Here is a 67255-nt window from a genome sequence, read left to right on the forward strand (position 1 = left end):
AAAGAGCCCTTCTGTTCAATCTTTTATTCCCAATGGCTGTTTGGCACTAACAGATGGTGAGTAAATGGAAGACTAAATTAACACTGATTTCTGATGTGGGGATTGGAGTTTTTCTGGGTGTTATCAAAACTTTCTCTTCTTTTATGGTCTCTTGCTATTATATCAATCCATAACATAACAAAGAAGGTGAGGTGCAGGAAGCACTGAGAAGCAAGGTAGAGAGCCTGTGATGATTTTCCAAAACGATCTTAGATCATGGTAGATTCCATACACATTAGACCATACACATTAAGAGCAAGAAAGTCACTAGCTCTTGGGATGGATTAGGGTACAGTGGACTTTTCCATGAGACAAAGACTCCAGGGAGTCTGACCTACTTCCCTGCCTTTCTCCTACATCTCCAGACTACTCTGAAGAACTTATAGGCTTAAACTGAGATCTCTCCTGCTGGTAGCTGCCAAAATTGGGAAGATGTTTTGCTTGTAAGTATAAGATTAGGATTAAAAGTGTGAGTTTCCTGATAGGTAGAAATTTCTTGTATAGAAAATAGAATAGGGAAGCAGTAATGCTGAGATATTTAAAATCTAGGATTAAGACAGAGAAATAGTGATTTTCAAGTTTGGAATCTTTATGACACTGACTTTAAGTTAGTGTTTCATTCCTGTTGTTTGCCTTGCAATGGAGCATATTGGTTAGGATAATGCTAGTTACAGTAACAGATAAGCCCCACTACCTCCAGATATCACTGACTTAACACAAAAGTCTACGTTTACTCACATGGCATATGTCCACATGATCCAACATGTTGTGTGAAGATGGATATGGCTATTTTTGCATTCTGAGCATATTTTCAGGTGTTGTGCTGCATATAGAAACACAAGGTTGGGGTAGAACAACAGAATGGGAGTTAGATGTTGATAGATCTGAGATCTAGTCCTTATTCTGGTAATTGATAAGTTTGGATAAGACACTTAACCTTTCTGTAATCCCATTTCTTTGTTCATAAAATTGAAATAATAGAAGCTACGTCATCTATCTCATATTGTTGTTGAAAGTTCAAGTGAAACAACATATTTATAAATATGTCACAAAGATGCAATATGAATCAAATAGTCATTCTTATCACTGCACAGTTTGACCTGATCTGTATCTCCGCTTTCTTGAAGCTGTTTTCTCATTCCAGCTCATTCATACCCGCATTGGTGTCATTTTCCAAATCAGAAACCACTGGGTGAATGAAAATTTTAGGGGTGTCTCTGGTCACTTCATATCTTGGCCTCTATGTTGACCCTGATTTTTAAATGAACTGAAATTTGAAATTTGAAGTGGATTCTCTCTTCTAGAACTCTGGCTTCACATTCTAGCTTCTGACATTATCTTTTCTAACCTTTCTCTTTTCCAAAGTAGAAAAGGGGAAGAGGGAAAGGTCATACACTTAAATCACACTTGCAATAGATCTCTTTCTCTTTCCTGTAGAAAAAGAGAAAAAATTCTTACAGTAGCAATGAGTTTGAGTCTTAAAGCCAAATTTATATTCTTTTTCCTCCATTGACTACTTCTGTGCTTTCAGTTACTGAAGCATGGCTGGTGACCAGATTTTTGGTGAGCCTCATAGTAAACATCTGTGTATTTTAAGACAACAGTGACCTAATTCATTTTTCATTTAAAAATATTTTGAATTTCTTACAGCTTGCTGCAATTCAGATGAAATTAGAGAGTAAAAATTGGGGACAAGGATGCTGATGCCTATCCAAAGATACCAAATATCCTGGAGGCTGCAAACACTCCAAGGCAGATACTGGTCTCCAAGGTCTCTATGTTCCAAGATTCCATTGAAATGACAATGTGAAACCCATAGAGAACCAACTCTATTGAAAAATAACTCTATCTCTAAGTAGATCTAGCCAGCTCACACCTATGTGGTTCAAGGATTAACTCTATTCTCATTGAATTCATTTAGCCTCCTGGTACACTGTGTGAGGATCTCTGAGGTGGATCAGTGAGCACCATTGTTTTCTTTTAGGAGAAGGCATGACTCAGAATGGCAGACCCTTGGTGGATATTCAACTCTAACCAAAATCCAGTGCTCCATGGGCTAAATTGCAGCACAATCACTCTTCGAAGCATTAACTTGTGAATATGCATGTACCTCTTTCCCTCCTCCAGGTGCAGATGGATACACAAACCATAGCTGGGTAACAGTGACCACAGGCATCAGGTGATAGCACAGAGGGTCTGGAGGACATATTAGCAGGTGCAGGGACGAAGGTTCGATCCCTAGGATGACATGGCTTCCTTTGCACCATGGGGTAAAGTCCTGGTAGCCTAAGTCTGCTGGGGAAACACAAAGCAATAACAAAAAATTTTAAAAAATTTTAAAAAGTAAGTAAGTGACTCTATGAGCATTCATGAAAGACATGGGGAAGAAAGCTGAATTGGCAGAGTAGATGTTTGTGGTTAGTTTATATGGAAGAACATGAGACTCTAATCCCAAGTTTTGAGGCTTAAGGCCTAGAATAAATTTTATTGCCAATTTAGAACCATGAAGAGAGAAAAGAAGGTTAAATTCATTTATGGAATGCAGTACATATATGTACAACGGAAATATGTTGTCCAGTCTGGTCTACATTCAAGAACCCCCAGATCTGGAATGTTGCTTTATTCAGAAATTCAGCATTAATACTGCTATTCTTTTCCTATGCCAGGGAATGAGCCCTGGTCTCTCACATGCAAGGCACAAGCTTTACTGCTAAGCCACTCTCCCCATCACCATCACCCTGCCTCCACCCCACACCTCTGTCAATGCCTGGCTAGTTAGCTTACTTCGTAGGGACTCTGAATCCCATGGTTGTGGCTTTGAGTGCAGTGTTAGGTTGATATTTTATTATAGTTCAAGACCATTCCCCTACTGTGAATCTTCAAAAGTTGGACAAAGGGGAATGGAAGAAAGAAGAGAAATTGACAAATTACTGCTTCTTCCAGAGTACCTATGAGGGAATACTTATGTGTGCGCATACAAACACACACACACACACACACACACACACACACGGCAGAGACATAATTTAAGTAATGTGGCCATAAGCTAAGGAACTCTGCCTCTGGCAAGCAGTCCTTCCCCCACTCATGGAACAAGGATTGAGGGTATCCACGCTTATTCCCTTCCCCCACCCGACGTGGGCCTATAACAAAAGGCAATCCTAAACCTAAAACCACAGCACCACCTTCTGGGAAACAAAAGTAAGTAATTCAGCTGTGTAGACAACCCGCAAGATAGAAATAATGAGTAAGAATGACCAATACTCCAAAGATCAATTATAACTACATAGAAGGGTCTAACAGATGAAGAAGTTATAAGACCTATCTTGAAAGACCTCGGTAGAGTTCAAATATCTCCTTTGAACACAGAAAGACAAGTGGTATATAAAAAGAGAGATACACAGCAAAGAAATGTTTGAAGCTGTAAAAAAAAAATTTGAAGATGATGGATATAAGGAATAAAGTGAATGAAATTAAAAAAAAAGAAACATGGAAAGCACAGCAGACTCGATCTCAGAGTCAAACTCAGAAGAAAGAATTATTTCTTTTCATCAAGATTAAAGATAATATTCCAGTCTTAAGTGTCTTAAATGGAAGAAGTGAGAGAAATAAGATTTAGGAAAAATGGAAAAGTTCTAAGGAAATGATAGGACTCCATTAAAGCAAAATCTAAAGAATAATGGGTAATGCCAGAAAGTGAAGACGGGAAAAGGGGAACAAAGTATTGATTCAAAGAAATAACTGACAACTATCCAGACTCAAAGAAAGTACTAACTACAAGAAATTTGGGAAGCTCGAGGCTGGAGCAATGGCACAGCAGGGTAAGGCGTTTGCCTTGCACATGGCCAACCTGGTTTGAATCCCAGCATCCCATATGGTCCCCTAAGCACTTCCAGGAGTAATTCCTGAGTGCAGAGGCAGGAGTAACCCCTGTGCATTGCCGGGTGTGACCCAAAATGAAAGAAAAATTCAGGAAGCTGACAGAGCCCAAAGTTTATAAATGCAAAAAGGACCTACAAGAAAAAGCATCATAATTAAATTTTTAAAAATTCACAGTAAAATTATTAAAGGCTCATCATCATCATCATCATCATCATCATCATTCCGTTGATCGTCGAATTTCTCCAGTGGTCTCAGTAACATCTCTATTTGTCCAAGCCCTGAGATTTTAGAAGCCTCTTTCTACTTGTCCTTCCAACGATGCCATACTGGATGCTCTTTCAAGGTCAGAGGAATGAGACCCAGCTTGTTACTGGTTTGGGCATATTAATACACCATGGGTACCTTGCCAGGCTCTCCCATGTGGGCAGGAAAATCCCAGTAGTTTGCCAGGTTCTCCCAGAGAGAGAAGTAGGCTATAAGATATCTTTTGGGAGCTTGCTTTTAAGTCTCTGGATGTTGACCGTTGACAGGATTACACGGCGCCGGGGACAGTCCCTGGGTGTGACTGCTTAGCTACTGGGAGATGGGATTTCTGGGTGGAAGAGGCCCAGTCCTGATCCAAGCAGCCTTGGAGGTCTCAGCCCCGGGTCCCACACACCTGGGTTTCTCTGCCGGTTCCTTCATGCGTGAGGCTTGTCCGAACGTGTGGAGAGGCCTTGAGCATGACTGTGGCTAGGCTCCAGAGGTCTTTGGCTAATAACAAAAATATGTAACACACAAATCATTCTGTTGGGATATTATAACACTTCTCAGCAGATACCCTGCAGGCTAAGAAATAGACACTGCATATATATATATATATATATATGAAAAAAAACTGTCAAGAATACTCTAGCCTGCACATTTATTAAAAAAATATGATAGAGAAATAAAGTCAATCCCCAACCAAAAACAACAACCAAAATGTTAATGGAATTTACAACCACCAGATTTCCCTATAAGAACTGATAAGAGATGTTCCTCTATATTAAAAAGAAAAGATCTCCAAGCCATGAGCAATATGATAGCAATATAAAATCAGAGCCATATTAATATATTAATTGACAAGATATCATGATACAACAACAAAAATTAAGTGAGGAGAATTAAAGGTGATATTTGTATAATCAAATGATTTCAAGTCAATAACAACAACCCAAAATAATAGTTTCAATACAGAAAGTTAATATAATCTTATGATATCCACAAAACAAATATTCTGAATTAGAAATATTTAGAAAAATGTAAAGAAACTGAATCACTAGAAAAATCCATCCAAATGAAAAGGCAAATTAGAAAATAAATAGAAATATAAAACAACCAGAAAAGAAAATATTGAAGCACAATTATTAAGCCCCACTCACCAAAAATCACCCTAAATGCAAACAGTTTGTATTCACCAATCAAAAGACACTCAGTAATTGGCTGGTTTCTTTAAAAAGCAGAACCCATCTTTATCATTCATACAAAGTACCCACATCATATTCTAAGACATTGAATTAAGAATATAGAGCTGTCAGAGAGTAGTTCCTTGCATGTGGCCAACCCAGGTTCCATTCCCAGCATCCCATATGTTCTCTTCAGCACCGCCAGGAGCAATTCCTGGGTACAGAGGCAGGAGTAACCCCGATAATTGCCGGGTGTGACTTCCCAAAAAAAGCAATTAAAAAAAGTTTAGAGCTGTGATTAATAATTATGTACCTAACACAAGTATACCTAAAATTATTAGTGGATGTAAAGGGAGATATGTGACTATACCACTCAACTTTATCACCAGTATGACTAAAGCCCTTTTTAAAATTATTAATGGATGTAAAGGGAGATGTTGGTAATTACTAATAATTAAAAAAGTATTAATGGATGTAAAGAGAGATGTTGGTAATTACTACTAATAAAATGAGTTCTCAATGTACTACTACATCAGTTGATAGACCAGATCATTGAAAAGGAAATAAAAATCAATTAAATAAAATAATTCATCTGATGGACATAATATGAAAATGAATATATGTAGATTTTGCATCTCTAAAGAAATTAACACATTTTTTTCAGGTACATATGAAATTTTCTCAAAAATAGAACATGTGTTGAAAGACAAAACAAAGCTCTCAATAAACATGTTATGACTGAAATGCCAAGAATAACTTGTGATTACACTAGCATAAAGCTAGAAATAAATCACATTTTAAAAAAATCTGTGGCTGGAGCAATGGCACAGCGGGTAGGGCATTTGCCTTGCACGTGGCTGACCCAGGTTTGATTCCCAGCATCCCATATGGTCCCATGAGCACCGCCAGGGGTGATTCCTGAGTGCAGAGCCAGGAGTGAAGCCTGTGCATCACCAGGTGTGATCCAAAAAGCAAACAAAACAAAACAAAAAAACCTGAAAATATATCAAAACATGTGGAGACTTAATGATGTTTTTGAATAATTCTTGGATCAATAAGGAAAGGAAAGGAGAAATTAAAGCTTAGCTGAAAATTCATTTAACCTCGACCCTAGTAGGCAGAGAGAACAAAGAAGGAAAGACATCAAGAGGAGGAGAAGTGAAGGGGAAGCAATGGGTGAACAGATGTCAGGTCTTCAGTTATACTGGTGACATGTGAGAGTGGTATAGCCACAAATCCAAAACACAGACACAACAAAACTGAAAACATGAGATATAAGCTGCTACCACTGAAATTTGTAATGTGCATACCAAGTTGACAGGCAAGGATGGGGTAGGGTTTGGGGTGGGGAGTAAATACGAGAACATGATGGAGGGAAGCTGACTCTGATGGTGGGATTGGTGTTGAAATATTATATGCCTAAAACTCAACTCTTAGTCAGTTTGTAAATCACAACTCTTAAAAGAATAATACTTTTTTGTATTACCTGAAAAAAAATGAAGAAAAAACCTATCTTATCTTCTAGGATATAGCAAAAATAATATTAAGAAAGAAGTTGGTAGCAATATAGACCCAGTTCAACAAACAAGTTTAAAGTAAAAAAATCTAACAAGAAAAAAAAAATCTCAAACAAAAGCACCTGACATTATATCTTAAAGAACTAGAAAAGAAAAATAAGAGCAAATCAACCAAAAGTCAATAGGAGGAAGGAAATAATAAAATTAGAGTGGAGATAAATGAAATAAAATCCAAAAAAATTGATAGAAATATCAATAAAACTAAGGGCTCATTTTTCAAAGGGAAAAAATATTGATAAACTCTTAATTGAGTTCACAAAGGAAAAAGAGGAAAAACCTTAATTTTAAAAAGAAGAAATAAAAGAGGTAAAGTTTTAAGTGATACTGCAGAAACACAAAGTATCAGAAGCACTGTAAATATTTATATGCAAACAAAACAATGAAAGAGGTAAAGATATAAATGATACAATAGAAATACAAAGGATCATAAAACTGCAAATATTTATATGCATGCAGATAACCTACAAGAAATGGATAAATTTTTAGAATTACAGATCTAGTAAGATTGAACCAGGAAGAAATGGATAGCTTGAAAAGATAACAGTCACAAGAACAGATATTTAAACAGCAGTTAAAAAAAAAAAAAGAGTACTAAGAACAAGAGTCCTACAGTAGCTCATATCACTAATGAATTCTACAAAACTTTTCAAATACATCAGATACCTATCTTTTTCAAAAATCCTCAAAAAATCAAAGAGGTACACTGATCAAAAAAATATTTTATGAGGCCCTGATCCCCAAACTAGATAAGAGATGCACAAATAGAAAACTACAGTCTGATAGCTCTAACAGAAATAAATGCAAAACTCTAGAAAAACTCTTGGCAAATTGAATCCAGCAATATATCAAGAGATGTATTTATCGTGACCAAGTGGGAATCATTTCAGGATACATTTATTTAAAAGATGCTCAGCCTATGCAAATCAATTAATGCAATATATCAGAGCAACAAAAAAAAGTCATTTTTTAAATTGCTCAATAATATCAATAGATGCTAGAAATCATTTAACAAAACTTTACACAAACTTGTGATTTTTTTTTAAAATCTCAATAAATTGGAGGCAGAAGAAATTTATCTCAACGTAAAAAAAGGCCATGTAGGACAAATCCATACATAACATAATAGTCTGTGGTGAAAGCTAAAAGCTTTTTCCCAAAAATCAGGAATAATATAAGAATATCCATGCTACCATTGCTATACAATGAAGTCATTTCTCTAGGTGCTAGCCAGAGAAGTTATGCAACAAAGTGCAATTATTTTTTACAAACTTAAAGTAGAAAATAGAAAATAAGCTATTTTGTAGATGACATAACATACGTAGAAAAAATAAAATACAACCCAAAGCTAATTAGAATAATAAATAAAATAAAGTGGCAGAATACAAAATCAATGTATAAAATGTCTATTGCACTTCTATATCCAAATTGAATTCCAGTAAATAGAAATAAAGAAAACAATCCAATTTACAATCACATCTAAAAGGATAAGAAATTTGAAAGCAAACCTAACAAAGAAGGTAAAGGACCATCCATGCAGTGAAAATTATGATGTTAAAAAAATATAAAATACAAAGTAATAAAAGTCACACCCTTGACCCACCCTCGGCGCCATTTTGCCACATTCAACAGAGAAGAAGCCGGGTGTTCTGGTGAGCAACGAGCCCCGGACAATGCTCCAGACCCAAATCGGGGCCAGCAACACCGGGGATCCAGACGGAGGAGGTACAGCCAGCACACCTTCTCCAGATGGGGCCCCGGCAACACTGAGCAGCAACTAACATGGCTCCCGGATTCAGGACTGGGACACATCTGAACCTCGAGGCCGCTAATGCGGCTGCACGACCTTTTCTAAAAACTGAAAACATACAATCTTTTAATGGAAAACTAATTACCAAATGCTTCCTTAGTAGGGCTGTCTTTCTCGGGGGGAAACTCCAACAACAACAGTGAGTTTGGTGTTGAAATATGGAACGTAATCAAGGTAAAGAGAAAATGAAGTGAAATTCATCAGTTATACAGTTGGGGGTGAGGGGCGTGGGCAGGGGTGTATACTGGGGATTTTGGTGGTGGAATATGGGCACTGGTGAAGGGATGGTGTTTGAATATTGTATAACTGAGACATAAACCTGAGAACTTTGTAACTTTCCACATGGTGATAAAATAAATATATATTAAAAAATACAAAGTAATAAAAAAGATCCTCTATGTTCATGAATTAGAATAAATATTAAGATTGACATATTGCCTAAAGCTATCTACCAAATTCAATGCAAATTTTATTGAAATCTGAACAATATTTTTCAAGGAAATAAATCCAGAAATTCTAACATTTGTATGAAACCACAAAAGACACTTGATAACTAAAGCAAACATGAGGTGGAGAGAAGAGAAATGGATTTCAAACTATACCAGAAAATTGTAAGTTTTATAAACTTTTATAAAAGCAGTATTCTATAGTCTGGAGAGAAAATACAACATATAGAGTCTTTGGTTTACACAGTGTCAACCCAAATTTCATCTCCAACACCACATATGGTCTCGAAAGCTCTGCCAGGAGTGATACCTGAACATAGAGCCATGAACCTGTGATGACCTGATAGGTTAGCTGGTAGCCAGGTAACCCGAGCCCTTAGCCCTTCTGTCTGTAGCTCAAAGCAAAAAAGGAAAGGAAGAAAAGAAAAGAAAAGAAGAAACACACACACAAAACTGTGCAATAGAATAGAAAACCCAAAATAAACCATATGAATGCCTAATTTATGAAAAAGAATGCAAGACTACACAATGAAGAAAGAAAAGTCTCTTCAACAAATGAACTTGGAAAATCTGTACATCTATATGCACAAAATAAAACAGGACCATTTTACAAACACCATACATAAAGCTTAATTCAGAATGTATTAAATACTTGGACATAATACCTGAAATCATAAAACATACAGAAAAATTATAGGTGCTACACTCCTCAATGTCAACTACTGAGATGCTTCCAAAGGCTCAATTCCAACCACAAAAGAAGCAAAAGCAACAAAAAGAGCAGTTCAACAATTGCCTTGAGGAGTGTCAACTGATCCAGCCCTTATGGAAAAGAATATGAACATTTGATATGCCAAAAACAGTAACAAGTCTCACAATGGAGTTATTGTGCCATTACTCCTGGTGCCCGCTGGAGCAAATAGATGAACAACGGGAAGAGAGTGCTACCGTGCTCAAAAAAGCTAGGAATTGAGCTTCCATATAACCCAGCAATTCCATTTCTGGGCATCCACCCCAATGACCCAAAAACACTATTCTGAAAAAAACGTTTGCTCTACTCTCTTCATTGCAGCATTCTTCACAATAGCCAGAGGGGAGAAAAGGAAACAACCCAGGAACAGATGACCTAATAAAGAAGCTATGGTAGATATTAACTTAGAATACTCCTTGGCTAAAAGAAAACGTGAAATCATGAAATTTGTTTCTACATGCAGAGGGAAGTTAGTTCAGAAGGAGAGGGACAGACACAGAATGAGCTGTCTCATATGTGGAACATGGAGAAATATAACTGGGGGATAATAAGTATACAAAGACAATAGAAATTGAGAGCTGGTTTTCACTAGGAGCTTTACCAATGGAGAGAAGAGGATAAAAAGGATACGATCGATGTTACAGGATTCTGGAACAATGGTGAAAGGGCAGAGGACACTGTGGGGGAGAGTGAGGTGATGGAATGTTTCATGCAAGAAACATAATCCCATTCACAATCATGCTTCAGAAAATCAAGTACCTCGCAATCAGCTTAATTAAGGAGGTAAAGGACCTGTACAAAGAAAACTACAAAATGCTACTTCAAGAAATAAAAGAGGACATGAGGAAATGGAAACACATCCCTTGCTCATGAATTGGGAGAATTAACATTTTCAAAAGGCAATACTTCCCAAAGCATTTTACAGATTCAATGCGACCCCTATAAGGATACCCACGACATTTTTCAAAGAAATTGATCAAACGTTTTTGAAATTCATATGAAGCAATAAACATAGGGGGGGGAAAGATGGAAGGCATCAACTTCTCCAACTTCAAATTGTACTACAAAGCGGTACTAATTAAAACAGCATGGTATTGGAATAATGACAGATGGCATAGGATTGAATATCCTTACACAATCCTCAAATATATGATTATTTAATATTTGATAAGGGATCAAGAAATATGAAGTGGAGCAAGGAAAGCCTGTTTAACAAGTGGTGCCAGCAAAACCAGACAACTACATGCAAAAAATTAATGGGCTCAGACTTCTAACACCATGCACAAACGTCAGGTCAAAATGGATTAAAGACCTCAACATCAGACCAGAATCCATAAGGTACATTGAAGACAAGATTGGCAAAACCCTCCACAATACTGAAGCTAAAAATATCTTCTGTAGGATGACATTGCTTTGTCTTTTCCGCCCCTTGCCATAAGGAGTTTAGGTTAATCCCAGTCACACTCATCAAGGTGCTCCTGAGTCACTCCCATTCCTTTATCTATTTGTAACCACTTCTCTATGCTCTCTTCCCCAAACAGTTAATCAGCTTTTCCCCCTAATCAGACTGTTAATTTGTACAGTGAGATCTTTCTAGGACACTGAACTTATATTGTAAGTTAACATTGCCTTTCTCCTCTCTTTGTGTCTTTTGTATAGTTTACTTTAAATCAATGTCCTTTTCGTATAGACACAAGAAGACTATATTATGCTTTTGTAACTTGGGATTTAATTGGCTTTGAATATTATTCATTCCTAGGCATCTGCTTTCTCCACTTAAGCCTCAGTTGCCCTCAGTTCCTAGCACCCCAAAAACAGGGTCCCAACGAGGGACGGGATGGATTCAGGGCAAGCGGTGAGTGAGGAGTTACCCTGGCATCGAGATGGGCCTGGCCAAAGTGTCTAATTCTTAGCTATAAGTTAAGAGCTTGATCATGGACAAATGCTGTCATAATCCAAAAGTAACGACGAGACTAGGACCCTGCTAGGTACAGGAAAGAGTAATCTGGCCTCAGCACTGTAGTCTGAGATCGAGATGGCCCCAGGAGAGCAATCCTATAAGCTTAATACATCTCTTATTGTGTCCATACAAAATGATTAATATTGTGAATGCTTATATGTTTGCTGGACGAGGAGAGGAGAACCATACTCATGGGACTCCACCCTTGGGTGGATCCTCCTGCTAAAAGAGAATCTGTCCTAGAAGCAGCAACCCCAAGGGGAAGAACTTTACCCCTATTGATTGTGACCACACCTATGTGTAAGCCCCAACCCCCTCATGCTGGGGGGATTTAACTAGGCTGAAGAGTGGGTGTGGGGGAGATCCAGAGAGAGATATAGAGCTGGGAGAAAAGCGGAGGGAGAGACAGGAGAGAATGGAATAAATGACAATTGATCCGAGCAACCGGCTTGGCCCTCGTTTCCTGCTCCATCTGCCCCATGGCCCGGGCCGCTCTGGCTGAGCGAGTGGCCCCGGACCAAACCCCATTGCCCAGGACCAAACCCCCGTACCCGAGGGCGGTCAATGGGGAGAGCTGCCGGGGCTCTCCCCACGTCACCCCCTGGCAGGTATTTTTTACAATCTTCAAAGATGAAATGCCACTGACTAAGAAGTGGAAGCAAAGATAAACAAGTGGCATTATCTTAATCTAAGAAGCTTCTGTACCTCAAAAGAAACAGTGACCAGGATACAAAGACAGTCTACAGAATGGGAAAGGATATTCATCCAATACCCTTCTGATAAAGGGCTAATAGCACTGTAGCACTGTCCTCCCATTGTTCATTGACTTGCTCAAGCAGGTACCAGTAATGTCTCTATTGTGAGACTTGTTGTTACTGTTATTAGCATATTGAATACTCCATGAGCAGCTTGCTAGGCTCTGCCATGAAGATATACAAGGCACTGGTTTAACTCTACAAGAAAAAATATCCAACCCCATGAGAAAATGAGGCAATGAAATGAACAGAAACTTTCTTAAAGAAGAAATTCAAATGGCCAAAAGGCACATGAAAAAATTCTCATCACTAATCATCAGGGAGATGCATATCAAAACAGCAATGAGATATCATCTCACACCACAGAGACTGGCACACATCTAAAAGAACAAAAGTGACTTTGGCATGGATATGGGGTAAAATGGACTTATCCTCATTGTTGGTGGGAATATTGGCTAATTCAGCCTTTTTGGAAAACAATATGGACGTTTCTCAAAAAATAAGAAATTGAGCTCCCATTTGACCCAGAAGTAACACTTCTGGGAATATATCCTGGGTGCCCAAAAACATACAGCAGAAACACCATCTGTATTCCTATGTTCACTGGAGCACTATTTCACCATAGGCAGAATCTAAAAACAACCTGAGTGCCCAAGAACAGACGATTGGATAAAGAAACTATGGCACATCTACACAATGGCATGCTATGCAGCTGTTAGGAAAATCAAAGTCATGAAATTCGCCTATAAATGGATGAACATGGAGAATGTCATCCTGAGTGAAATGAGTCAGAGGAGTAGGACAGATATAGAATGATTGCATTCATTTGTGGTATATAAAAATATATATCATAAGAGACTAATATCCATGGCAGGGAAAACAGGGTCTGGGAGAACTGGTCAATGTTTGGAACGGAGCTCAAGTGTGTGTGGGGCTGAGGGTAGGTAAAAGAACAAAAGACCAGTGTGAGGAAAGACTAAGGTAGAGGAAAGACCAGTGTGACAACAATAGCTGGGAATGATCATGCTGGAAAAGATCTGAGGGGTAAAGTAGGTAAAGGGATATTCCTGATAACTTTCAGTATGAGAGAGGGCAGGGGAAGGAGGGAGTGAGAGAGAGAGAGAGAGAGAGAGAAAGAGAGAGAGAGAGGAGAGAGAGAAGAAAAGCACCTGCCACAGAGACAGGCAGGAGTTGGAGGATGGAGGGTGATGAGAGGGAACCTGGGGACACTGGTGCTGGGAAATGTACACTGGTGGAGGGATGGGTGTTGGAATACTGTATGACTGAAATCCAATCATGAACAGCTTTGTAAAGGTCTACCGCACAGTGATTCAATTAAAAAGTCTTTTAAAAAGTATTGAAAATCATAACCATGCTGCTGAACCCCACGCCAGGCTGTTTCATTTGGGGTGTCCCAGAGCTGGGTAGGTGAGACCCCTCCCCACCCCAAGGGTCCAGCCCTGGCAGCCATATAACCTCCAGTGCTCAACTGCTGTCTTGCTCCCTGCCGCTCTTCCCATGTTGGGCTGAGCCTCACCCAATAGTGAATTCCCAGAAAGCCCAGGTATGTGGGACTTTGTGACTGAGAACTCTGGGTTCAACAGGGCTGGGAACAGAGATCCTTTGCCTATATCCCTCTGTCTCCAGCAACTCAGCAGTTACACCCATGAGCCACCTCTGGCTGGCACCTGATAATCTCGTCATCGGCCACCATCCAGAGTTGCATGTCCTTCTCTCCTGGAAGGGAGCAAAACATGACATTTGCCATAAAACTTCATACCTCACACCTCTAAGAGTATTGCATCACTTTTGATGGGATTCAAAGTAGGAGATAACCAATCTTAGAGAGAATTTTTTTTGCATATATATGTATACATACATATATATGCAAGGGACTGGAACAAATAGCACAGCAGATAGGGTGTTTGCCTTGCACAAGACTGACCCAGGTTCTATTCCTCTGCCCCTCTTGGAGAGCCCGGCAAGCTACTGAGAGCATCTTGCCAGCACAGCAGAGCCTGGCAAGCTACCCGTGGCGTATTCGATATGCCAAAAATAGTAACAACAAGTCTCACAATGGAGACATTACTGGTGCCCACTCGAGCAAATCAATGAGCAATGGGATGACAGTGATAAGTGTATGCACACAAGGCTCAACCTTTAACAATATGTTAATGATCTCTTATAGAAGGGCTTAATGGCTCCTGGTAAAATACAATAATAATCACACTCTTTCCTCTAAGGAAACTTTTTTGTAGCATTTTCAGCACTTTTTCATAACAAACAATACAAAATATATTATTTCGTTTCTGCTTTGGTGCAAGGGTTGGGGTTCAGGATGAAAAGATCTGAAATATGGTGGTGAGATGGTGTAATGGTAGTGGGATTGTTGTTCGAATATTAAATGTAATCAAATATTGTGAACTACCTTATAAAATAAAAATAAATAAATAAATGAAAGAAAATCACCTAAAATAAAATTAAAAATAAATAAAAGCACTTTATTATCAATTATTACATATCATAAACAAGAACTCAGCTAACTCTGAGTTCCTTCCAACAATCCAGTAAGGAAAATAATGCACACCATTTAAACAACCACGCCACAAGAACAGCATTTTTATTCAAGCAACTTGCAAGAGGACACTTCAATTAACTTGTCTTTGTCAAGGTTACTACATTGTTAAGAGCAGAAAACAAGGTGAACAAATTGTCAAGTTATCTTTAAGAAATTAACTCTCAGCCTCTTGGGTTTTGTTTAAGGCATTTGGGGCATCTTGTTTAAGGCCTCCTCCTTCTGTGAAACTCCCCACTTCTCCATCTTGTCTTCTGAAAGCCAGAATACTGATAACAAGAGTTAGAAGGAAGTGAGGGATGCTAAACTTGGATTCGCAGGGTGTTTTTAAGCCCCTAATTCTGTCTCCAGGGTAAATCAAAGGCTGCAAAGAGTAGAATGCAGCACACAAGGGTGAAGACACATTTTCCCATTTTAAATAAATCCTGGCTCCTCTCTCTTAAAACTGATGTTGTTTCCCTGAGTCTCTCAGGTATTCTAATTCAAAAGCACACAGACCTTATATCACAGGTCTCACATCATTTAGCATCCAAATATGCAATGTCATTTCTCTACTGAGTAATTGTTTTTAATACTGGTTATTTTTTTTTCTTTTTGGGTCATACCCAGCGATGCTCAGGGGTTACTCTTGGCTTTGCACTCAGGACTTACTCCTGGCAGTGCTTGGGGGACCATATGGGATGCCAAGGATCGAACTCGGGTCGGCCACGTGCAAGGCAAATGCCCTACCCGCTGTGCTATCGCTCCGGCCCCAATACTGGTTATTTTTAAATTTAATGGCAATGCAACAACAGTTAGGGAAACTTTGGAAAGAAAAAAGCATCATTATTGTGCTCCTAACAGTCTCTTACATGTCTATCTAATCAGGGTTCTGTGATCAGGAATTCACATTTTTTTGCGAGGGGTTAGGACACACTCTGCAGGACTCCTAACTATGTGTTCAAGAGTGAGCCCTGGAAGTACAGGAAATCAAACCAAGATCAGCTGCATGCAAGCCAAGCACCTTAGCCTCTGTATTATCTCACTGGTACGATGCGCTCATGCTTGAAAAAAGTCACAGGACTAGGGTTTTTAAATGCCCATAATTCACTTACTTTCTTTTCCCAGTCTTAGTTTTTTTCCTGTCCATCCTGGGAGTCACTAATTCTGAAGATATGAGGGTGTCTAACCCCGTTAATTGTCAAAAGTTGGAACAGTCACGTGGAGGGTGTAGTAGACTAAATGGTGCCCCCCATCCCCTGAAATGTATGCCTGCAGCCTGATGCCTAGACCTTAATATGTGGTGTTTTTCGTGGGGGGGGGGGTGGGGAGCAGGAATGATCTATTGCAGAAGTAAAGGAGACTCTTGGAATGCCATCCTCCTTGCTTTTTCCAGCAGGCCTTCAATCAAATAACGAAAGTCCTCAAACATAGTAGATAAGACACAAGGTGAAGAGGAAAAAGTCACAGAAGACTGATGCAGAGACTGACACAAAGCATCCCAAGGATCTTTGGGAGATGGAGGAGGTGGAGAAGAAGCTTCCCCGGAGTCCCCAGAGTGAGCAGCCCTGCTGGTGTGGTTCCTTCTCAGACTGTGAGAGAGCACATTTTTGGTCAGCCACATTTGTGGTCATTTGTCAGGGAAGCTCCAGCATTCAGACAAAGGGTAAAAGCCTTTTCCTGGGGCAGGAGTGATAGCACAGTGGAAAGGCCATTTGCCATGCAGGCAGCCGACCTGGGTTTGATCCCGGGCATCCCATATGGTGCAGAGCCAGGAATAACCCCTGAGCATCACTGGGTGTGATGCAAAAAAAAAAAAAGCCTTTTCCTGGGTTCAGGAATAGGATAACAGGGCAGCTTCAGCTGTTCTTCAAGGAAGTTGATTTGCTTGAGGATCACAGATTCTGACATACTAATGGGGATTCTGCCAGTCTCCCAGAACTGACCTCCAGCTGCATCCCTGGCCACACACTAAACACATCCCTGAACAGTATGAGTTTCTGCCCACATGTCACTCCTATCTCATCCGCATGGGCCAGATTGCTCATCCCTCTTGCACTGTTGACCTGGACCTGAACTTGAGTCGGAATTTGATTTTTGGATTATGGGCCATGTATGCCATGTATGTAAGGGAATTTATGGGAGAGTAGGGAGTAGAAAGTACCGCTGCCTGTCCTAGCGTATATGCCCTGCTGTGCGTGTGTTTCTCCTGAGATCTAGAGCTCTCTCTAAACCTTGGGAACTAGGTAAATTCCTCCCAATGCCTCTCCCCTGTCTCATGAATTATGTCCTCATTTAGTTACATTTGATGTCTTGTCTATGTTCCCCTATTTATGTTCCCCTAGAGATGTATACGCACTTTCCCCCTCTTATGCCTTCTTAAGATGTTCTCCTAAATTTGAATAAGTCATTACCGAGTATGATTAGCACAGGTCTTCCTACCCAGAGAAAATTCCAGGACATAGCGGCAAAGTACCAGCACCTCCACTTGTAGCCACAGCTATGACTTATCTCTGTTTCTTCTTTAGCAGGATACTCCACTCTGGATCTCACAGTGTTTGGATAAACATTGTCTTTCTACTGGTTCCTTATCAGACATGAAATAACAACTGACACATGAGGATGCTGGTAACTGCCAAAGATTTCAGAATCACATGGCTCTATCCTTTCAACTGTTCTGCCTTTTCTTCATCACTCATGTGAATGCACTGGAGTCTTGAGCAGGCAGGTAGAGCACCTAGGTGTGATTCCAGCACATCCAGGGTGGCAGAAGTGGTGCGTAGGGCTCCATCAAGCTCACCCACCTCCCTCTGCACCTTGAAACTTCTGAGGGACAACATTTTCTCCATCTTTCTCCTATACTTATTAGAGGGATGAACTCCTTCAGATTGGTTCCTTTAGACTTCTAATCATAAACAAAACCACCCGTAGCATTGAAAAGAAGGAGCGAGTGCAAATCATGGTAGAGTTCTCAGAGTCGGGTTGCCTTGCTTGGTGGGGATGGATTTCAGGGACGGTCAGGGGTAGCAGGAGGTTAGGGCTCGTATGGAGGGAGGGTATAAATGGTAAGACTCATGTCCTAACCTCAACATAATCTCATGAAAATATGCCGACCAACACATTACAGTTTCTCAAATCCAAATAAAACTTTATTCATATTAAAATAAATACAAAGTTGTATTGGGATAGGTGAGTGCAACAGCCCAATGCTTCTATTTAACTTTCTCCCCTACCCCCATCTGCAGGTGAAGCTAGAAAGTTTTTATCGAAATTTATTTAGAAAGATGTGAGGAGAGAGAAAGAGAAAAGTATGTGTTTGCAAGAGAACACAGGCTTCTCCAGAGTTGATATAAGCAAACAAAGAAACAGAGATAAGCAAGTGAGTCCTGTGTTCAAGGGAGACCATGAGCTTGAAGAGCAGGCCTGCTTCTAACTTACCTTGCAGAATTAATTTCATTCTAATTCATCTGTGGTTTGTATTTTAAATGTTGATTTTAATGGGTATATTAAATCCTTAATAACTATACTGTCAATGTCACTATCACTGTCATCCCGTTGCTCATCGATTTGCTCGAGCGGGCACCAGTAACGTCTCTCATTGTGAGACTTATTGTTACTGTTTTTGGCATATCCAATACGCCACAGGTAGCTTGCCAGGCTCTGCCATGCGGGCACGATACTCTTGATAGCTTGCCGGGCTCTCCAAGAGGGGTGGAAGAATTGAACACGGGTCGGCTGCATGAAAGGTGAAAGCCCTACCGCTATGCTATCACTCCAGCCCTAATAACTATACCTAGACAAATAATATTGCCCCAAAATATATGTCCACCTAGAACCTGTGACTGTGATCTTATTTGGAAAAGGGCTTCTGAAACAGTAATCGAGGTAAGGTGAAGTCGCACTGAATTAAGATAGGCAATAATTGACAACCTACCTTAATTGCAGAGAGGAAGATTTGGAGATACGGACACAAAGGCACACAAGGAAGGCCAGGTGGCAGTAAAAGCAGAGGTTGGTGTGATGCAGCAACTGTACACCAAAGGCCACCCAGGATTGCTGGCTAATATGAGAAGCTCCAAGGAGCTGAAGAACCTTCCTTGGAGCTCCAGGAGATAAGGTAGTCATGCCAATGCCTTGTTTGGGGGATTCTGGTCTTCAAAACTGTAATCATTATGGAAGATGATTCAGAGGCAGCTCTAAGAAATTAATACTCTATATCTATCCTGGTATCTTCCACACTCGGATACAGCACAGCAGACCCTTCAATAAAGCTCTTTTATTCCACACCGCTTCATGACTAAGCTGAAGAGAAAAATCAACCCTGGCCAACATTATATGTAAGTTTTCAAAGACATGATGTTGTTCGATAGATCATTTTGCCTAGTCACAGTTTCCAATAACTTATCCAAGATATTAAAGTGAGGACTTACTGTCCTTTGCTCCATAGATATTTTGTAAAACAGAGGAAAGGAAGAGAAGCTGTGTGCTCAACCCTGGAGATGTAGGATATAGCAAGGAGATGGAAAGACAGTAAATTGGCTCTCCAGTACTAAATTCCTTCCATGTACCATTCCTCACAGTTTTCACCCAGACAGGACACCTGTTTCACATGGAAGGAAAAAGGCATCCAAATAATATCCACTATCCCAAAGAACCACCAGCAGAGCTCCCATTCCAACCCTGGGTCTGGCTATTAACCAAATCTTTTTTCCAAAAGATGTGTAAGTCTCATGAGGTGCTTTTCTTCCACCAACTAAGACTTTTTAAGATCAGGCACTTGAGGAAATAAGGCTTCTGCAGACTCTAAAAAGCCTAAAATGGTTTTGTGCCCAAGAGAGTGACATTCTGTGATTTTAGGACCCTTATCAAACTGACTATTATTTTCTTTAAGAGAACTAAATGTCTGTGAAATCAGCCATTATCTCCAGGTTCTTAGCTCTGGGTCTACTAAAGGAACAAGTAACTTCTAGCTAATTTCTGCCATTTGCAAAGGTCACTTTTGGGGTATTTCAAGGTGGAAGTTTAAATAATCCTAAAAACATTACTAAAAAAGGTAAGTGAACTAAAAAGCTAAATGTTATAGCTAGTCTACATCTAATAATATCAGAGTTGTATTATCAATATAGTACCAATAGTCAGAGCATTGGTCAAGAAGGAATCACAAGCCTGCATAAAGTAATCAGTCAATAAAGGAGAGAGGAGGGGAGAGGTGATTAGGAAATAGCATTTCTGAATGACACTAACAGAAGAGTGGAAGTGTCATAATACTGTTATTAATCAAAAGCATAGATTTCTGTTTTATTGGTAAAATCCAACACTCACCGTGTATAAATTTTTTATTGTAAAAAGTGACACAAGACTAAATCACAATAACGAGAATCAATAGCTAATTAGCATTTATAAATGCAGCTACTGGGAAACATATTTCAATTTCATAGCAAGGAAGCCAGGAAATCGATTAACAAAGCAAAAAGTGAAGAAAGCACAGGCTCGCCTGCCCGAAGTGATTCCACGGGCATTGTATGGCACTGCAAGCTGAGTCAAAGTTGTGTCCTTAAAGCGTCCAAATATAATCTGATGCCACTAGCCCCAGCCAAATCAGTAATCAGGCATACAGAGAAGAGATAAGACATGAAACAAATGCTTGGGTTCCAAAAACACCATCTTCTCTGGGCATTTTTCCAGGATGGTCTGATAAAAGTGAGTGGCACCAAAGAAAGCAAAAAAAAAAAAAAAAGGAAGAAAGCCATAGCCATTCCATCAAGAAGAATCACCAAGCATGTATTGTTTGGGAGAAGATGCAAGGGTATGTGAATCTGGTAGAGCTGTGAACGTTGACTTAAGGAAACAGATGGCTTTAAATTTGGCATGTTTCCCTTCCTTCATCTTTGGCATGTGTTGGGAAGAAGATTGAAATGGAGCCGTTAAAATGAGCAAACAAACCATTTTCTATAGCAGCCAACATGTGCTGATTTCCTGACAAGATGTTGTCACTCCTCGACATAGTCACTAAGTTGTTGCTCAGTGTTGACACGATCTGGTTCCATCTCAATCAGATGTAACAGTCTTCCCAACAATGCAAGGAAAACTGGAGAAACTAAATGATCCTCAGAGGGAAATAGCAGGGATTGGCTAGTAAAATGGGAACAGGAAAAGGGAAAAGTATTAAATGAATATGAAAGGACTGGAGAGATAGTACAGGGGTTGAGGGCCCCTACCTTGCATGGGGCTAACCCCAGTTCAATCTCCTATGGGACTGCATGTGGCACCTCCACCACCACCTCTAGGAATGACCCCTGAGCAGAGCCAGGAGTAAGCCTAGAGCATTGCCAGATGTAGTCAATCCCACTCCCAATGATAAATGAATATATAAAGTTGACATGAAAGGCTGGAAGCAGAAAAAGAGATGGGTGAGAAAGAAAAGAAGGAGTAAAAAAGCAGCACACAAGAATAAAAAGTAGGGTAATAGCTCCCACATTTTAGACCTTGCTACTCAACTCCTAGAAAGCTTTGAGCATCATTAGAAAAAGAGAAACACCCTTTTTCTTTTCCTCTGGGCTTTCACACTTGGCTCAGGTGCCTTTCTTCAAAGCACTATCTAGCATATACAAACTTCTCATTATAGACTCACTCCAACAAAACCAAATATTCCTGACCTGCCAAGGTGTCATGTACTAACTTGCATATTATAGTCAGGCTGAACTTTCAAGATCTTCTAGAGAGGTGCTTCCTTAGCACAACTGACCCTGAGCCAGGGGAGGTGCTCAGCAGATGGGCACCACCACCAGCTTCTTGCCATCACTAGACCTTGGGTTTTAACTCATCTTTAATAGACCCCCAAGTCAGTTGTTACCTAATTTAAAAATAACACTGGATCATCAACAGTGATCATCAACGCTTGTGAAACCTTTCAGTCCTATCCAAGTCTAATTTGATTTGTAGGACTTGGTTGATATCAAGATCCCTCCCATAAGGTTCTATGGCCTCCTCGATGCTCTCACAGCAGATAATACAGGCCGTGTCTATTAGTTCAGTACGTTCTTACTACACTACTCACTAGAAAGCAAACTCCTCAAGGATGGAGACAGTGCCTAGCATGCATGATTCCTGGTACAATGCCTATCGCATCGTATTTGGTAATGTGGAAGAAATGACTGCTACCTTTGGAAATGACTGAATCCTGTTATAGGAGCAAGAGCTATAATATAAATCTTTGTAGGAAACAAAAAGGTTATAAGAAGGCTTTTTAACAGGTTTTCATATCAATGGGGCATGGAGAATTTTTCAATGGCATGCCAAATTATATTTTCCTTAACAAATTTTCAGCAATTGGAATATGCAACACTGAAATCATAGTTTGTACCAATTTACCCAAGATGTTCAATACCATGAAAATTTAATATCAAATAGTAGTTTTAATATAATAGGTACAATACAATAACTGAACTCTACCATTAGTGTTCTGCTATTTAAAATTTATGCTTTCTAGTGCTGGAGAATTAATATATCAGGCTAGATACTTGCCTTGCATGCAGCCAACTCAGATTCCGTCCTTGGCATTGCATATGGTTCCATGAACTCCACAGAAGAATCCCTAAGCACAGATTCAGAAGTCCTAAGCACAGCTGGGTATGACCCAAACACTCCCTCACAAATAAAATTTAACATTTCTTCTTTGTAACATCTGCTACTTCTTTATTCCTCTTACCCTGTCACAACCACTAAGCAACATTTATCCACAAATGGTAAATGCCTTCAATTATGGCTTCCTACGCCTTTCCAAGGTGCTTATTTTCTTCTCTCTCTTCTGTGTGTGACCAACCTAGGTTAGACAACTCTCCCACATAAGTTTCCATGAGGTCGAATGTCCATCCCAGTGTTAATCCTTTTTCACTGTGGTATGATATGAAGTGTTCAGGGGCTCTTACAGGCTAAATGGTTGTTCTGTAGAACTTTATGAAGAGGTGCAAAGCACCATTTTTCTCTCACAATATAAGAGAAACATAAACTTTTCTGAGTGAATAAGCCCCTGTTTTCTATTTGTCTATAGTCTTGCATATAAATCCCTTGCAAATGATTTTCAAACTCCAAGGTTTATGACTTTAATTGAATCTGTTGTGAATTTTTAATGAAATCTGCATTTGTCCTAGTAACCTTTGGAGAGACAGACATCATATTACCATATTGGGGAGAATGGGATCACAGAGTAAGACTGAAGTAATAAGAGAAGCACAAAAATCACAAGGCAGGTTTTCTTATAAATTTATTTTCATATCCAAAAAATTAACATTCAGAGGCAATGATATTATTATACAGTATAAAATAACTAACTAAATTAAAAGTGGGATTTCTTTTTTGCTGATAAGGCACTGTTAAGTTATCCATTTAAAAAATTTACAATTTGCAGCACTTGTAGAAAAACACCTGTCCAATAATTATATAAATACTTGACAGATTCCAGTAGCCCATTATGTATCTTTTTTTTGGCAATGTCAGCTTTCTAAAGTCAATTAGCTTCTAAATTTGAAAGGTACCTGGTGGCCAACATACTGTTTATTATTCAAGGCATTCATTGTAATTTTTTTTTCACAGACTTGACAAGTCTGAAAAATCTATTAAGTTAAAAAGAGTGAAGAAATATAATACAGTTGATATTAGCAAACAACAATTTTTCCCTTAGCTGCAAGTTTTCCCGAGGGCATTTACAAAGTGCAACAGTTAAATATGTCTGTACATTTAAAACATTAAATATGTCTACAGCAAGATATTTTTAAATATTTTGAATCAAATACTATAGCACAAATATAATTTACAATACTTTGCACAGAAAACATTACATCTGAAATATAACTTTAGATATTATATAAAAATACATATTTTTCTCTCCTTGTTAGAAAAGGTATTTATTTGCAGGTTCCAGCATGATGTAACAATTCAAAAGAATTTAACCTTTCAGATGATCATCTATTTTCAATTAGATGACACCTTCCTCAAGTCAGCTGCAAAGTGACACATAACCATGAACTAGAGCCAGAGTGAACACGCCATCCACAAGAGCCTACTGCAGTTTTTCATATGGCAATTACAATTGCTTCCATCTGGTTTCATTCTCAGAATTCATTACAAAATTTTTTAAAACCATTGTGTAAGAAATCCTTTAGAGTGTAACACCATTTGAGTTCAACATCTACCCTTGATACATACACATGTGCTTTCTACAGGAGCCAAAAGCATTGATAATCTTCTTGTATGGTTGTGGATCATACCTCATAGTAGTCTCACAGACCTCCATACATCCTAGAAAACATATGCCACTCACTACTCCACAGAATGGAATTCAATCTATATCCCTAACTTTAAAAGCCCCAAAGTATGTCGCATCTTGATCTGGATCAAGAAGGGAAGGATTGGATACCTCAATGCTTATTTCTTCACCAGACCGTAGCTTAAAGAATCCCCCAACGTTTATGGAATAAAAATGGAACTCCGAATTTCCTGACCAGTTTTTGGTGCTTCCTCCTTTCATCAGGGTATGAGAACTCGGGATTTTGATGCTGGTTTTAACAACATACACCATCAGCTGAAGATACTCAGAAGCTAGGTCTCCTGAAGTTTCATGATGTCGAAAACAAATGTTGGCATAGAGGTAATAAAAGCCATCTTGGTTAACTATCAACTTTCCATTGCTGAAAGTCATGTTGGAGATCTTGGCCCATCCTCGGTTGTGGTACCAAGAGGACAGACTCACTTTGTGGGAACCTGAGGAGAGGAAAGGCATGTGGTTTAAAATCCACCCTTCAGTGAGAAAGGACATACCCACTAGCCTGTGCTTTTGAAGTAAAACATAGACAATTATAGCCATTATCCCAACAGGAGAACAGCATCTTAGAGTGTTTTGTTCTAAAAGAGGAAAAAATACATGTACTCATTGCTCTCTGCTAGGTGGATGAGAGGCTACAAGGACAAATCTCATTTGTCCTAACCCTATGAAGCCGACAGCATACTAAGTATAAGTTCATAAGTGTTCAGGTTAGAAGCAAAGAACAAGACCCTGGAGAAAAGATATTGATAACTGCCGTCGGAATCCAAAAGAAAGAGAGATTGTTTCCTCCCAGAGAGACCAAGAATGCTTTTGTTGAGTTGCTTCTGAGCTTGAGAATAGAGAGGAAATAAGGTTCAGCAAAAAGAAGTGGAAATGCTGTTCCATGTTGAAGATGAACTAAAAAGACAGTAAAACAAGACACCAGGATAGGAAGAGAACCCCCAAGGCTTCACTTGATTACACCTTCCTTCCAACTCATGGAGGCAAAGCAAGGATTTGGGTCACAGCAAATCTGATCAGGTGAAACTCCTAAACCCTATTCTCAGCACTGTCTCTTTCCCCCTCCTCTAATAGAACAAAAGGCTCAGGGCTGCACCAAAGAAATTCATGAAGAAAATATTTTTGACATTGTCCTCCTCAATTTCACAATCACATGTAATCCCGTGTCACCAAAGTGTCATAAAATTGCCATAGATTGTTAAGAATCCCCCTTCAGCTCCTCCTCACAGCTGAACTGTGACAAACAATGAATAAGATACTATTTCTAGGGCGGTGAGAGTTTTACAATGCTTTCTTCATTGGCAGTACCCAATGCTTTTCATAATTTAAGTATATTTTCCTAGGCCTTAAAACATAAAAAAATCTTTTTTTTAAAAACTGATGTAGTAATCATTCATATTTATATGGACACTTATTATCCAGAAGTTTTAAAAAAATGTTGACTAATGAGGGAAAAACTTGTTAAACAGTGTAAAGTCTGTAAACACATTTCCCTCCAGGGAACTTTGTAAACAGTTAGGCAAAGTTAAGGTTGTCATCTGTTAAGATTTTAACAAGGCAAAACGGGAGCTGAGCACTTTTTGAGTAGTTTGGAATTGGTTTCTGTATCCAAGGAGATATTTTTTTTTCTACCCAATCCCCAAAGAAACCAATTCAAGGACTTTGATTTAAAGTAGAGACCACAGACCCACTTTAAGAAAAGTGACAAGTGGAGGGGGCTGGAGTGATAGCACAGCGGGTAGGGCGTTTGCCTTGCACGCGGCTGACCCGGGTTCGATTCCCAGCATCCGATATGGTCCCCTGAGCACCGCCAGGAGTAATTCCTGAGTGCAGAGCCAGGAGTAACCCCTGTGCATAGCCAGATGTGACGCAAAAAGAAAAAAAAAAGGGACAAGTGGAGCCAGACCATTAATACAGCGGCTTGGGCACTTGCCTTGCATGCAGCTGACCCGGGTTCGATCCCAGCATCCCATATGGTCCCCTGAGCACAACCAGGAGTAATGCACATCCAGGAGTAACTCCTGAACATCACTGGGTGTGACCCCAGAAGTCTCCCTTCCCCAAATAGCTGATAAGCTTTAATTAGAGTATGTCATTGCTTTTGGTCATACTTCTTTGTCAAAACCCTGAACGAATGGTTTGAGGCTCTTCGTGTTCCTGGAGCGAGCAGATACCATTGGGCTACACTAGCATGAGACAGGAACGAATGGAGACGTTACTGGTGCCCACTTGAGCAAATCGAAGATCAATAGGATGACAAGTGATAAAAGTGATGTCATTGGAATATCTTTGCAGAACCAGAAACTCATACAGGCTGAAATAGCTTCCCGGAGTGGCTGAATCCTATAGTAACCTGAGCATCTCCAACTTCTCTAGAGAACCACAAAAAGTCTCTACTACCTTTGGAGTGCCACTTAGTAACTGTGATATGGCATAAAGATCTCCATAACCAGCTGGCCCAAGAACCAATCAAGGAGGGCATGCAGAAAAAGAAAAATGCAACAGGAACAAGCTACAGTGGGGCAGTTCATCCTTATGCAGGCCAGGGGAGAGGGGAACAGGGATGGTGATAGGCTCTAAATGAACCAAGGGTCACTGTGAATGGGCCAATGATCACCCATGCAGGAACACCAGTGACACCAGTCCATTAACAAAGAAAACGCAAAGCAAAATGTTTCTTATCTGAAACTTTTCTATTTCCTACTTTCTTATCCTATACCTGTGTTTTAATTATTTATTCCATCAATTATTTAACTTATAGTTTATTTTATTTGGTGGCAATTAATAGAAGCAGAATGACTAAGTGAAGTCTATCCTCTCAATGGGATGATTCAGCTAATTTGAGAATAAGGACTTGATATGACCTGGAAAGAAAAGAAACTGAAATGAGAGAAAAGAGGAACCTTGAACCACGGGGATTATGTAACCCTGTTGTCAGCAAAAATAAAATGGGTATCTTTATTTCCTTCCAATCCTAGATCTTGTTGGTTCATTTTGTTTTTGCAGTGTCAGAGATGGAACCCAGAGCCTCACATCTACAAGGCACGAACCCTACCACTGAGCCACATACAAGTCCATCATATCTCTACTTGCATCCATTCACTCAATTCTCTTATCTATTCCATGAAGCAGTCTTTCAGTTAATGTGTGTGGTGCTTTTCATGGACATTCACTCTGCCCATAATGAAGAAATCAATCAGGCTGTGTACTGTCAAGTCAGTGACCACACATATCGGAGAAAGACACGACAGAGGCATAAGAAACAGAACATTTTTATTTCTGCATGTCATGAACCACTTGACTGAACTCAGTCCGAGTACATGCTGCAGAAATGAAATCCCCTGGTGATCTGTGAGCTCATCCCAGTGAAGAGCTGGGACAGGGAGGACATGGATTATATATGCATGAGCTGAAAAGGGGGCGTATTGGCAGTGAGGGAAACTGTGAGAGCAAAGGAGAACTTTGTAGTGCATAGGGAGGCAAAAGGAAGAAAATAAAATACTGCCAAGGAGCAGAGCCATGAGCAGACAATTGAGATGAAAAAATAAGGAAAAGACACTGCAATTAAGTTCACAGATCTCATGTGACAAATCTGGTTTTTCACCACTAATGAGGCAGGCTGATGATCTGCCCAGCACTGCTAGAGGCAGGAGCGAGACCTCCCCAGAAAGGCTGAGCACTGCCCCACCCAAAGCCACGCATTCTAACCTCACAAAACACTTTCCTCTGTGTTGTAGTCAAGAAGCTTTCAAGATGCCTAAGCTAACAGTAGCTAAGTAGCAGTAGCTTCCTGCTTCTTCTGTGCAAGTATATGCTGAACCCTAAATGAACATGCACGATTAAAGCTATCTTCCTCCGAGTTATCTAATACAGCCACAAACTGGGAGAGAAATGGACTCAAGAGGCTGTTGGCCCAGCTAGAGGAACAAATTCTACTTTTCTTAAACAGAAGCATATAGAAACTCATTTCAACTCAGTTTCAAACTCAATAACCACTGGAAAATAACTAGGCATTTTGCCTTCTTCTTTGGCAATGATTTGATGCTAGGTGCCTGAAGAAAGAGCTTTATAACTAAAACATGCTTGCTATTGCCAAAGAGACTTTGGCACACAGTCTAATGCAATATTTATCATATGCTATTTAAAATGAACTGAAAAGATAAATGCAGAGTACATTCATAGCACACACAGCTGATAGAGCAGTTATTAATTTGATTGCCTCTGCTAACATGCAAAGTTTAACACTTCAAAAATTAGGGTAGCTCTACCATAAGGCACACAAACACATATGGGGAGAAATCTGCTAATAAAGCATATAGCTAGTACAGGAAAGAGCTTAGAAAAATCCTAAGAACCAGAAAGTTGCTTTTTTTATTCTCTATGTCTTTAGTCTGGAAAAATCCCTTCATGACTCATGCTATGTTAGTGGCTTTAAAACTGCATATTAATACTTGGACTTTTGAGATGGGAGAGATAGTATAGCAGGTAGGACACTTGGTTTACATGTGGGTTACCCCAACTCAATCCCTGGCACCACATCTGGTCCTTTGAGCACTGCCAGGAGTAAGCCCAGAGCACAGAACCAGGAATAAATCCTGAGCATACCATGTGTGGCCTAAGAATGAAATAAATAAAATAAAACTTGGATTTCTTTAATACTCAGAAAATCTGTCTTACACCATCTTTGACTCAAGTGCAACATAATAATTGGTCAACTAAACTCATATAGCAATCACAAATTGCATTAGCATAACAGCTTCCCAATAGGCACTTAGTTCACAACCTCAGTGAACTTTAGAGACACAGACACAGACACAGCTACTAGTGACATCTCCATGAAGAAGCAGATGCATGAATGATTTCAATAATTTGCATAAGGTCAGAAGGCCAGTCCATAGTCCAGGTGGTCAGACTTTAGGACCCCACTACGAAAACAACACTAATCTACTTATAGGAAAAGAAACATATAAGTACTCCATATCTATTTCCTTCCAATAAAGTCCATGGGCCACAAGGCATTTCTAGGGTAATTTAAGAGTGTAAAAATCATGGACTTGGAAGTCATCCAGAATGGAACCTAGCTTCTGACACTGGAACCACCTGTGACCTTGAGCAGGAAACAAAGGCTGCATGAATTTTGGCTTCTCTGTCTGCACAATCTGAAAGGTATCACCTGCAGAGGCGTAGTGAAGATTAGAGAAAATAAACACAGAGCAAGATGCTTCATGCATTGATTTTGTTCAAGAAGTGATATCATAACAACAATAATGTTCAATTGTCACTCTATCTTAATATTATAACAACAATAATGTTCAACTGTCACTCTTTCTATCTTAATATGATCCGTACTCTTCTCGATGCTCAGCTTTTCCATGGTAGAGTTACTAGTAGGGATTATGTGAAGGAATGGCTGGTTTGTTCATGTAGATGGAGGGTTAAAGCACTGGGATACCTTTTTTTCCAGAAGATAATTAGGTCTCCAAGGCACTGACTTAATTCTTACTAGACAGTGTGATAAGTCCCTGTACAAGAGGAAATGCACCTCATTTTCTAGCGTGCTACCGATTCCAGAGCATGAATGCTCTGTCCCTCTGTGGACCACTGCGGGAGACGGCTGAGTTCATAATGATTTGCAAGAACGCAGGCACCTCAGAGAGTCACTGTGGCAGTGTGTCAACTTTGATTTAGGCAAGGAAAAGTGAGCTTTACTATAAGGGGTTGACTTCCCAGTACTACACAGAAAACACCCATCTGATGGTCTGAAAACAGAATAGTGACGATGTCCACTTTAACATGATGGAGAATCTTTGTTTACATGATGTGGATCATCAACTGTAAATGAAACAATCTCTCTTGTGACCTAGAAGTTAAGGACTTGCAAACATTTAGTTAAAGGCAAGTAATAAGTTGAGTTTATTACATGGGCTAACAAATGGCTGTTGAGCATTTTTCCAGGCCAGATGCAAATGCCGCTTACCTGATGGGATGTTAGTGGCATTAATCGTGAGATGAGCAAAGGGTTGGATATCAGTCTTGCCCCTTCTGGCCAGATCTGCCCAGGAGCCTTCCACCATCACTAGAGATGAGAGAGAAACCAGGTTAGCCCAAAATCCTAAAGTCACCCTATAGGATTGTGAACAATCAAAGGGCCCATTCTCACCTTTTTCTGCTCTAATATGTTGCGATCTAACAATATGTTGTAATTCCTGAAATAAAAAGAAAAGAAAAGAAAAATATCAGCATACATTCACTCTTTTGATAAATGAGTAAGAATTCAGGTCTATAGCACACACAATAAATGAGTGCTCTTCTTCAAAATACGCCAGAAATCCACAGACAGCAAAATCCCCTGATGGTCTGGGTAGCTACCAAGGGACATCTGCTCTCAAAAACCTCTGCTGATGTGCTGAGATAGAGAAGGGAACACCTAGTAGAGAATGTTAAGAGGATCCACTCAGGTCGAAAGCTGAGTGCCGAAAGTAGACTATAGACTGAACATGATGGCCACTCAATACCTCTATTGCAAACTACAACATCCAACAGGAGAGAGAACAAAAGGGAATGCCCTGCCGCAGAGGCAGGGTAGGGTGGTCGGTGTTGGGGTGAAGGTGGTGGGAGGGATATTGGGAACATTGGTGGAGGAGAATGGGCACTGGTGGAGGGATGTAAACGAAATGCAAGCATGAAAGTTCATAAGTTTGTAACAGTACCTCACGGTGATTCACTAATAAAATTTTTTTTTAAATACCCCAAAAATAAAAATAAATAAAAAATTTAAAAAAAACTGTGCTGATGTTCCTAAAAAGTATAACATATACGGGTCATCTCACAAAATGGACAATAGCACTATAGTGCTGTCATCCTGTGGTTCATCAATTTGCTCAAACGGGCACCAGTAACATCTCCAAAGTGAGACTTGTTACTGCTTTTGGTATATCAAATATGCCATGAGTAGCTTGCCAGGCTCTGCTGTGCAGGAGGGATACTCTCGGTAGCTTGCCAAGTTGTCCGAGAGGGACAGAGGAATTGAACCTGGGTTGGTCACGTGCAAGGCAAATGCCCTACCTGCTGTGCTATGGCTCCAGCCCCAAATGGACAATAAGGGAAAATAAAAAGACAATACACATGATAAAACATGGACTAATTGAGTGTAATTAAAACTCTGTAGCAGGTACACAAATAGAGATGAACTTAACTAGGAAAGTAACAATTACCAGAGAATATATGACTCTCCCAGATCTTCGGGGAGGCTCTTTCAAAGCCCATTTTGTTAGTGAATTCCTATTATAACACCGAAGCGCAGGCACAGGAAAGAGAATGATGCCAGTTCCCAGTGGTCAATTTTTTTATTTTAAAAAGTCACAGTGTATTTAAAGCGTTACATGGAATTCTAAAAGCTTTTAGAGTACCAATAATTAACCTAAAATATTGTCTCAAATAGAGATTTAGAAGAATAAGCCAGAAAAGAAAGCACATAAAGAGCACGGGTAATTGCATCTCTCAATTTGAGCCTTCAGAATGAAGGACCAGCTAGGTAACCTCATGCCCACCTGAATCAAACCTTTGCTTTCATTAAATAGGCAGTGGAATGAATAAAAGCTCAGGCGCAAATCCCTCTCAGCCACCTACACAAAAACTGAGGATATTCACAACATCTCTATTAGAAAGAAGGTAGTTGTGAAAATGAAATTAGATAATTGCCTGCAAGCACTTAACAGGGAGCACCACCGGGGGTAATTCCCAAGAGCAGAGCCAGGAATAAGTCCGTAACATCACCAGGTGTGGCCGCAAAGCAGCAACAACAAAAACCCCAAATATACCAGAAGCATGAACTTGAACACAGCCGCAAACAGAGCAAGCACCACGCTTCACTGGACGATTGCTCCAGCCGTGGTTCTGAGAATTTTCAAGAGGGGAGCTAGTGTCACAGACCTTTAGCCTCAATTTGAGAAGCAAGCCCTCACCCATCCTCAGAGATTCCACAGACAGGCCAGGGGGAGATTTTCTGAAAGCTTAACTCACAGGCCAACGAAGCCACACATTCAAGTCAGTGATGATGTGGGCAGGAAATATCTGCTCTCCCACTGGGGAATGGACTCCTCTGCCCATTTACAACCCTGCTTTGGGCCAGAGCAAAGAGTTTTCACAATAGCACGACTCAGAAGCACTTCCAAAGTCTGCTAAGGAAATAAAGGCATCACGTCCCAGGACAAATGGAAGCTGCAGCCTGACACGCCACGACATTCCTGCTTCCATGGGATTGGCCGTAGAATAGTCAAGAACTACAACTCATTGCAAAAACATTGAAGGGCAGTTTCCATTTGGAAAAAAAAAAAGCAAGAATAAGCTGTGTCTACAACCTTCAGCTGCCAAAAAAAAAAAAAAGCATTCTCAATTTTTTTTCCCTACTCCACTTTCAGTTTTTTGAGCTGTAACTCATTGTTAGCTAAGTGCATAATAAACATAACAATTTTCCAAGAGAACACTTTTCAGGGGCCTTGGCTCCAACCCAGCCAATCAATCTGAATTAGTCTGAAAAGATGTATTTTTTTAAAAAGGGGAAGCAAAATAATTTTATTAAAATAAATTTAGAGACAAGTGAGGGGGGAGAGAGAGAGAGAGAGTGAGATACATGTTTAAGACAGAACACAGGCTGGGAAAAAAGCCAAGATGTACTTTAAAAGAAAAAAAAATTAAAAACTTAGCTCCACCATAGCTTAGATACAGAAACAAGCAAAGAACTCATGTACAGATAAAGAAATTGTGATATCTGGTCACTATGGACTAATTCAGTAATAACTCAGCTCAAAAAAAAAAGTTCTTAGGAGAGCAAAAGAACTCAAGGGGATTATGTAAGGTGAAGTATTATGTCCAGAAAGGAAAAACCAAGTGTTTCCCAAATTTACCAAAGGCGGGCGTTAGAAGGCGTGCAACTGAGGGACAGATGAAACAGTAAAAACAAGCCCAGGGACATTCACAGCAGAACTGAGGGGAGCTGAGAGGCAGAGGGTAGGGCATGGAGGTTACAAAAGGTGGGGGCGGTACCAGGTTCTGGCGGGCTTTTGCTCTGACTTTCAAAGAATTAATAAGTTAGACTCTTTCAAAAATTAAAAAAGGCGAGGGCCAGGACAGTAGTCCAGAGGAGATGGGTGCATGTCCAGGAGCACATGCTTGCATGCAGAGACCAGTCCCCTGGGCGCTGAACTCGGGGTGGGGGTGGGGGCGGCCCCAGGGCCCCTGTGTGTGGCTGAGGAAGCTCTTCTACATAATTTTAATATGTAGCAGATGCTGAGAAATACTACTGAGTGTTCTTATAAATGGCTGTTCGACTTTACTTAGCTACAGATTTGTTATATTTTCAGAATTCCACATAATAAAATTGAGTTTCTAACATTTGCTGCAAACAGGGTTTCCTCTACCAAAGTACCAATGACAGGGAACAAGTTTGGAACATGCTTCTTCCCAACACGGTGCTGGGCCCAGGGCAGTAGTCCAGTAGGCAGAGCACGTGCTTGGCACGTGGCTGACCCAGTGTAACCCCAGCACCACTTCTGGTCCCCCACGAGCACAGCCAGGAGTGATCCCTGAGCCAGAGTCGGGAGCAAGCCCTGAGCACCTCTGGGCGTAAACCCAAAACCAAAGCAAACCAAACAGGTGATTGAAAATAAGATGCCTGCGCATTTAAAGAGACTCTCCTGACCTCTCCTCCCATGGACCAGGTCCTGAGAAGCTAGGGTCGGTGAGGAGGCCCTGCTCAGGTGTGCGGAAAGGACCAACCTGCTTTCCTTGACCCACGGAGACCAGGAGGAATCCCAAGGAGCAGGGAGCTCCCTGACCTTGGCTTGGATCCTTTTGCTTAGGTGGCATCTATCTACACCTTATCCCTCTTCGGCAAACCTTACTGATGTAGGCAGGTAGATAGGGAAAGGCCCTCAGCAATGAAACTTAGGTCAATGAAAATTCTGGGAGGAAAATTCTAAGGCTGATCCACCCTGTGGATACGGATAAGACCTTGAGCAGCAATGGACCCTGAGGAGATTGGACCCCTCCTCATGAAGAAAATTCCTCGAATACCCTCAGACCTCTCCCTTAATCTGATTCATTTTAGTGATTCCGCCCAAAGAAGACCATCACCACTCCCAGCCTCCCTGGTAACCTCCTTAGCAACGGACCTTTACCTAGGAAGAAGCCCCACAGCGGGAGCAAGTTGGAGAAACCCTATAAAGCCACCTTGAACAAAGAAAGGCCATGCATATGCTGTCGGAGCCCGTGTGCTCATTGTGCCCACGTGGCCAAGCACATGTTGCACCTGAGCCCTGTCGCCTGTACCTCCCCTCTTCCGATGTGTACTTTCATCCTTTTGTGTCTACTGCTAGGATGTGTGTAGGGGCTCTCTCCTCCCCTTGAGTGCCCCTCTCTCTCTCCTCTCTCTCTCTCTCTCTCTCCTCTCTCTCTCTCTCTTTCTCTCTCTCTCTTTCTCTCTTTCTCTCTCTCTCTCTCTCTCTCCAAGCACACACACACACACACACACACACACACACACACACACTTCAAAACACCTCCAAATAAATAAAATCCATTTTACTACACTGCTTGTCTACTCCTGAAATTCCTTTCTGTGAGCTAGACAAGAACCAGCAACCCTGGGTCCCGGGTGGCATAGGCAGATGGGAAGAAAGTGACTGTCTTTCTCCTTCTCGCTTCACATAAGTCACCTGTGGGCCCACCGACATCATTATTGCTGGATCTTCCTTCCCCGATAAAGATTCCATGGCACTTTCTTAAATACACATGTATTCCATTCTCGTGCTTTTCTGTCTTTGCAGTGATGCCAGAAAACCTGTAGGTTGCAAGGTAGAAAAGGGGGAAAAGAGAGAACCGCCCTCCGTCCCCGCATATTTGTCTAGAGACCGATAAAGAATGGTTCCCACCCTGAATTAGGAGCACTGAAAGGAGAGGCACACTGAGGAGAATTTGATAGAAAAGGAGCCGTGACATCAGGATATTCGGTCTCAGAATCTTTAAGAGCATCAGAAAACAATTGGTACTGTGGATTCTGTTCATTGCATCACCCAACAGTGACCCAATCAAGTCATCTCTACAGAACCAGACAACTCATTGTCACTTTTGTTCAGGATCAGAGACTGGGCTATGGAAATCCTGAGCATGGATCTTCCTTCAGTGCCCCTTTGTGGTTTTCATTTCCAAGATGCAAGGAAACCCTTCTAAATGTGCATCACCCACTGACAATTCCATTTATTTTCTAAGCTTTGCATCTGCATTGATCTTCATCCACATGAGGTGTCTACTTCTAGCACATTAATTAGTTTTTGAAAGTGAAGAGTCCTTTATTCCCACATCTGATCAGTCAGGCGTTCTCTTCTGGTTTCTTTGAATTCAGAAATTTCTGATTATATCATTTGGGGAAAACACTACACAGCCCATCCTAACTCCTTTCCTCTGGACAAAGGATTCAAATGAAAGAGAGCTTTTAAAAGATGTTATATGTGTTTAATTTTATGGTACATTAATAGTAAATTGTAAATTAAGTTACAATTGTAAATTAATAATAATAAATACAATAAGACACTCAACTCTCTGGGACAAATATTCAGGACAACCGTACACTGCCACACTATCAGTACACCCAGATTTGAATTAAAAATGTAGGCAGTTCTGACACACACCTGCAAACATATAGCCCCAGAAAATAGCCTAGCAGCAGCTGGGAACAGTTTTGGGATAAGGAAGCTGGGGAGAAAGCCTTCTCTGCAATCTTCCCTGGGCCAGCAGTTACTAAAGGGAATCCAATGTCTTGCTCTCCAAGAGAATCAGCAATCTGCCTTCTCAGAAAACAGCATGTTTAGCATCTGTTACACACAAGGGACAAAAAGAATTGTCCTGATTTCTGTAAACGACCCACAACAAACAGGATGATCACCAATAAGTTGTCATGAAAATTCACGTGAATGAATTTATCATGTCACACTATAATAAGCAGGCTTTCCAGCAAATGTATGCATTCTTAGATAAGCATAATTTGTGGCTAAATTATGACAGCTTCGTTTAACCCTTTGAAATGGGATTACAGAAAGAAAACCTGAATGCTGGTTGACAGTCAAATTATGGCCAGTGAAAAGAAAGCCTCTGACATACTGCCACCTAGTGGCTGCTGTTCAGCATTGACACGCCCAGAACAACACAGCCAGGCTCTGTAGACTGGAGACAGAGACCCCACTCCAAAGCCTAAGAACAAGAAAGATGGAGAAGAAATACTATTACTACTAATACTACTACTACTAATTATTAATAATAATAATTCCCAAAAAGAAAGAGAGAGAAGAGAACAAGATAGAGAGAGAAGAAAAGTGCCTGTCATAAAGGCAGGCTCGGGCACTTTTATTTCACTTGTAGAAAAATGTTGGGATTTCATAATTGCTCTTCATGTGATTGTGTGATCCCCAGAGCCTCTGAAAAGTCCCTGCTTCCTTTCAACTTCGCTTCGACATCCCTAAAAAGCACAATTTTCAGAGGTATACCAGGAGTCTGCAGTTCCCACGGGAAGAGAGAAGATACCTCAGCAGTACCTCAATCTTGCTAAGTTTGGGTCACTTCAGAGAGCTTGTACTGTCCAAGATTAACAATAAATACCCATGAGGACTTTCAACTGGTTTAGAGAGCAGTAGTGGTAAATCTGCCCTTAGGTAATTTACATACTCACTCCAAAATAAACCCAACTTTGCACACTCAGCTGGATAACTACCCAAACAAAACTTTGATAACAGTGCAACTCATGAGGGAAAGTTATTAAGTTGGTTTAAAGTGTTTAACTGCAGTGTTCTTCTGCCTTGCAAAATAATATAAATAGATATAAGCTCCCAACTGTAATGATTTCCTAAAAAGGTCACATTGCTGGAGCCTGGGCTTATCAGATGGAAACATTCCATGTGTTGCGTGCATTGCGATGTGAATTGTGTGATCCATGTGGTACCTGTCAATCAGAGCAGGGAAGAAGCAATTTGTACAGCCAGATGCTCCAAAACTGCTGGCCCGGGTCTCAGGTGGCTGCCTCCCTCTGCAGCAGCTGCAGGGACATCTGGCTGGTTGAACAAGGATTTAACACCCCTTTCCCAGATAGAATGCTGGGTTCACACACTTGTTAACATATGTAATGCATTCTTTTTAACATCTTAATGATACCCTTCAAGTAATTCTTCTCCAACCTAGTTACAAGAATAGTGTATTCATCAGCCGGGTTAGCACATGAATGCCACACATGGGTTGTTTCTAAGAATGAATGGCCAATTTCCTATTCCTGCTGAGAAGTCCTGCAGCCTTTTACCTAGTAAATAACTCAGAAATCCATTCCTCCTCTCCAGCCAGAGAACCCAAGGCTGCCTCCACACTCTCATCTTTTCTCATTAGGATTGCAATAATAATTCACTACCTCCACTCCCTGCCCCCTGAACAGATAAGTGCTTTAGACTGAGGATCCTAAAGCAGCATTCTTCGACCTTTCTACACTTGCACAGCAGTCCATAGGCCTGCAACTGAGGCCAGTGGTTTCCAAGCTTTTCATGGTGGTGGACAAGCGCTGGTCCATGAATCGATGTTTAAAGACTGATGCCCCGAAGTACTACATCACACAATTCACATTGCAATGCACACAGGGAACACATTTCTTCTCCGAAAGTTGTCCTTAGAATTCAGGTTCAAATCCACCTATCTTATCTGGGTCTATAAAGCCCTACTTAACTGGGACTGGACACCACTCTTGTCTCTCCTTTTACATTTTTCTGCACCCCAAAACTCCACAATCCACAAGAACACTCTGGGACCTCATCACTGTTTCCAGCTACACAGAACTACCCAGAGACAATTCTCCCACAAGGACCCTGCCTGTTGTACGTGCAGACACAGTTGTACCCAGCTGAACACAGTTCCTGTTGTACACAATTTCCTCAAAGAGATGCCTCCTGCTTATCACACCTTATCTTTCATTATAAGGACTTTCTTTCTGAGAGATTCTAGGTTTACAAGGCATTGAGCAGCAAAGAGTCAGAGTCTAGAACATAAATCTCAGCCTCTGCCTTTCCTTGCCTAAAATTCGCACCTCCTTCTCATCCCCAGGCATCAGAGAATACCTTCTATATGCCTGACTAGACATGAGCTCTACTAGTTCCTTAAGAAGAGTCGATAGTTCAAAGTTAAAACACATCACAGAGCAATAAATCTTAAAGGCAGGATCCATGGGGTAGGGTGTCACTCACATCCAGCTACAAATCGTGGAGTTTGGAGGTTCCATGAAACAGAGTTCTACAGGATATCAGGAGAGAAGACAGTTCTGATGAAGTCTGGGGGCCATCCCTTCCCCTCTCAACTAGGGTCCAGGGGGCCAGCAGTCCAGCAAGTTGCGGGGGAGTGGGGTAGCGAGAGGCAACCAGTGGACAAGATGCAGGTCTCACTAATCCTTCTGAACCTAAGTGCCACTCCAACTCAAATGTGTAACATTACATCCAGACCTCCCAAATGGCATGTTTTATAATACAAACTACTGATTTGTTTTTTTTTTTTTTGGTGGTGGGGGGGAGAGTGTCACACCCAGCGATGCACAGGGGTTACTCCTGGCTCATGCACTCAGGAATTACTCCCTGTAATTGTTCTCTGTCGGTGCTCGGGGGACCATATGGGATGCTGGGAATCGAACCCGGCTCGGCCACATGCAAAGCAAATGCCCTACCCACTGTGCTATTCCTCTAGCCCCCAAACTACTGATTTGGAAAAAGTCTTTCAAACCTGAAGCCCTCTCTACATGGATCCTACCTCCACACTTTCCACTGACGCACTTCACTCATTCTCCCAGTCAGTTGGCCTCCTATCTGGACCAGCCTCTGCCATTATACACGGAAAACTCTGAAAATTCCCCCTGAGGAATTTTACCAAAATGGACACTGTCCTCTCTCCCTGCCCATCCCCCGCACCCCCAGCATCCAATCACAGGGGTCTCATGTATGGCCCGTCAGAAGTCTGCTGATTGGAAGAGACACGTTTTGGCAAGGAGATCATGTACTCAAGCTGCCAAAGGGCTGAGGAATCGTGCGCCCTTGTGTTCTGAAAGCAGAGTGATGCTTTCCTGGCAGGACGATGGCTATGCTGGGAATAGAAAATTAGTTTTTATTGTTTAACCTTCATGGTTTAAATGAGGAAGCTTCTGCTGCAGCTAAAGGTCCCCTCGGGTTTCCGTGAAGTAGCCTTCTGACAGCAATATTAGTCTTCATAAAGAGCTCGATTTTAAAATGTCTTGCGCTTTGGTACTCGTTAAAAATGTTTAATCGAGGGGCTTGGCAGAGTAACTGCAGTGCGGCACCTTGGGCTCGCTGTGTGAGTTACCAGCTCTCTGCTTTCTGCTGTCACTTGAAACAGAAAAATGCCACTGGACCTGGGCAGAGCAGCCGATGGTCACAAAGCCACCTCTCTCCTGAAGATGCTGCTGCTCAGGAGCAAAGAGGTACCAGACAGCCACTGCAGACCAATGAGACCAGAGAGGAAAGTGGTAAGGTTGTCAGGGCAGACCCCGAACCCGAGCCCGAGGGAGAATGTGGCCATACCACAAAGAAAGAAGAAGCCCCTTGACAAAGCAGCAGGAAAAATACACAAAGTGTCATAGCAGCAGTTCAAGCATTACGGGGAGATCCTCAGCGTCCTCAGCAACCTCTAGAATACTTAGCCCCAGAGAGCCGAGGAATGCTGTATTTCTGGGATCCAGGTCCTCTTTGCCCACACACTGCATACACTTCACATTTAGAAAGCAGCCCCTCTAGCCAACTACAAGCAATTCTGTCGAGGCCACTAGAAACAGGAGATAGGGTGGCCTGATGGGATGAGACAGGAGGTAATAAATCTGCAGAGCGAGGATTTCAGAACACAGAGGGTATTCAGCAGCTCGGACTTTGGGCGGATGAGTAGAGGGAACCACCGGAGATGCTTTTTTAAGCTCAGAAGGAACATGTTTAGATTTGTATTGCATTTGTCTGTTCTCCTTGCCAATGTTAGGGTCAAAGCCAGGTTTCATGCATGTAAGGAGCCACATTCTGGGAGCCATTTCCTATAGAGCCACATTCCAGGTCAGATTCAGTTCTAGCAACACTCAGTTGAGGAAAGGAGAGACTAGGGTTGGGGGACACCATGGATCAGAAGGGCAGCTCCAAGGAGCCAGGCAAAGAAATAAAGATGGCCAAGAAAGCATGATGATAGCCGATGACAACAGCAGTGTCATAGAGGAGAGAGACATACCTGGAAGTTTCAGGCGGTAGCAGTATTCATGCAGCATTCACAGGAGAATGAGGTGAAGTGTTTATGCAAGTGTAGGACAATCTGCTGCCTGCTGGCTCAGGGGCATGGACATGCATGTATTTCCTGTCATTTGCCATGGAAAGGGAAGACAGGTGAAAACCAGGCAGAGGCACTGTGGAGAGATTCTCAATTCCCAAGAACTTGCAGATGAAAAGGAACCCTTCTGTTGTTATTTTTTTGTTTAACTACTCATTGTTGTTAATGTTAATCATAATAACAATATCATTAGTGTTCCCTCTCCTGAACTACCACTCACTACCACTGCTGCCACCATATGTTCACAAAGGTGAAAGACAGAGAATTGGGGTAGCACTCCAGAAACAAGGAACTTATGTACACTGAAATTCTCCCAGACTCTTCAAAACATTCAAACAAACCTTTGTAGTCTGGTCTTGTCGAATACTGACCGTTCACTACATGTCTACCTTTTGGAATCCATACAGACCTGATCTTTCGTCTGAAGTACTCACTTCCTTCACCAAGATTCCCTTGCATCCTGCAGCTCTCACTCACCTCTTCTTAGGCTGCTTAGAAGACTGAGAATAGGACCCTTCTCAATGCACACCCTAAAGCATTCCTTTACACAGAGCAACCTTCCAGAGAGGGTTTCCATTGTCAGAGAGAACAACTACTCTGAACTACCACATCAGAAACTGTAGGACAAATCTAGCTGCCTCAATTCTCTTAAAATCAATCAAATGTAAACTTTGTTCAACTGTGACCTCTTCTGATCTTGTTTTGTTCCTCAACTGAAAGGCCCCCCTACTTAGAAAGTTGCCCCCTGCCCCATCTCCTGCTGTGGCCTCTTATTAATGCAACTTTTATATGTGGCACCCCCTTATAATGTCCTGGGGCCTACAGAGGACCATGTGACTCCCAGTTGAGAAACGCTACCCTGGAGTGTTTCTCTTCTTTGGTGACACAGGCTATCCTTTTTTGTGGGATAAGTTGCTTTGATAAGTACAATCCAGTGTATCCTCTACCATCTTCTCTGAGTGAGAACTCCAGTTTGGTTTACTTCTGGAATCTTAGCCCAATTCTATGTCATAGGATGAAATGTTGCTCAGGAAGGCATGTGTTTCCTGCTTTCTGTGTTCTTAAAACTTTCTAGGTGGAATACCTTTTCTTCTGTCTGGTATGAAAGTAAGCCTACCTCTGACACACACGAGCTAAGAATTTCTCTATTGCAAACCTCCTCCCTTTTGTCCATCCTGAGATCTAGCACATGCAAAACAATAACCCATTGTCAGACAAATGGCAATAGGTGGACTTGGTTTGGCAGGAAAATTCTGTGAATATTACTCCAAGTTTTCCATAAAGGCATCTTTTATAAATGCTGAATATGACTGGGATTGACTGACTTGCAGTTCCCAAGACTGTTATATCAAACTGAGACGAATTCCCACTGGAAAACCACTATATGACTAACACCTTGAAACTGGAACATCAGGGCCCCCGAGTCCCAAGCTTACAAGAAAATTTTTCTGGATACATACTTTTATATATAAAAGAGACAGTGAATGCAGCTCAAATTGCTCCTTGTTTTCAGGGTGTGCAAAGGTACAAACAAACAAACAAAAATAACTACCTGAATAATTATGATTTCATAAGCAGCTCAATTAACTCAAATTAATTGATTCCTTACGTAATTTAGCTTTTAAGATGGAAATATTCTTCTTGTACTAGTTTACCTGGTAATTTAAGCATCACATACAAAGAAAACAACCACTTAATCTCATAAACTTTGTGATCTTAAATTAACAAAAATAATTCAAATAATAAATAATTTTAATAATAATTGAAATAATAAGAGTTATCTAGTGTTCTTGTGCTTGGATCCACAAAATGTATTTAAAACTATTCAGGAGACAAGCAAAGTTTACTCAAAGATTACAAATAGGTGCATCTAGACAGATTTTTGAAAGTTCCTCAAGCAAAAAGGAACATACTTAAATCTAGTTGTAAGAGTCTTTGTCTTCTAAAACATAATCATCCTAGAGTAAAAGACCTTTGAAAAATAGAATTTTGACCATTTCTATTTTTATAGACATATATTACAAAAATTAATTTCTGCTAATATGGTGAGCCCACTTTCCTGCCTAGGTAGGGTTTAATGAATCAGAGAGTAACTATTTTTCCCTAAAATGCATCCTTTCCTCTTTAAATTAAAGGCAACCATCTTCCTCAAGCATTGGTGGCAAATGATCTTTTAGCTAGAGACAAACAATGTTGCCCAGCTTCTGCTGCAGCAAGATGTACTAATGAGTAAGTTCCACTTAACAGGAGGCCAATGGAAAAGCAGGTGTCTTAATTCCCAGGTGCTGCCCTTGATCCCTCTCCACCCCCCCCCCCACTTCTCCATCTGAAAATGAAAACAAATGGAGATGCTGAATCGGGCCCAGAGATAGATGTCTACTGACAATTATGAAGCCCTGGAGGCTCACCTCTGGATTACCACATACAAGAGAAGTCACTTCTACCTTAAATAAGTTCTCTGATGGCCCTTTTTGTTTTAGTTTACACTCTACTAAGTAACAGTGACTACTGAACTGGGGATCCAAGTATATTTGCAAATCTTGGGTGTCCTAAGTTACAGGGGGATTTTTGCATTGAAATTGTGAATCCGGCAATGAGATCATGTATGTACTAATTTCTCAGAGAATTAAAAACAACAACATCAAAGAAGAACTTCACATAAGAATTCACTGTTCAGGCTGGAGCAATAGCACATCGGGTAGGGCGTTTGCTTTGCACGCGGCCGACCCGGGTTCGATTCCCAGCATCCTATATGGTCCCCTGAGCACAGCCAGGGGTAATTCCTGAGTGCAGAGCCAGGAGTAACCCCTGTGCATCGCCAGGTGTGACCCAAAAAGCAAAAAAAAAAAAAATTCACTGTTCAAGTCCAAGGAAAATGGATTGGGAGGGACTAGTTAGTGGTTAGTTGATGGTGTGGGAGGTGGAGGGTAATTAAGATAGAGGAGGGTCCATTATGACAATACTAGTTGGAAATGATCACTCTGGACAAGAACGGATTGCTGAAAGCTGGTAAGGGGATATAGATGATAACCTTCCACCAACTATATCACAAACCATAATGCCTAAAAAGAGAAAGAGAGAGTGAGAGAAGAAAGGTGCCTGCCATAGAGGCAGGCTGGGGTGAGGGGTGGCTTGAAGGAGTGGGAGGGAAACTGGGAATACTGGTGCTGGAAAATTACACTGGTGGAGAGATGGGTGTTGGAACAACTATGACTGGAATGCAATCATGAACAATACTGTATCTCACCTCGTGATTCAATAAATTGATTGATTCAATAAAAAAAATTCACTGTTCAGCAGCTTTAGCTTTGGTCTTAGTTTCCTATCCAGTAGCTTTTTGTTCAATAACCTCATCAACCGGCCAAGATCCAGAGACTATAAAACAAAGCTCCCAGAAGAGCGCAATACAGAATTTCCTGCCCCCATGCCACGCTGTCTTCACAGGGGCCCCCTCAGAGGAGCGCAAGTTGAGTTTCCCTCCCCACCCCAAGCAGAGCCCCGGCAGCTGAAAATCTCTAGAACCCAGCCACAGACATGCTCAAGGACACTCTCCACATGATCAGACGAGCCTCACCCATGAAGGAACAGACAGAGGAACCCAGGTATGCGGGACCCATGGCTGAGATTTCCAAGCCTGCTCAGATCAAGACTGGGCCTCCTCCACTCAGATCTCCAGTTTTCCAGTAGCTTGGCAGTCACACCCACAACATCCCCCACTCCCCCATGTGCACCGTGTAATCTCATCAACGGCCAAGATCCAGAGACTATAAAAAAGCTCTCGGAAGAGAGACACTATTTTTCCTGAAACATGCGGCCACGACCTCTTTATTTTTTTTATTTTTTTATTTTTTATTTTTTCATTTTTCCCCACACGGCAGAGCCTGGCAAGCTACCCGTGACATATTTGATGTGCCAAAAAAACAGTAACAACAACATGCTCTTTGTGTTCCTGGAGCGAGCAGACACCATTGGGCTACACTAGTGTGCGGCAGGGACAAATGAAGACGTTACTGGTGCCCGCTGAAGCAAATTGATGAACAACGGAATGACAGTGATACAGTGATACAGTGAACTTTTTGTGGGCTCAGAGGTATTGACTCCAGAAAATGATTGGTCACAGATAAGTCAACAAGATAAATCATTGGTAAGCATTATTATCATTGGTCTTTCATATTCTGGAGTAAAATTTGTTTTCTAAAATTATACTTTTATCAGATGTCAGAGACCCATTTTCAGTTCATATGATAAGGCTTTCCTTCTAGAAATGTCCATCTATGGAGATCTGTGGGTTTACTCAAAAGGACTTAGGACTACATGAATAAAATCAAAAGGTCACAACTGACTGTTATAGGGTTGAGTCACTATTATCTCAGACAATAATATTAATAATTGTCAATGGTAATACTGGTAAAACATCAGGTAAATATGAAGCAAGATTATAACATTCTAAATGTCCTTATGAGTTGATTAATGTCCTGTTCATGTTTTAAAATATTAGCTGTAGAGTTCAGTCATTTTTTTGTTGATTCATGAGACTAAACTGGGTATGACATATTCAAATGTGAGCCAAGTGACAAGTCTGTCCTGATGCATTCCATGATGCCTATATATTTCTAATTGTGCTGGTCTTTTGGAGAAAATTGCTTAATTCCTTCACTGAACATAATTATTTAAATATTAAAAATAATTCATTGTATGGTTGGCATATTTTAAAAAGTTACAAAAATGTAGCTTTTATAGCTATTATTACAAAATATGTATACACTGCTAGACTATGCTTTCTCCAATGACCCTGAGAGTCATCTTACATCTACTTTGGAGAGCAATGATTTGTGGAATTTGCATACTGATCTTTCTCCTGGCTCTAAACCTTTCAAATACCTTTGCCATTTAGCTTTTGAAGGTTTTTCATGAACATGCAGCCCATGTAAAACCAACAACCTGGTCTCCTTAAGTCAAGTGGGGTCCTGGTCTCCTTAAGTCAAATGGGGTCATAGCTGTGGGGCCTCAGAACCTATTGCATGAGGAGATGACTTTCCACCTAAAATGGCCAGCAGGTTTGAGGGTCACTCAGAGCAAGCCCTTACCCAGGTTCTAGCTCACCACTTCCTATGATGGCAGAGGCTGGAGGGGCTTCCAAGACGGGAAACAGGAATTGCTCTATAAATTGGATGCCATGTCTGTCTTAGTGTTTTCTTTATTGCCATAGATTGTTACAATGGACTTTGTAAATTGAGGTTGGTAGGGTTGAATCACTAAGAGGATTTCAGAATTCTGTGCCAAAGGGGAAGAAAAGGCCAAGAAGACCTAGCCACAAACAAACACACAAAAAAAGTGAGGGCGGGAATAACAGCATTACTTGTCTACCAAAGTACAGGCTGGGAAAACACCATATTTTGCACACATATAATTGTGCTTATGCCCAGCTTTTGTTACTATGGGATCGGTTGATCTCTCAATAATAACTGCAACCACATGTCATTTTGTTTTATGGATTCACTCAATCTAAAACTAAGATAGAAACCTATTTATGAGTGCCTGATAAATTTATCCTATTGTCATCACTGGCAAGAAAAATAAGAAATCTGATAATTGTGGCAAGATGTGTAAAATGTCACATTAACCAATAATCCTCCTCAAAGAAATACACATTTGGCAACTCATTATCTGTCAAGGATGAGAGAAGAGAAAATCTTTGGTTATAGAAGTTCTGGCAAAGTGTCTAGCACAGTATGTGACTTAATAAAAACATTGGTTGATTTTAATGATAATGTACAGATAAGATTTGTCATCTTTCCAAATATCCTTCTGTCATGGAAAAATAAATGGTAACTACCACCTCAAAATATAGATTGGTATGCTGTGACAGTTTCTTATCTTTTTAAAAAAGGACAACTTACGTGTATGTTTATTACCCTTCCATCATAGAGGCAATTCTAAAGTACAATAATAATAATAATAAATGTCAAATTAAAGTTCTACACGTGTCTGCAAGCTATATCAGTCTATTAGTAAAATTCAGGCAGTGTGCTTTGGATTAGGGCAGTTGATTTTTCGTGTCTGTACACAAAACTTTGTCCCTGCAATTTGCCAGACACTGAACCACTCAGAATTAGAATTACTTCTCTAAAGTGAAACACTGCAGATCTGGAGCAATCGTACAGCAGGTAGGGCGTTTGCCTTGCATGCGGCCGACCCAGGTTTGATTCCCAGCATCCCATATGGTCCCCCGAGCACCACCAAGAGTAATTCCTGAGTACAGAGCCAGGAGTCAGCCCTGAGCATCGCTGGGTGTGACCCAAAAAGCCAAAAAAAAAAAAAAGAAGAAAAAAAAGTGAAACACAGTTGGAACATTATATAACTGAAACCAAATCATGAACAACTTTGTAACTGGGTATATCACTGTGATCCAATCGATCAATCAATTAATCAATAAATAAAGCAAAACACAGTATCTCCAGAAGGCTCCCCAAATAATCCCCCCAAAGTGACCATCCTGCCATACTGCTCATCTCTAAGTTCAAGTCAGTTTATCAGACACTGGAGGCAGCCACTCCGAAAGCGCAAAGGAAACAGGAAAGTTGTGATGGGGCAGACAGAGGGTGAAAGTTGAAACAGTAGAGTCACAGGACAGCCAGGAAGCTGAGTTCTCTCTCTAAATGGGATCTGTTCTCACTTAGGAACTTAGACTGGAGGTGCATATGCCTAGCATGTGCCAGGTCCTGAGTTCGATCCCAGGTACTGCAAGCTCTGACTTAGCACCCTGGGGGTAGCTCTGGTGGTCCCCAGCACCTCGGGGCCAAGCACTGAATCATAAGGCCCACACTGTTGCACCTAAGCGTTTCTCAGAGGAGGCCTGCCTACGTACGCCCCAAGCACCACTGAGGGCTGCCCAGGTGTTTTTTTTTAATCTACACACACACACACACACACACACACGGTCCACACTAAGTAGTTCTCTTTCATGGATTTGTTTCCCAGCCTTTGCTCAAGTAATGACTTTGCCTAGTAATGTCTTTACGATAAGTCCTGTGCCAGAGTGATGATATAGGGGTAAAAGCACTTGCCTGACAATAGCTGGCCTGCACCACATACGGTCAGGAATCACATACACACTGACTCCCACCAAAAGTTATCCCTGAGCACAGAAGCAAGAGTAGGCCCTGACCACCACTAAGTGTGGGCCCAAACCCAAATAAAACAAAGACAGATACCAATGCTCCATCTTATTTTAAGTGTCTCTGTAAAGATTTCAAGTTTAATTACTGTAAGACTTGTGCGTTCTTTGTTAAATTTAATTTTCCAACATGAACAAATTATGAAAGTGTTCTCTCATTCATGCTCTCCACATTTGGGATTCTTTTTATTTTTTTATTTTTTGCTTTTTTGGGTCACACCTGGCGATGCACAGGGGTTACTCCTGGCTCTGCTCAGGGGACTCTACTCAGGAGTCCTCCTGGCTCTACTCAGGAATTACTCCTGGCGGTGCTCAGGGGACCATATGGGATGCTGGGATTCGAACCTGGGTTGGCCGTGTGCAAGGCAAACACCCTACCCGCTGTGCTATCGCTCCAGCCCCCTGGGATTCTTTTTAGATTTGGGGTTTCATTGTTGTTGTTTGTTTTGTTATTGGGGCCACACCCAGCAGTGCTCCTGGAATTACTTTTTGTCCTGTGCTCACAGATCATTTCCGATAATGTTATGGGACCATACTTGGTGTGATGATAAGACCTGAGTCAGCTGCATGCAAGGCAAATACTTTAACCCCTATACTCTCTAGCCCCATAACTGTTACACTTTTTAAATGGGATTATCCAAGTATCACAAACATTTTAAGTTTTACAAACTTTTATTGTGCTTATATCCCATTACTTTCTTTTAAATTTTTTCAATAATACAATTATATGTTTTTCTTCTTATATGTATCTATTATCATTTTATTATTTTATGTAATTGCATTATCTAGCATGCACAAACACTAAATAATGAGGTCGGTAAGTATCTTTGCATTCCTGAACTTCAGAGGAATGTTCCTATTTTCAGTTATAAGCTTTTTCTTTTAGCTTGAGCTATTTAGAACAACTTCAAGAATCCACCACTTCTAATATAAAATAATAGAATAGGAGACTAACACCCAAGAATAGTAGAAATAAGTAGCAGGATATTTGCTCCAGGGCTTGGAAGCTGGCCTCACATGCTGGGGGGAAAGGCAGCTCAGATAGAGAAGGGAACACCAAGTCTACCAAGTGGGTGGTTGGAGGATTCGCTCGGAATGGGAGATGCGTGCTGAAAGTTGACTATAGATTGGCCACAATGGCCACTAAACACCTCTATTGCAAACCAAAACACCCAAAAGGAGAGAGAGAACAAAAGGGAATGCCATGCCACAGAGGCAGGGTGGGGTGGGGGGGAGGGATTGGGTGGTGGGAGGGATACTGGGATCATCGGTGGAGGAGAATGGCACTGGTGGAGGGATGCTTTCTTGAGCATTGTATGACTGAAACACAAGCACAAAAATATGTAAATCTGTAACTGTCTCCTCATGGTGATTCACTAATAAAAAAATGAAAAAAATCAATTTTCAAGAATAAAAAAGAATCCACCACTTCTATTTTCTAAAGAATTTTCAGCAGGAATAAATGTAAAATTTTTTAATATTTCTCAGCATCTACAAAACATTTTTCTTCTTCAACCTGCTAAGATAAACCATTGTTGCATCCTCATAAAAAATTCTAATGCTATTTGGTTCTTTACATTATTTATTTTGTTGACTAATCTTACAAAATTATTCTTCTAGAAGAAACAAAAATGACAATTTTAAGAACCAGAATACCAATGAAATTATAAATTAATTTCTTCATTTTTAAGGAGACACAACATGAGATGATACAAACACACTAAGTAGAAATTTATTTAACAACCAGAATAATTTATCCAACCAGAATTACTTTAATTAAGGGTATGTAAGAGATGAATTAAAAAAGAGACCACATTAAATAAAATGACAAAAAAATCAATAGGCAAGCAGAATTCTATTGCTGTAGCTCAGATATTATCAGACATTAAGAACACCAATTCCAAAGTCACATTGGGTATTAGTTGCATAAAGCTAAGTACCTATTATTATTAAAACTAATAATAATAAAAATGCAATATTTACAAGAAATATTCTTTGTTGCATACATTATAGCAATGTGTACTTTGTTGATTCTATGATGAACATTTGTTACATTTTAGTATTTCTAAAATTAAAACACAGATTGTCATACTTGATTTTTTAGTCAATACATTTTTCTTTTTGTTTGTGATTTACAAATTCATAACAAAATTTAAAAATTAGTAATAACTAAGATTTGATAAAATACAATATATATCAGCTTTAAGGGGTACTTCATTTTCCTACCTCTAACATCCAAGCTCGTTTTTTAGAAAAAATGCTGTGAGTACATGTGAATTTTTTTCAATAAACTAAATTAAAATTCAATTTTGATTTAAGATATTTGAGAAGTTTAAGATTTACTCTAAAATTAGCAGAGATACCCCAGGAAGTTACAGAGAGTGAGAGACTTGGAGAGATTCAAGAATCCAAGCATATGTGTACAAAATGTGCAGTGCACACAGGTATGTATGAAATGGGCAGTACACATAGATATATACAAAATGTGCAGTGCACACAGATGTGCACCCACTGAATCACTGTTGGGTTTCTACCCAGTTTTTGGAGGAGTCAAATAGAAAAACAATTCGAAGGCTGCAGAATTTCCAAGTAATTTACTCAGAAAGGTAAAACAGGGTTGTGTCATTAATGTCTCTCAATGGAGCTGTTGGTGAAAAAAAAGTCATTAATTTTCTTTGTCCCCTTCTTACACTGCTCTCCCAGTGTAAGAATATGAGAAAATACACATTTCCCCATCTCACCCACCATATCATTTACTGCTCTGCCCCCTTACCACCTCCCCATCAGACAGCTACAGTAATTCTCAACAGACTTCTAGACCAACCAATGTGTAATAGAAGATCCTCCAGCTACAAAACCAAATATTAAATAATTACCAGAGAGTGCTGGGAATTAAGAGAATGGTTTCTGGTTCAGGGAATTCAAATAAGCTAAGTGACCAATTGACAATCATAAACCATTCTGTCCAAGTGTGAAATTTAAATTCATCAAGAAATGGAAGTAGGGGTGGGCAAGAGCGACAGTATAGTAGGGAGGATGTCACAGCCTTACATGCAGTTGGCCCAGATTGGATCCTCGGCCCCACGCACTGTCCCACAAGCTGCCAGGAATGACTGCTGAGCACAGAGCCAGGAGTAAAAAGACCTGAGCAAAAGTTAGTTGTGATCCCTCAAAAAAAAAAGAAAGAAAGGAGAGAAAGAAAAGAAAAGAAAAGAAAAGAAAAGAAAAGAAAGGAAAAGAAAAGAAAAGAAAAGAAAAGAAAAGAAAAGAAAAGAAAAGAAAAGAAAAGAAAAGAAAAGAAAAGAAAAGAAAAGAAAAGAAAAGGAAGGAGAAGCCAGAGAGATAGCACAAGGGTGCTTGCTTTATATGCGGCTGAACCTGGTTTAATCCCCAGCACCATTCTGGTGCTGCTATATAGTCCCCAGAGCACTGCCAGCAGTGACCTCTGGACACAGAGGCCAGAGCACTGCAGGTAAGGCCAAATCCCCACCAAAAGAAATGGAGGAAGGTAAAGAAAGGAGGGAGGGAAAAATAGAGCACGGGGAGTGAAAGGAAAGAATAAAGACAATGAAAGAGAATTTGAGTACAAGGAGTGAGACAAGAAAAAGAAAAGAGATGTTTGTGTATTACTATAATCAAATATTACTTACTTCAAAATAATTTTACTAGAACTTTTAGAAAATTCTTATCCTTGTACAAATCACACAGGAAAAAGTAAAATCAAAAGCACATAGCCGGTTCTTATTTCTCGTATTAGTAGCATCTACAAGATGCCCTGAGTGGGTGATCTCAACGTGCACTCACCTTCTGCACAGCTGCTTGAAAGGCCTGCTTGATTTTCTTACAAGAATCAGGTATTAATTTTGTGTCTTGGCTCTCTAGACTTGTGTCTTGCAAATCTGTGTTTTCGTGGAGTTTGAAAATTTTATTGATGCAGTATGTGTCATCTTCTGATATTCTATTAGGATCCATCTGAAAGGGGGGAAAGTAAGTGTATTAGACTGGTTAGCATAAGTCATTCTATTTCAGGAGGACTTTAAAAATGTTGTACTAGTATGACTTTTTGTATCCAGGGATTAACCATAACTCAACAATGAGCAATTTCCTTCCAGTTGATGAAAACTTTACTTCCAATTCATTTTGCTACACTGCTATCATCCATGATCCATGTGCACCCATGTGCTTTACCAAGAAATTATCAAAAACATTTGGTGATGAGAAAAATCCTCATAGTGAGGACAGGGTATCAAGGAAATCACACATGAACATATAATTCTATAGAAAAAACTTTTCTCCTTAAGTCATATATGAAGCAGGCTAGATGGGATTCTGAAGCCAACTGGGGTAACTAAAAGCCCAGGAACTGGAGCTTGTATAAATCAAGTGAAATTAACATCACCTGCAGCTACCATGTTACCCCATGTAATGGGCCTTTTTCCTTAATCTAGATACATTTTAACTAGCCAAAGAAAAGATGGAGGACATCCTTCCCTGGGCCCAAAGAAAAAAGACTGTCATAAGCACCATTTTCCTTTTCATCAGCTTCTTACGCATGTTTCTCAGCCTGGAGTGGTACCTGTCTAAGATGCTGTCTCTGGCAATGTGTGACATTTGCAGTCCCATGCTTTGTAGAGACAAAGCAGGGAAAAGGAAGATTCAAAGTCTTGTCATGGAAGCAATTGTCCCACCCAATATATTACCACTGAGTTCATAAACTGATTGCAACTGGTATGACAATCAGTGTTTCTTTAAGTTATACTCTTTTTTTTAACTCACCCACTTTTCCCTGAGGCTGATAAGTCTTTGCAGTGCTGTCTGCTGCCCCCAGTAAAGATATTAGTTATCAGTTATTTTTAAAATTAGAGTAATTTACTTTCTTCTCCCAAAAATCCAAGGTATTTCATATGCATTTGCTTTATACTAGGTATAATCTAGATTAAAAGGAAATTGGGGGAGGGGAGTCATGAAACCAAAGTTCAATTAATTCCAACTCTCTAGTTTCCTGAATTAATTATCTTTTTCAAAACCTCCATAAATATATGCTGGTTAATTAGCTAAACAGTTTTCTATCTGCATCTAAAATTCTCCAAATGAAATGGCAGTCTTTCAATAAATAGGCACCCACTGATATAAATTTTATGATTCAAGTCATACAAACAGAAGCATTAACCAGGATCACAAACAAGGGATCATTCATGAAGCCAAACTATTTGCAACTCATATTTGTCTTTCATATTTTCTTTACCATAATTAGCATGAACAGAATATGCGAGCTTTTAAAATATGGAAAGCTTTCAATCACATACTTTGAAACATTTCCCTTATGGCATTAAGTATCCCACACAACCAGAAAAGCTGGGCAACTTATACGAAGGGTCATTGGGTTCAGACCTCAAGAAAGAAGAATCCAGCATAGGCCGCAGTTGGCTCACCACCAGAAAACTGCCAAGCTAAAGAACAATGTGGTGGTCATGGGGAAATGCCTGGGGGACCCTAAAATTGGCTAAGCTCTAGTCCTACTGACCAGCTAAGCTGACAATCTGAGCATCATCCAACAGAAGAGAAATCCCTCCGACTCAGCTCTGGTTAGTTTAGTCCCACCCCCTGCCTGTACTGGGCTCACCGGAGCTTGTTAGAAACACGTTGGCAAGACCAGTGTAGAATGTACTGTTCCTAGGACTCTGCGTGCTAACCAGATTCCTGGTGATTCCGAAATACATTTACCTTTGAGATAGAATGCATGAAACCATTATAAACAGTATTGTAAATCACAGAATCTCAATAAAATGTAGGGTGAAAGAAATGGGGGGGGGGGAAATAATACCAAATACATAGACTTTCAACTATTAACATGGCTTCAAATTTTCTTAAAAATCGATTTTATGTTTTTTATAAGTCATACGTATTAGTGCAAAACTACTGCAACAAGGGCTAAGAGCTAGTACAAAGGTTAAGGTAGGTGCCTTGCATACACACAGCAGACGCAGGTTTGATCAAGGGTGCTACTTGCTCTCCAGAGCATCACCCAGTAGAGCCCTAGAGATACTGGAGCTGGATCTGAGAAACCCATGTAACCCCTGGCAACACAGGTCCCAAGCATCATTGCCCTTCAGGCTCTTGCATTGAACTGCCAGTCTGGTCAGCTAAAAACCAGTGGGAGGCGCCCCTGAGTACCACTTGGGAGTCACCACCAAAACAGCTAATAATATTTTATGTTTTGATGCGAAGAAATAAATTGCAAACATTTTTTTTCTCCTCCTCTTGACAAACAAACCAACAAAAAAAAGGCCAAGCTCTGAATCCACCCACCCAACCAATCTAACCAACTTCTCCAAAGAAAAAGGACCTCCTGACTGACTCTTTAAAGTACAGGTTAGAGCCATGGCTTTGGAAAGTCTTATCAGAACTGAAAAATAAAAGGTTCCTAAGTCTTTTCTCCAAGGGAATCACACAGCATGGCATTATCATAAAGATACATTACAAGGACTTAAGGATGAGGGAAACATTAGAAATTTCCGTTTAAACTCTACCTGCCTTTCTGTCCTAGTGCTCCTGCAGCCTCCATCCTGCAAATGGAGACCAGGAGAAAAGGGAGGAGTAAAGGCTGCTGGTCAGAGCCAGATGCATGAGGGCATCTGCTCCTGAGTAGCTCCATCCAGGAGAGGATGCAGCGCAGGGCAGAAAGGTGGCCCTGTGCTCGCAGACACTTGCATGTGCATCTGTTGCAGACCCCAAGATCAAAAGGTCCCCTGGCACACAGCAAACTGCAGAGAATTGGCTCAGTCCGGTTAAGCTAGTCTGCGTTAGTAATTAAAGAATGCGCACCTTACAAATTAGAAACCATTTTGTTTGTTGCAAATTAGCTGCAAAGCTTTTTTAGTAAGCTGAACACACCAGACACTGGGCCAGATCATGCGAATGAGGGAGTGAAGAAAACAAGCAGTTCTTACCTCTGTGCAACTTGCACAAAGAAATGCACCCCCAAACCACAAAAAACTGAGTTACAAATAAAGCTAATGTACCCTGAAAAAATCTGAAACATCAAATAAAACGCAAATATCTGATTTAAAACGACCGTTTTCAAGGCAGTTTATCAGATCATGCAGTTCATAGAAACAAACACTTCTTTTTTTACACTTCCTTGTAACTAAATCATTTCTGGGGTGAAAAGAGGCAGGATGCTTGACATTTGTGCTACTTTGTTATCCGATGGGTTTCGGGTTTTTTGGTTTTTTCAAACAAGCACTGAAAATCAGATTTTCAGTAGTGGCTGCCGCTCTCCTGGACTAGTCAGGGCTCGACTGTGCATTGAGTGGGTGGGAGTTAGAAGGGAAACAAAGTTTGCATTTTCTTCAAAGCTATCTCGGAGCTAAACACTAAACTTTAAAAACGGCTCTTTGAATTAAAAAAAAAACACAAATTTTACAAGCAAATTTTTAGAGTCCCCCCCCCCCAACCCTTTGTAAACCAAAGTATGAATACTATGTGGTAAATATATAGCAAAAGCCACACACTATTTTTTCTTTGGCAAAGTTGGTGGGGGAAAAGCCAATCCACACTGGATTTAGTACAGTAGGGTGTTTTTTTAAATCTAGACATAGGCAATCTGCAAACATTCAAGAGTTGATTCATTTTTAACTATTCAAACACAAGAAGGGGAAAATTGTTACTGAAATTTTTACATTATTCTCACATTCTTCTAAGTGTTTTAAAAATGGAATTAAGCTTTTTTTCTTGAGGATTTATATCATTTTCCCCCTTTCTTTAAACAAAAACAATAAAACCGACTCCTTGTTCTCATTTTTTTTACTGTAAACTGCAAATCTGTTACCTGATACTAGATGATTTCATTCTAATTCAAATGTATTCCAAAACCCCAAGTATTGACCCAAAACTTTAGCGGGGAAAAAAAAAACAAACTTTGATTTTGAGTTCTAGTTCAAAGGAGCTAATTCAAGTGAAAATGTTAGATCAATGATAGTAGATGGGAACTATTCACTTAGCCAAAACTTAGGAAGAGGGTTTTTAGCATAAATAAAAGTGGAAAGACCTTTGGAATGAACCCCCAAGTACCAATTAAGTACCAACTACCAGCTGCAACAATATTCAAAGTCACCAATCTTTTAAATCTATAAAAAATCACTTCTACCTTTCACCCTCACCATGTATTATTTTAAAACAAATCCTATATATATATACTAGAGTGTTTTATTTCTAAGTTTTAAGAATATATCTCTAAATTATCAGGAGTCTTTTAGGGAGCAAACATAGAAGCTATACTCAATAAGATGCAACCAGATACCAGACATTCTGATGAGCAGGTTGCTACTAATATTAGTGAAGGGGATGACCTTTTAAACATGCAGTGCAAAATTTGGTTCAATTTAATGGCTAAGTCTTTGCATAAGTTTTGGAGAAAACCAAATCTCTGTGACATTTAAGAAAATTGTGCCCAGATATCTATTGACACTAAATTCTCCAAATGAAAATGTGTTAGCTAGGTTTCCGAACTTGCTTATTCACTTGGAAATAGTTTTGAGAGTTTTACTTCTATCTATTTGACATCAAGAGTGTGAAATTATGGGTCAGAGCAATAGCACAACAAGTAGGGTGTTTGCCTTGCATGCAGTCAACTCAGATTTGATCAGTACTCCATATGGTCCCCCACGCCTACCAGAAGTGATTCCTGAGCGCAGTCGGAGGTAAGCCCTGAGCACTGCTGGGTGTGGTCCAAAACAAACCAGAAAAAAAAAAAGACTGCAAGATAATAAGTGACTTTCATATGGCATAATCCCTCAGCAGCCCAGAACTATAAAACTGAGGATTCCTAAGGAGAAACAACACAGACTAGTCCAGCAAATCACTCTTCCCTAGATGCCCGCACTGACCTCCAAGCATTCCGTCCATCTAAACTGTGCATAGTCCCTAGAACCCCATTCATTCTCTACTGCTCTTTCAATACTGAACACTCACATCCTACTACTACCGCTATGAAAATGTCATGCTCAGAAGATGTTTGAGAAAATAAGAGGTAAAGAACTACTGCATCGTTGTATTTTGTTCTTGGCTCTTTTACTAAGTCTCTCTGTCTCTGTCTCTCTGTCTCTGTCTCTCTCTCCACTTATTAGAACTTTTGTGTGCTGTTTTAGGTCCCTCCAATTTCCTGGCACCATGCCAAGAACTTAGTGCATGGATATTGGATATTAAATAATTTATTTTACCTTTGACTTCATGGCAATTAACAGTGCTCTGTGCAATTATAGGCACTCAATAGACAAGCATTTTTGGAGGGGAGGGGAAATGCCAGGAGGGGAAACGATACAGCACACATTCTTGATTTGATTGGGGTACTCTGAAATGAAATCAAAAGCACCTTATCACTCTCATATAGATCAGTATGATCTATGTTGCGAGCAATTCACTCAAAGGCTTTGAAGGACACAAAATCTCAACGAGGAAAGTTAATTTTTATAAACATACAAAAGCTCTGAAGTATTGCTCCTCATACTTTTAACCTTTGTTTTATTAGGTTCTCAAACTAATTTTATGAAACAAGACTAGTGCTTTGTCTTATTAACTAAAAGCCTATGTTTTAAAGCTACAAAATCAGTGCACAATTTTACTAAAACCCCAATCTTAAGGGTTGCAAGTTCAAGACCCTGGCACATGGCAAAAACCCATACAGCCCAAGCCATGCCATGTTTTGATGGGTCCAATTTGGTTTGGTAATCACCTTTGAATCTGAAAACCAATAAAGTCCAAACTCAGCTCTCCTTTCCCATAAAAACTGCACAGTCAGCACCCCACTTCCTCTGCGAAAGGGTTCACAGCACCAGACAAGAACATTTGAATGAATCCAACCAACTGCTCTGCAATTTCCAAGAAAACACAAGGGCACAAACCACCAGAAAGCATAATATTACATATTTACCCCTTCCTTTCTACTATCTCTGCAGTTCCTAGCTGTCGTCCTCAGCACACTAAGCTGCAACAAAGCTGTTGCTGGGGTGTGCCACCACCCGTGCCACACACACACACACACACACACACACACACACACATACACACACCTTGCTTACTTCCTCTGCCAGTCTTAGTGGGCGGGCCCCTGCGTCAGTCCTCCCGGGAGCCTTTGCCCCGCCAGCGCAGAAACCCCTGCAGAAAAGCGCAGCAGCCCAGCCCTGGTCCAGAGACCCGGCTTCCCGGGCCATTCTGTCCGTCGACCCATTTGCCGACAAGAGCGTCGCCACCTCGGTGCTTTAGCGCCTCCACGCATGTACGCGTCGCTCCACGTGGCCCTCAAGTTCCAAACCAAATCTGCAAAGCCGCCAGCCCCGGCACTGACATTTCATCCCAAGAAGGGCTAGAAGAAGGAGGTAGATGCTTCAGTGAAGACCACCCTAGCCCACCCCACTTTGATTCTTAGGTGCAAGTGAGAAAGGGAAGTAAGTGGGGGAGAAAGTGTGCCACGGTCTCCACTAGAAGCGATCGGCCAATGCTGTCTCTCGCGGGGAAATTCAAAACGCACCAGGTCGTGCGAGCGCGGCTGCAGAGCGCTGCGGGGCGGTGGGGTGCGTGCGCCGAGACGGGAGGCGTCCCGCGGCCGGCCCCGCACAGGACTGGTCCCGGGGAGGGGGGGGGGACAAAACAATAAAACAAAAAGCAAAAAACGCTCCCTTTCAGAGAGACCGTTTCTGCCCGCGATCTGCAGCGGTCGAGCGAGTCGGGCGGCACGCTTCTTGCCGGGCTGGCGCGGGGAGTTCCCGGGCGGGTACGCCCCGTCGGCGCGCTCCCGGGGAGGTGAGCCGCAGACACTCACCTGCGCTCGGAAGTAGAGGAACAGGGCGACGCTGCAGACCACCTGGCCCAGCCCCAGCCCCAGCAGGGCCACGAACACGGAGCGCGAGGCGGCGGCGGCGGCGGGCGGCGCGGGCGGCGGGGCGTGCAGGGGGCCCTCGTGCGGGGCGCCGGGGCCGCCGCTGCCCATCTCCTCCGAGCCTCGCGTGTACTTGCTGTAGTCTCGGCTGGCGCGGCGCATGGCGCTCGGCCCGCTAGCCTGGCCGCTCGCCTCCCTCCCTCGCCCCCGCTGCTCGCTCGTCCGCTCCAAAGTCAACTCCGGAGGCCGCGGGAGCCGGCGCGGGGCCAGGCGGGCTAGACGTGCGGCGCGCTCGGAGCCGGGCAGTGCTCCTGGGGCGCGCGGGCGAGCGGGCAGGGCCGCCCTGCCGCCCCAACTCTTATAAACCGCTTTGAGAGGGCTGGAGCTCAGGAACCAATCAGCCCCGGGCCGGGCTGCCGCTTCCACTCCCACCCCTGGCTCCCCTTCCTTCCTCTCACCCTCCCCCGCTGCTGGAAGGCCTCCTCCCCGCCGGGGCCTTCAGAGGAGGCGGCTGTGGGCTGTTCCAACCATCCCTCAGGCCTTGGGTGCATTCTGGGTTGCCTTTCTTGGAGGAGATGGGCTGCGGGAGATGCCCATGGGTGTCGCTTTTTATGCATTTTGCATTTGGGGGTCACACCCTGCAATACACAGGGTTACTTCTGGCTTTGCACTCAGGAATTACTCCTGGCGGTGCTCAGGGGTCCATCTGGGATGCTGGGAATCGAACCTGGGTCGGAGGCGTGCAAGGCAAACGCCCTACCCGCTCTGCTATCGCTCCAGCTCCCCGCCCATGCTTGCTTGGTGATAAAAGTAACGTCCAGACAGACCTCAGGTACTTGGATCGCTGAGTCTCAGTGTCCCCCTATATATTTGACGGGTGGGGGTAATTGGATATGATCATCTCTGAAGGTCCGTCTGTCTGTCCCCCACCCCAGCCCTGTGCCTGTGTTGCAGCAGCATGGAACATCCCCAGGAATCCGGAGCTACAAACTATCATGGTTCCTAGTAAGAGGTTACACCTTAGATTTGACAGATTTGGAAAGATACAGATCCATCTTCCTATATGCACGTGTCCCGTGTGTTCAAAGTGTTTTTTGCAGTGCAACAAGTTCGAAATGAGCCAGACTACCATAGACACTGAAAGTTGTCTTTGAAAGAGATCCGGCTGAGGGATAGGTGCAATCTACTTCTGTGTCAGTTCAATTTGCAAAGCACTTACAAAACAAAACAAAACAAAACCCATGCAAAAGTGTAAGCTTTCTACTTAGTTTGCTTCTAGCTATTAAGCCCCAGCCATTGAGGAAAAGACTAAATGAAGGAATCCAGTCTTTGCCACGAATCCACTCCAGGCCACACTTTTTCACCTGAACTGATCACACTGTATCACTGTCACTGTCGTCCCATTGCTCATCGATTTGCTAGAGCGGGCACCAGTATCGTCTCCATTGTGACACTTGTTGTTGCTGTTGTTGGCATATCCAATGCGTCTCGGGTAGCTTGCCAGGCTCTGCAGTGTGGACGAGATACTCTCGGCGGCTCTCCGAAAGGGAGGAATCGAACCCGGATCCGCCACGTGCAAGGCAAAGGCCCTACCAGCTGTGCTATCGCTCCAGACCACCTGAATTGATCACATCACTTAATTGGTCTCACTTCTTTCGATCTTAATATCCCTGAACAACTTCCTTTTGAAACACAAAATAAGGAGCATTATTTTCTTGTTCTTATACTTCCAGCCTTTTAATGATTTCTAAGTATTGCTGGTATAAAACCTAAATTGTGATAAAGAAACCTCCAGTGATTTTTGGCAATCTGATTTGACTTCTTAATCCCCCTTGAACACTACCCCGCCTCATCCTCCCCTTCCTCTCTCAGCCCATGTGCTGCTTCTCCAGATATCCTTCTCTGCTCCCCTAACCCATGTTGGCTTCCTTTGCTTTGTTTTTTGTTTCTCAAGTACTCTTTTTCCTATCTCCACAGATATATTAGTAAGGATTCACTATATGCCAAGCATTAAGGATAGGGTACTAGGTGCAGTGGGTCTCAGGATAACATGTGGGCTGGGAGACAGCACAAAGGGCTAGTACATGTGCAGTGTAGGTCAGAGACCCCGGCTCACCCAGCATCCTGGTCCCCCAAACACCACAGGCATTGATTACTGGTTACTGAGTGGAGAGTAGCCCCTAAGCACTGATGTGTGTGATCCCAAGACCAGAAAGAAAAATGTTGCCATAATGAAAAGGAAATATAATAAATATTTTAAATATAAATAAAATAAATATAATAAACTGAAAATAATAACTATAAAAATAAAATTGTGATGGATAGCTTGAAGTTATAATGAGCATATTAGAATAATATGGGGTCAAGTTCTAAATTATTGTGGGTGTCAATGAAGACTTTGGTCAAAGAAAACGATTAAAACTTTCCCTGAGTAATAATTAGCCAGAGAGAAGTGACCAGAGATCTGTCTTAAATAGAGGATGAATGTATGATTATTTGTCTAATATTTCTGCCCAGTTGGATGTGTCTTACATATAATTAATTCATCAACATATTTACTATTACATTAAGAGATCAATTCATCAGCTAATTTGTTACCAAAATCAGTATAATTTTGTCAAAGCCATAGTAAAATTATGGGTATTAAGATGCTAAGACCAAGAATAAAATTGCAGATTCACATTTATATCAATACTCAGTTGCAAACAGCATAATGATTAGATTAACATTTCTCAAAACTTGGAATTTCTTCAAACTATGGGTGTGTTTCTACTTTTTTTTCCACTAACGTAAAATTTAGTGGTTCGTCGAATTGAAAGATACTAGGTAAGTTTTACATACAGGCTTGATTGGCTATATCAGGTTGTGCATCTAAATCAAACATCCTTCTCTTGAGTCAAGGCATTGAGTTAACCCAACTTGGACATTCTGAACTAAGAAGAGATGAAAGATAATTTTTGGAAAATTAAAAGGAACATATGAATAAAGGAAATCATGCTATGCTATCAGCAGTAAAAAATAATAGTATCCACTGCTAATAATTTTGCTGAAGCAGTTTCTCTCAAACTCTTTTGTCTTAAGACTCCTTTATGTTCTAAAAAAGTTAATGAGGATATCCCAATAAACATTTTTGGTGGCAATGTAAACTGGCAAAACCAATACATAAATCAACATATAGAATGCTGGAGATATTAAAAACATAAAAACACTTATCTAAAGAGCTTCATGCACCATCATGTTATGGCAAGATTATTCTTGATTCTGTGTGTAAATGCTTATTGCAGCTCTGAAACTTTTAAAAATAAGTTTTAATTTACTTCTCTTTGAGTGAATTCACTAACTTTATGTTTCTACTATTTTACAGTGCTTTGTGAATGTTGGTCAAATGAACAAATGAAAGGAAAGAACATAGAGGGGCTAAAGAGGTAGCACAGCAGGTAAAGTGCTTGTCTTGCATTATGGCAAAGCCAATTTTCACCCCCAGTGCTCCGTTTGACTCCCCATTCCCTTGGAGTGATCCCTGAATAAAGACTCAGGAGTAAGCCCTGAGCCACACCTAGTGTGGTTCCCCCAAAACAAACAAAAATAGAATACACAAAAGTTTTGGGGATTCCTATACAGGTGGTTTAACTGAGAAGACTCTACATGAAGAGTAAGGTGCCCCAAATAATGTCAGTCTAAATAACCTAATTTAATTAGGAAAACACACAGAAAACTTTAGGACATAATACATACAAACAATGTGGAGGACTATTAAGTACATGTATTTGTTATGCTGTTTTTGCAGGTTTTAATATAAGACACAAAACTTAAGAAAACTTGAATGTGGGCAAATTTCAGATTTTGTGCAATTATCTATAATAACTATATAACTTAAACTTTTTAGTCTCAGCATCTCTTTGATATTTAAAATCAGAGACACAACATGCCAAAGCTTTTTTTAATGTGGTGTATGCCTATCAATACTTACTATATTAGAAATAAAACAGATAATTTTCTACTCCTTTGTGGTAGCATCTTGTATATTTGTAAAAAGAAATAAAAATTTAATAATAAAATACTAGTGTAAATGGTTGCATTGCTTAAGTTTGTAAAGATAATTAATAAATATTAAATATGCTTTAAAATATTTTAAATATTCACATTTTTTTCTGTACTCAATATGATGTACCACATAGTTTTTTCCTTAAAATATATGCAGAAATACAACTTCCTACAAACATAATAAAAAGGAGAAAGTTTTGTTTACCTTTCCAGGTAATTGTGGAATTCTTCTTTTGTACTATACCAAAACTCAACTTGTGATCATTTCTTAGTGGATGTTCCTCTTCTGTACAATAATGTGCATTGGTCTATCTTTCTATTTGAATAGGATGATTTTGCAATAACAGGCATAGGTCATTTAGAAAATATTTCTCCAATGAGTTCCATAGATCTTCTCAATCTTGACACATTTCTTTCATCACCACTGATTTTGTTTTTTAAGCAGAAAATTCTTGAGTATTTGAAGCAGTTAAACTCATAGTGGCAGATAAATGTTTTATCAAAATTCTAATTTGTCTTTGAAAGTATGAGCTGTATCATTGGCAATAAATATTGTGAATTGTTTTTCTTAAGTAGATAAACTCACTTTGTTCATTCTCCACATAATATCTGCCAAATACCCAAATCTGGAAAGCATAGTCTGTCAGACAAGTGAGTTACACAATTGCTTTTTCTCAAGTCAGCCATATTTAGCTATGCTGTATAAACACTTCATGAATACTTTTATTTTGTCCCACCTAATGTTTAAAAATATAGATTTTAAACATTTTTAAAATTAAAAAAATTAAATTTATTAAATATAATTTATGGGCTGGAGCAATAGCACAGCGGGTAGGGCGTTTGCTTTGCACACGGCCGACTAGAGTTTGATTCTTCTGCCCCTCTTGGATAGCCCACCAAGCTAATAATTTAATAATTTTTAAAAATTTATTAAATACAATTATATTTATGGCTTCATCGAGGATTTTCATAAGTGAAACTGCTTTTTGAAATCTATGAAATAAGCAGCAAGGAAGGAAACAGTGATTACTACTCACTGTTCATGGTTTTATACTTAACTGGTCCTCTCTAGCTTTTTGCTTATCAGTGCAAATGTGAAAAGTAAAAAAAAAACAATGCTATATAGAGATATATTTTTTGCTTTTTGGGTCACACCGTAATGCACAGGGGTTACTCCTGGCTCATGCACTCAGGAGTTACCTCTGCCGGTGCTCGGGGACTATATGGGATGCTGGGAATCGAAACTGCGTCGGCCGCGTGCAAGGCAAATGCCCTACCCACTGTGCTATCACTCCAGCCCCAACAATGCTAAATTTTTAATATTATGGAGACTCTTCTCATGTGATGCTAACATCCTAATGAGAATCCTCTGATCTGTCTCAGGAATCTGTCTTGAAGATCCTCTGAACTAAGGAATCCCCAGGATCACATTCTTTTAAGGCTTTGTCTATGAAATCTATTCTGTTAGAAAAGGCAATGACTCAGTCAGAACGTCTGGAGATATTAAGATTCGGGGAATATGAAGCAAGGAAGAAAGTTACCTGTGACAAAGAGAAAGAGTACACTGTGCATTCGCTCACAGTGGGGGCCTCTCCTTGTGTGCAGCTCCTTATTCTTTAACAATCAGTTGTGTCTGTTTGCCCTTGTAGGCCTCCAGAGCTTCATCCTACCTGACACAGAACTCTCAGCGTGACTCCATCAAATATCTCTCACGTTGCTTTCGAATCTCTACTTAGAAATTCCATAAAGCCCTGGTCAAACCATTAAATCCTCACACAGATAGAACTTCAGTTTGAGTTACTCAGGTGAAATCTTTTCATTTACTTAGTTGAAAGGAACAGGAGTTGGAACCTTGTTTAACTGAAGCCAATCATAAACAACTGTGTTACTGTGTATTTCAGGGTGATTCAACTTTTTTAAAAAAGGAAGGAAAAAAAAGAAAAAGCAATTTTTATTAAATGAAAAAAAGTTGAAAGCAAGAAATTAAAACTACTTCTATTGGTTTTTTCTTACCCTCATAATCACAAAACCCCTATTTTGGTTTTCTATCATAAGTTGTTTTAAAAGTTGTCATTTTAAAAGGTTGTTTATAAAGGAAAGAACAAAGATACTTCTTTGAGGTTAAAGGGAGCAGGACATCAATCCAATCAGAAATTGAGCTGGTGTGTAGTTTTCATTAGTTTTAGTGAAACTGTTGTTTCAAATTGAAAGTTTAATTTGCTCTGTGCTTTATTAGGTGTTTCTCTAGCAATATTCTCTTACATAATGCTGTGATATTGGTGAGAGATCCTCTCTCTTCATTCCCAACACAATCCCCACTCCCTTAAACTCTAGTTTTCAGAAAAGTTCTGTGGAGGAGAAAATCAGTAGTTGGGGAGAAATAGTTGGATGTTTGAAGGTCCTCCAGATTTCAGCTTGTCATGTCTTTTCTAACCAAAACAAAAGCAATGATCTGGGCATATATTAGCACTGTCGTTCTGTTATTCATTGATTTGTTCAAGCAGGCACCAGTAACGTCTCCGTTGTGAGACTTGTTGTTACTGTTTTTGGCATATCGAATACGCCATGCGTAGCTTGCCAGGCTCATCCAAGTGGGCGAGATACTCTCAGTAGCTTGCTGGGCTCTCTGAGAGGGACGGAAGAATTGAACCCACGTTGGCCGCATGCAAGGCAAATGCCCTACCCATTCTACCCACTGTGCTATCATTCCAGTCTATATATGTACATGTATACATACACATATATACGTTATATATATATATATATGTGTGTGTGTGTGTGTGTGTGTGTGTGTGTGTGTATCAAACACCTCTCCTGTTAGTCTATTAGTCATCGAGTCCTGGCTATTTTATTTCTTAAAAACATAATGACTGGGGGTCAGAGAGATAAGTGGTAAGGCACTTAGTTTGCAACATGCTGTCAATTGTCAAATCAATATTTTCCTCCCTGGGAACAATTGACACTTGATAAATAACATCTAACTTTCAAAATCATTTCTTTTCTTTCTTTTTTAAAAATTTTACATTCTTTATTGAATCACTGTGAGATAGATCCTTACAAAGCTGTTCATGATTAGGTTTCAGTCATACGATATTCCAACACCCATCCCTCCACCAGTGTACCTTCTTTTAGATGATGGATTTCTTCTTTCTCTTTTCTCCTCTCTCATATTTCCTCGATGAAACTCTTATTTAAGAAAGGAAGAAAGAAAGAAAGAAAGAAAGAAAGAAAGAAAGAAAGAAAGAAAGAAAGAAAGAAAGAAAGAAAGAAAGAAAGAAAGAAAGAAAGAAAGAAAGAAAGAAAAAGGAAAAGGAAAAGAGAGAGAAAGAAAGAAAAAGTTCTCTTTTAAGTACTTGTGTGGCAGGGATTGATGGAGATGAGAGTAAAGATGGAGAAGGACATCAAAACCATGAATCAACACTAGTGTAAGCATGTGACTCAAACTATAAGTAATTTTAGGTATGAGTATGCTAAGGAGGTGGCATGGGAAGAGGCAGGGAATCTTGGATTATTTTAGAAACTCTGATACTGGTAGTAGGTTTGGAGTTGGAACATTGAATGGTAAAAACTCTGCTGTTAAAAGTTTTATAAATCAAATATGAGAAAAGAGGGAGGAATCAAAGAATTAAGGAGGATATTATAAAAAAGTAGAATATATATCTATCATCCCTATTGTCTTTAGTGAACACAACAAACTTTATTTCATTTGTCTTGCGTGTGTGTACATCTTTTTAAAAAATTTTTAAATTTTATTGAATCACCGTGAGATAGTTACAAGCTTTCATGTTTGGGTTACAATCTCACAATGATCAAACACCCATCCCTCCACCAGTGCACATTCCCCACCACCAATATCCCGGATATACTCCCCCTCTCCCACCCTCCCCCTGCCTCTATGGCAGACAATATTCCCCATATTCTCTCTCTTCTCTTGGGCATTATGGCTTGCAACAGAGACACTGAGAGGTCATCATGTTTGGTCCATTATCTACTTTCGGCATGCATCTCCCATCCCAACTGATTCCTCCAGCCATAATTTACTTAGTGATCCCTTCTCTATTCCATCTGCCTTCTCCCCTCTGCTCATGAAGCAGTCTTTCAGCTATGGGGCAATTCCCCTGGCCCTTGTATCTACTGTCTTTGGGTGTCAACCTCATGTGATATTATTTTATACTCCACAAATATCATCTCTATAGTCAACCAATACAATAAAAGAGGAAATAGAGACTTCCCTCATGCTTGCACCCCA

The 67255-nt window shown here is 40.6% G+C and overlaps 1 protein-coding gene across 1 annotated transcript; it reads right to left on the bottom strand.

Moving 5' to 3' along the window:
• Positions 1 to 24535: 24535 nt before the first annotated feature.
• TNFSF11 (TNF superfamily member 11) lies at positions 24536 to 59124 on the bottom strand. Its single transcript, XM_004604590.2, has 5 exons — positions 58906 to 59124; positions 51891 to 52058; positions 30681 to 30726; positions 30498 to 30596; positions 24536 to 24957 (listed from the first exon to the last, which is right to left on the bottom strand). Exons 1-5 carry the CDS (start codon positions 59122 to 59124, stop codon positions 24536 to 24538), a joined length of 954 nt encoding a protein of 317 aa, XP_004604647.2.
• Between the last annotated feature and the right edge of the window lie 8131 nt (positions 59125 to 67255).

Source organism: Sorex araneus, chromosome 1 (genome assembly GCF_027595985.1).
Source record: "Sorex araneus isolate mSorAra2 chromosome 1, mSorAra2.pri, whole genome shotgun sequence".
Classification (NCBI taxonomy): domain Eukaryota; kingdom Metazoa; phylum Chordata; class Mammalia; order Eulipotyphla; family Soricidae; genus Sorex; species Sorex araneus.

What these genes read in the sequence shown, in the direction of transcription:
- TNFSF11 (XM_004604590.2), bottom strand. Translation starts at nt 59,124, where the DNA reads ATGCGCCGCGCCAGCCGAGACTACAGCAAGTACACGCGAGGCTCGGAG. An exon ending in TCCTCTACTTCCGAGCGCAG is followed by an intron (nt 52,059 to 58,905) that starts GTGAGTGTCTGC and finishes CCCCCCTTTCAG; the next exon opens with ATGGATCCTAATAGAATATC. An exon ending in ACATATTAGAGCAGAAAAAG is followed by an intron (nt 30,597 to 30,680) that starts GTGAGAATGGGC and finishes TCTCATCTCTAG; the next exon opens with TGATGGTGGAAGGCTCCTGG.